Source organism: Carlito syrichta, unplaced genomic scaffold, assembly GCF_000164805.1.
Source record: "Carlito syrichta isolate Samal-C Ts95f unplaced genomic scaffold, Tarsius_syrichta-2.0.1 Scaffold312196, whole genome shotgun sequence".
Classification (NCBI taxonomy): domain Eukaryota; kingdom Metazoa; phylum Chordata; class Mammalia; order Primates; family Tarsiidae; genus Carlito; species Carlito syrichta.
This window is the reverse complement of record NW_007256292.1, coordinates 379996-430855: the sequence shown is the minus strand read 5'-3', so window position 1 is coordinate 430855 and position 50860 is coordinate 379996. Positions and strand designations below refer to the sequence as shown.

The window sequence follows — 50860 nt, the reverse complement described above, 5'->3', positions numbered from 1 at the left end:
ATCCTTCCACCTCAGTCTTCCAAGTAGCTGGAACTACAGGCGCACGCTACCACACCCAGCTAATTTTTGATTTATTGTAGAGATGAGGTCTCACCAAGTTGTACAGGTGGGTCTGAAACCCGCGGGCTCAGGCAATCCACTCACCTCAGCCTCCCAAAGGCGCGGGATTACAGGCTGAGCCACTGAGCCCGGCTGAAGCTGATTCTCTTATGACTACATGAGAAGTTGCCAAAGAACTTAACATCGATAATTCTATGGCCATCAGCATTTGAAACAAATTGGAAAGGAAAAAAGCTCGATAAGTGAGTGCCTCATGAACTGACCAGAAATTTAAAAAATAATTGTTTCGAAGTGTCATCTTCTCTTACTCTACACAACAATGAACCATTTCTCCATTGGATTGTGATGTGCGATGAAAAATGGATTTTATATGACAACTGGCAATGACCAGCTCAGTGTCTGGACCAAGAAGAAGCTCCAAAGCACTTCCCAAAGCCAAATTTGCACCCAAAAAAGGTCATGGTCACTGTTTGGTGGTCTGCCACCAGTCTGATCTACTACAGCTTTCTGAGTCCCAGCAAAACCATTACATGTGAGAAGCATGCTCAGCAAATCAATGAGATGCACAGAAAACTGCAACAACTGCAGCCGGCATTGGTCAACAGAAAGGGCCCAATTCTCCACAACAATGCCTGAGGCACGTCGCACAATCAATGCTTCAAAAGTTGAACGAATTGGGCTACAAAGTTTTGCCTCATTCCACCGTACTCACCTGACCTCTTGCCAACCGACTACCACTTCGTCAAGCATTCAACAACTTTTTGCAGGGACAATGCTACCACAACCAGCTGGATGCCGAAAATGCTTTCCAAGAGTTCGTTGGATCCCGGAGCATGGATTTTTATGCTATAGAAATAAACAAACTTATTTCTCATTGACAAAAATGTGTTGATTGTAATGGTTCCTATTTTGATAAAGATGTGTTTGATTAAAACGATTTAAAGTTAACGGTCCAAAACTGCAATTACTTTTGTACCAACCTAATAAAAAAATTAACTCAGCCGGGCTCGGTGGCTCAGCCTGTAATCCCGCGCCTTTGGGAGGCTGAGGTGAGTGGATTGCCTGAGCCCGCGGGTTCGAGACCCGCCAGGGCAGCAAGACCTCATCTCTACAATAAATCAAAAAATCAGCCGGGCAGGGTACCATGCGCCTGTAATTCCGGCTACTCGGAAGGCTGAGGTGGAAGGATCGCCGGAGCCCAGTAGGTCGAGGCTGCGGTGGCCGGGAGCGGCCACTGCACTCCAGTCTGGGTGACAGAGTGAGACTACAACTCAAAAAAAAAAAAAAAATTAACTCAAGATGTATCAAAGATGTAAGTATAGAAACTAAAACTATAAAATATCTAGAAAAAAACTGGAAAGTATTCACATGTATTCAAAAGGACTTCAATTTTGTTGGATTTTTGTTCAAACATTGATGCAACAAATTACTTTCTTTTTTTTTTTTTTTTTGAGTTGAAGTCTCACATGTCACCCAGGCTGGAGTGCAGTGGCATGCTCACGGCCACTACAGCCTCGACCTGCTGGGCTCAGGCAATCCTTCATCTCAGTCTTCCAAGTAGCTGGACTACAGGTGCGCGTTACCACGCCTGGCAATTTTTTCATTTATTGTAGAGATTAAGTCTCGCCAAGTTGACCAGACTGGTCTTGAACCTGTGGGCTCAGGAAATACTCTCACCTCGACCTCCCAAAGTGCTGAGATTAAAGGCGTGAGTCACCATGCCCGGCCTGATGTAACAAATTACTTTCTAGGTACATCTCAAAATGCAAATAAATAAGAATTCAGAATTATGCCAATACTGAAATAAAGATAACTGCAACAAAAATTTTACAGTATTTTGGCAAGGCACAGTGGCTTACGCCCTATAATCCCAGCACTTTGGGAGGCCAAAGTGAGAGGATTGCCAGAGCCCATGAGTTTGAGACCAGCCTGGGCAACTTGGTGAGACCTTATCTCTACAATAAGTCAAAAAATTAGCTGGGCATGGTGGCAGGTGTTTGTAGTTCCAGCTACTTGGAAGGCTGAGGTGGAAGAATCACCTGAGTCCAGTAGGTCTAGGCTGCAGTGGTCATGAGTGTGCCACTGCACTCCAGCCTGGGTGAGAGTGATACTCCAACTAAAAAAAAAAAAAGGCCAGGTTCGGTGGCTCAGCCTGTAATCCCGCGCTTTGGGAGGCCGAGGTGAGTGAATTGCCTGAGTCCACGGGTTTGGGACCTGCCTGGGCAACTTGGTGAGAACTCATCTCTACAATAAATAAAAAATTAGCTGGGCGTGATAGCGTGCGCCTGTAATTCCGGCTACTTGGAAGGTTGAGGCGGAAGGATCGCCGGAGCCCAGCAGGTCGAGGCTGCGGTGGCCGGGAGCGGCCACTGCACTCCAGTCTGGGCGACAGAGTGAGACTCCAACTCAAAATAAATAAATAAATAAAAATAAATAAATAAATAAAATGTAAGTTATTAAGAAGGATGTTAGCAACCTTTTCATAGTACAGTTTATGGAATGGGGATGGTTTTAAATTTCTCCCAGTAGGTCTGTACTTTTGTAAGCTAGGAGTATGCTTCTTGGTCAAGTAAGTCCAAGATTCAATAGTACATTGAGGTACCTCCTTTTCCATGTATCTATTAAGGATTCAGAGGACCTAGGCTTTTTGGCTGGTGGTTTCCAGAAAAGACAATGTTAGTGTCCACTCAGCAGATATGACAGGTCAACAGGTAGTGCAGACACATCGTCAGGAGCCACATAGCCAGAGTCTTCATGAGTCAGACCTGCTCCTCCCCAGACAATCCTTCCAAGAGAGCTGGGTGGTTGAGTCAGCCTCAGAAGGAGATTTGTAGCCATCTGGCCTAGATAGTGCCTGGGATCACACTCTCTATGTTACAGGCAAAGGGTGCCATCCATTCTTTCTCAAGTAGGAACTTGCCTCTTTTCATCAATGTAAACCTTGACAATGAAGATCACACTCCAAGTGGCTGGCAATTTGACATCAAATATGAACTTTGTGAAGCTGACAGAGAGCACAACTGGTGGTATTTCTAGTAAAAATCACTGTCATGTCTATATAGGATGCAATAGTAGAATTACCTCGTTTTTTGTCTGCTCAAAATGGATATAAGACAGAACTGCCTTGAGTGTATTTACCATCTTTTCATGGTGTTTCCCCCCCATGCTGTATTAATTTTTTTTTTTTTTTTTTTTTTGAGTTGGAATCTCACTCCGTTGCCCAGGCTGGAGTGCAGTGGCACACTCACGGCCACCCCAGCATCTACCTGCTGGGCTCTGGCAATCCTTCCACCTCAACCTTCCAAGTGGCCAGAACTACAGGTGCACATTACCACGCCTGGCTTATTTATTTATTTATTTATTGTAGAGACGAGGGCTCACCAAGTTGCTGGGGCTGGTCTTGAACCTGCGGGCTCAGGCAATCCTCTCACCTTGGCCTCCTAAAGTGCTGGGATTACAGGTTGAGCCACCAACCTGACCAAAAAATAAAACACTTTTTTTTCCTGATTTGGTTAACAAAAATTTGGGGGGGGGGTTGGGGGTCTCACTTTGTCAACCAGTCTGTAGTACAGTAGTATGATCATGGCTCACCATAGCCTCGACCTCCTGGGCTCAGGCGATCCCTCCACTTTGAGATGAGGTCTCACTGTCTCGAACTCCTGGACTCAAGCAATCCTCCCACCTAAACCTCCCAAGGTGCTGGGATTACAAGCATGAGCTGCTGTGCTAGGTCTACAAACATTTTAATTATTTTTTATAATAAAAATACACTTTTTTATTTTTATATAACAGAATGAATAATAAGCCCTTTAAGAATAACAATATAGGCTGGGCTCAGTGGCTCAGCCTATAATCCCAGTACTTTGGGAGGCCAAAGCGAGTAGTTTGCCTGAGCCTGTGGGTTCGAGACCAGCCCTGGCAACTTGGCGATACCTCATCTCCATAATAAATTAAAAAAAAAAAAAATTAGCCAGGCATGGTAGCACACTCTTATAGTTCCACCTACTTGGAAGGCTGAGGCAGAAATGGTCACCGGAGTCCAACAGCTCAAAACTGGGGTGGCCATGAGTATGCTACTGCACTCCAGCCTGGGCAACAAAGTGAGATTCCAACTAAAAAAAAAAGAAGAAGAAGAAGAATAACAACGTAGTAATTAGGATAAAAGTATGTAAGAGAAATAAAATAAAAATATGCGCTTAAGGAAAAAAGGAATGATGTGAGATTTCTGAATGTTCAGGTGGGCTAGCTGAAGTCTATAATCCCAGTACTTTGGGAGACCGAGGCGAGAGGATTGCCTGAGGTCAGGGGTTCGAGACCAGTCTGGGCAACTTGGTGAGACCTTGTCTCTACAATAAGTAAAAAAATAAATAAGGTGGGCGTGATAGCACACACCTGTAGTTCCAGCTACCTGAAAGGCTGAGGTGGAAGGATCGCCGGAGCCCAGTAGGTCGAAGCTGCGGTGGCCATGAGCGTGCCACTGCACTCCAGCCTGGGCGACAGAGTGGGACTCCAACTCAAAAAAAAAAAAAAAAAAAAAAAATTTATCCGAGTGTGATGGTATGTGTCTGTAGTTCCAGCTGTTTGGAAGGCTGAGGTGGAAGGATCGCCTGAGCACAGCAAGTTCAGTCTGCAGTGGCCATGAGCATGCCACTGCACTCCAGCCTGGGCGATAGGAGTGAGCCTCTAACTCAAAAAAAAAAAAAAAAAATTACAGTATTTTAATACCTAAAAACAGTATACTGAGTTGGAAAAGCAAAGGCAGATATTAGGATCCATAGACATGAGACAGTCTCAAAGGACTCCAATGTCTCTATCAGAATTTTTAAAATGTTTTTCAGTTTCATGATGATACAGGAGATACCTAGAGAAAGGCTAGTCAGGCAGACAGGGTGGGTCCTCCCATAACAATGTAGCAAGTAATAATGTAGAACTGGTAACAAGGTAGCAAACTTCCGCTTCTCAGGCTGATACACTCCTATTGCCAAACAAGCTCCCCGCGAGCTTCTCAAGCTAGAGCTTAAGTATTCACTGCTAGGATAGAAAAATCAGCCAATCAGATCTCCATTAGGCCTCCACTGCCTGCTAATTGGTCCTCAGTACTGACCAATCAGAATAGCTAGTGCCAACCAATCAGCTCACAGCTAGTGCTAGCCAAAAGACTCAGTCTTAGGGCTACATAAGCACCGGGTTTTAGCTCCAAATCGGCCACTCCCTTGAGTCTCCTCCCACTGTGGGAGCTTTTCTGTCCTCTCAATAAATCCTGCTTTCTCACTTTCCAGCTGTGTCCTCATTCCTCCTGGGCACGAGACAAGAACCCCGACCTGAAGAGTTGCAGAGGATCACGGGACCAAAGAGCTGTGCACCTCGGAGGCTGGCTTGCCCGCTGACTGAGCCAGCAGAACTGGGAGAGCAGCTGGAAGAAGGGGAGACTCTGAAGCTGAGACACTCCAGGGGCTAGGCTTATCAGCCCACAGAATCAGCAACACTCTCAGGGCTAGGTTTACCAGCCCCACAGAGCCAACACTTCTGGGGCTAGGCTTGCCATCCCCTCAAACTGATCCTCGCTGGGGCTTGGCTGCTGACCCACTTAAGCTGACGCTCTTGAAGCCCGGGCTGATCTGAAAAACCGATGTCAGTGATGATAGTTTAAGGAAAAATTAACATATTCTAAAACACCTGAATGTGGACATACTACCATGCCATCTTAGTGCTGGAGTTTTACTTTTTTGCTTATAATCATACTGGTGCTGCTTTCTCGACAAGATGGCCACACCGGCGGTACCGGCAAGTGCTCCTGCCGCCACTCCAGTCCCATCGCCAACACCGGCAGTGGCCCCGGCCTCAGCCCCGGCCCCGGCCCCAGCGCCAACGCCAGCTCCAGCGCCGGCCGCAGCTCCGGCTGTGGCTCTGGCCCCGGCTTCATCCTCAGATCCGGCGTCAGCAGCGGCCACGACTGCGGCTCCGGGCCAGACCCCGGCCTCCGCGCAAGCCCCGGCTCAGACCCCGGCACCTTCACTGCCTGGACCCGCCCTCCCAGGGCCCTTCCCTGGCAGCCGGGTGGTCAGGCTGCACCCAGTCATTTTGGCTTCCATCGTGGACAGCTACGAGCGACGCAACGAGGGAGCTGCCCGAGTTATCGGGACCCTGCTGGGAACTGTTGACAAGCACTCAGGGGAGGTCACCAATTGCTTTTCAGTGCCGCACAATGAGTCGGAAGATGAAGTCGCTGTTGATATGGAATTTGCTAAGAACATGTATGAATTGCACAAAAAAGTCTCTCCAAATGAGCTCATCCTGGGCTGGTATGCCACAGGCCATGACATCACAGAGCACTCTGTGCTGATCCATGAGTACTACAGCCGGGAGGCCCCCAACCCCATTCATCTCACCGTGGACACGAGTCTCCAGAACGGCCGCATGAGCATCAAGGCCTATGTCAGCACGTTAATGGGTGTCCCTGGAAGGACCATGGGAGCGATGTTCACACCTCTAACAGTGAAATACGCATATTATGACACTGAACGCATTGGAGTTGACCTGATCATGAAGACCTGTTTTAGCTCCAACCGGGTGATTGGACTTTCAAGTGACTTGCAGCAAGTAGGAGGAGCATCAGCTCGCATCCAGGATGCCCTGAGCACGGTGTTGCAGTACGCAGAGGATGTACTGTCTGGAAAGATGTCAGCTGACAATACCGTGGGCCGCTTCTTGATGAGCCTAGTTAACCAAGTACCCAAAATCGTACCTGAGGACTTTGAGACGATGCTCAACAGCAACATCAATGACTTGCTGATGGTGACCTACCTGGCCAATCTCACACAGTCACAAATTGCCCTCAATGAGAAGCTTGTAAATCTATGAATGGGCCCTCAGCAACACTCCTGCTAGTCTGGATCTTAACCCTAGGACTCAGATGAAGTGAAGGAGAAATGGTTTTTTTGAGGTCTTGAGTCACACTGAGTTAGTCAACTGCTTGTGACTCTAATAAACATAATAACTTACCTTTTGTAAAAAAAAAAAAATCATACTGGTGCTAATTTTTCCACCTAAAATCACTTTATTTCTTATTTGCAAGCGTTATGTCAAATGGCAAGTCTTTCTGTGTCTGCTCTTGTACTCGTGTTAATTTTTTTTGAATGAAGATAGTCTTGCAAAAAGAATTAAACCTAAAGGCGTTTAGTCCTCTAGATCTGACTGCTAAGTTATAGGAAACACACAGGACAGAGATTCATATTAAAGAACATCATGAGTTTGTAATCAGCAAAAGTCAGGCTGTAGGAAACCCTACCGGGAAAATACATGGTTTCTTCAGCAAACAAGTTGCAAGGGAAAAGGAGACAAAGAGGGAGGGCAGGTGGAGGACATATAAAAAGGACTGAGAAAAAAAAAAAGACATTTGATTTTCGTTAAGCACAGACCAGAAAAATAAAAGTCACTCTGCTGCCCACAAAATACCAAGCATTCCTTCTCTTGGCTGCAAAGAGGGACTGCTGCTGCTTCACCAATTAGACCCGAGAAAAGAAAAATAGTTAAAGGTGTCCAAGCTACATGTGAGGTATGCAAAATGTATCTGGCCCAGAAAAACATGAGTATGGGACTTCAGTCACTCTGTCACTCTATGCCCAGGAGCAATTGTTAGAGGACATTTTGTTCCTCATCCACTATCTTCAGGTTCCTGGAATATTTAATACAAAAATAACAATGTGGTCAGGCACAGTGGCTCATGTCTGCAATCCCAGGATTTTGGGAGGCTAAGACAGGAGGATTGCTAGAGCCTAGGAGTTCAACCCTGGGCAACATAGTGAGACCTTGTTGCTACAAAAAAAAATAATAATAATTTAGCCAGGCATGGTAGTACACACATGCTAATCAGGAGGCTGAGGCAGAAGGATTGCTGAGCCCAGGAGGTCAAAGCTGCAGTGAGCTGTGATTGTGCCACTGCACTCCAGCCTGGCTTTTGCTGATTACAGATTGGGAGACAGAGTGAGACCCTGACTCAAAAAACAAAAATAAAGAACCATATACAGCCAATCAATAGTTTATGTTAATGTAAATTCTTGGTAAACAATGCTTAGAACTCAAATGAACTCTACACCTTAATCATATTATCTAAATCCCTTTTTTTTTTTTTTGAGTCGGAGTCTCACCTTGTCACCCAAACTGAAGTGCAGTGGCATGCTTACAGACACCACAGCCTCAACCTGCTGGGCTCAGGCGATCCTTCCACCTCAGCCTTTCAAGTAGCTAGAATAACAACAGGTACATACCACCATGACCAGCTAAGTTTTTATTTTAGAGACAAGGTCTCATCAAGTTGCCTAGACTGGTCTCAAAACCCTGGACTCAGGTGATCCTCTTGCCTCTGCCTCCCAAAGTGCTGAAATCACAGGTGTGAGTCACCTCACCCAGCCTCAATCCCATTATTTAAGGATGACAGACTTTTATCTAGTTTCATCTCCTTATAGATAAGACTTAGTCATAGAACTGCCTGATATTTCAGCACCCTCCCCAAACCATCTAATCAAAGTCCAAATCCAAAAACAGAGTCTTTCCAATGCCTCTTTACTGAAACTCCTCATGGTTCCCCATGGTGTGTGTTCCTAGGTCTGTAATGTCAGATCTCCGAAGACCCCAAAAGGGAAGACACTGTCTGAGAGGCCAAAAAAATTACCTGGAGACAACAGACGAGACATGAATGTTATTCAAGAACTTACTGAGAAGATTCAGGAGTGGCCAACTGGAGAGGATGACTGTAAAAGGCACACAGGTTATGTAGCACTAACAAAAAGATGCCAAAGTCTGTAAAATATTTTAAGATCGATTATTATTGAGCCAAACTTAAAGACTTAAGCCTGGAACATTCATCCTCAGGAAGTCCATGCTGGCCCAGTGGTAGTTTGGTTATATAAACTTTAGGATGACAGAAGTTAGGAGAAACCATAAATCAATGCATGCGACATTTTCATTGGTTTGGTCCAGGAAGGAGGGACATTTCCAAACGGGCTTGCAGGTCAGAGGTGGATTTAAAGATTTCTTGACTGGTAATTTGCTGTTTCTATCTAAGGAATTTGGGGAATCAGTAGAGGAGATGATTTGTTAAAACAAGGGGGTGTGGCCGGGCATGGTGGCTCATGCCTATAATCCCAGCACTTTGGAAAGATTGAGAGGACTGCCTGAGCCCACGGTTCGAGACCAGCCTCGGCAACTTGGAGAGACTTCATCTCTACAATGAATCAAAAAACTAGCCAGGTGTGATGGTGCATGACTATAGTTCCAACTACTTGGAAGACTGAGGTGGAAGAATAGCCTGAGCCCAGCGGATCGAGGTTGTGGTGGCTGTGAGTGTGTCACTACACTCCAGCCTGGGTGACAGAGTGAGAAGACTCCCACTCAAAAAATAAAATAAAATAAAAATAAGCCAGGCTTGGTGGCTCAGCCTTCAATCCCACGCCTTTGGGAGGCTGAGGTAAGTGGATTGACTGAGCCCGTGGGTTCAAGACCTGCCTGGGCAGCGAGACCTCATCTCTACAATAAATAAAAAAGAAAAATCAGCCGGGTATGGTAGTGCATGCCTATAGTTCCGGCTACTTGGAAGGCTGAGGCGGAAGGATCACCAGAGCCCAGCAGGTCGAGGCTGCGGTGGCTGGGAGCAGCCACTGCACTCCAGTCTGGGTGACAGAGTGAGACTCCAACTCGAAAAAAAAAACCCAAAATAATAATAATAAATAATAATAATAATAATAAACTTAAGGTGAACTAAAGGTAACCAAAGATTATGGGCAAAGATCCAGGCAGGCCTGATCTAATCTGAACTGACCCAGGATGTGGGGCGGGCTTCATGGAAGGGTGCACAGGAACACTCACTATGCAGAGCTGGAAGATGTGGTCAGCTGACTCAGAGAACACTTTGTTCAGTAACAATGGGCTACTGCTCAGTGTGGCCTGCATATCTGGGCATGGAGCCTGAGGGGAAGGTGACAACCCAGGCTGGCCACCCCCAGGACCTCTCTCCAGGCTCTAACCCTCTGCTTGGGGCTGTATTCAGGGTGTGTTCATGTTGTCACTGAGTGTTGCTCTATATTGTTGTTAGGTCACACTCCCAGTGGGGCCTCCAGAATGTTAGGTCAGGCCTGCTGGAGGTGTGGGTATCTGGTGTGCAATCTGGTGCCGCAAGAAAGAGGCAAGGAATTGCACAGAAGTTAGATTAGAGAATAAATTTTAGGCCAGGTACAGTGGCTCACGCCTATAATCCCCCGCACTTTGGGAAGCCAAGGAGAGAGGATTGCCAGAGCCCACAGGTTCGAGACAAACCTGGGCAACTTGGTGAGACCTCGTCTCTACAATATATCAAAAAATTAGCCAGGCATGGTGGCGCGTGCTTGTAGTTCCAGCTACTTGCAAGGCAGAGGCAGAAGGATCACCTGAGCCCAGCAGGTCAAGGTTGTGGTGGCCATGAGCATGTCACTGCACTCTAGCCTGTGTGACAGAGTGAGACTCCAACTAAAAAAAAAAAAAAAAAAAAAAAAGAAAATATAGTTTATTTAGAAAGTAAATTTGAGAGAGAGAGAGAGAGAGAGAGAGAGAGAGGAGATTTACCTCCCAAGGGAGGAGAGGGGGCCAAAGCTAGAAAACATGGCCTGACCATAGTTTAGCGAGGAAATGGCTGCAATGGCCTGTAGCTGGTTGCTTATGGTTGAGTCCTTTTAATCCTTACCTTTGATGGGGGAAAGTCTACGCCGTCATCATGAAGGGGCAAGTAAGCAACAGGTACTGACGTCAGGTGAGGGATGGCAAGCCAATTAGGCACAGGATTGCTGCCATGGTGGTGGGCTAGAAGGTAGGAGACAAGGGGAGGGTTTTTTCCTGCCGGAGACCTGTCAGATGTTTTCAATTCACAAGCTCTTTAGCAAAAAGGTAGTCTTATCATTTCTATGGCTTCCGCCAGGTAAGGGACCTGAGCATTTCTTAAGAGATTATGATGCTAAACCATGAATTAAAAAATTGAGGTGTCTTTGTCTTGCATTTGATGGAGATTTGCCGCCTGCAGTAAAAAGTCTAAATCCATCAGCCGGGTGTGGTAGCGCATGCCTGTAATTCCAGCTACTCAGAAGGCTGAGGCGGAAGGATCTCCGGAGCCCAGCAGGTCGAGGCCGTAGTGGCTGGGAGTGGCCACTGCACTCCAGTCTGGGTGACCGAGTGAGACTCCAACTCAAAAAAAAAAAAAAGTCTAAATCCTTCCTAAAATCTGCCTATTGGAAATTTACCTATCTATGTCTAACCTGTGCCAGATTCAAAGCGTGTCAGTCTAAGCAAAAATGGCTATGCTAAGACTAAATGTGAACTAAGTTTATTCTAAGTTTCTCAGGGTCCCTCCTTCCAAGTTGTCTTAGTCCATTTTGTGCTGATACTACAGAATACCCAAGACTCGGCAATTCATAAAGAACAGGTATCTAGTTCTTGAGGTTGAGAAGTCCAAGATCAAGGGCTCTACATCTTGTGGGGGCCCGCATGCTCCATCATCCCATGGCAGAAGGTGGCTGAGGAAGAGAATTTGAGAGTAAGCGACAGCAAGCGATAGAAATAGAAGCCCATAGCTGGGTGAGGTGGCTCACGTCGGTAATCCCAGCACTTCGGGAGGCAGGGGCAAGAGAATTGCCTGAGTCTAGGGATTCAAGACCAGTCTGGTCTTGAACTTGGTGAGACCTTGTCTCTACAATAAATCAAAAAATTAGCTGGGCATAGTGGCATGCACCTGTGGCTTCAGCTACTTGGAAGGCTGAAGTAGAAGGATTGCCTGAGCCCAGTAGGTGGAGGCTGTCGTGGCTGCACTCCAGCCTGAGTGACAGACTCCTTCAAGAAAGAGAAAGTGAGAGAGAGGGAGAGAGAGAGAGAGAAACAGAGAGAGAGGGAGGAAGGGGGGGGAGGGGAGGGGAGGAAAGGAAAAAATAGAAGCCCTTTCATAATTGGCATTAATCTATTCTCGAGGTAGAGGCTTCATGACCTAAACACTGCCAATTAGGCCCTGTTGGGTCAGATGGTGGGGGCCTGTGATCCAGTCCTCGGGTAAGATGCAAAGAATTGTACAGAAATTAGATTGAAAATATAGTTCATTTAGAAAGTAGACTAGAGAGAAAAGAAGGATCCACCTCCCTGACTGGGTAGGGAGCCAGTGCTTAAAGAGAAGCCTGCCCCAGCCAGAGGTCAAAGAGCAGCATGGCTGGGCCAGGGCTTAACAAAAGCATGGTGACAGCTATTTGAGGTTGAATGCTTTTTATACCTTCCCTTTGGTGTGCAGGTTGTTAAGGTGATTGGGTGGTGGTCTGTTTTATGTCACCTCAAAGGGGCAGGTAAGCATAGACATGGACATCACAGGACAGATGGTAGGCAGATGGGTGGGTAAGTCACATGACTGTTGTCATGGTGATAAGGTCTGTCCATCACCTCCCTGATGAAGAGATGGATGGGTGGGTCAGCCACCTAGATGAGAGGGGCAGGTGAAAGACAAATTCCTTAGGAGATGTTAATCTCAGTGTTTTGTGACTCACCCAGGGTTCCAGGACAGGATTATTGTCTGGTTTAAGGAGGCCAGAGAAATTCCATTTGGGGCTCTTATCCTTTATGACCCTACCTCCTAACACTGTTACATTGGGTATTAAGTTTCCAACACATTGTTGCAGTCGCACCAGGGCTGCACTGCCAGCCTGGGACCCATGTGGGGTCCAAGGACAAGTCCAAGGGCACTGTGGTGACCTTGTTATCGCACTCTGGAATTCAGGGATGCCTGACACCCATGGAGCCCCAAGGGGTGTTACAGCTCTCAGCTCTTGCTTAGAGAATTCCCTTCCTGGTCAGGAAAGGTTACAACTCTGTTGTCTCCATGAATCCCAGATGAATCCCAGGTTCTTGTCTCCTGAGCAAGAAGAATAAGGGGCTGGGTGCGGTGGCTCACACCTACAATCCCAACTTTGGGAGGCTGAGGTGAGGGGATAGCCTGACCCCACGGGCAACTTGGGGGGACCTTGTCTCTACAATAGCCTGGGCAACTTGGGGGGACCTCATCTCTACAATAAATCAAAAAATTAGCTGGGCGTGGTAGTTCGTGTCTGTAGTTTCCAGCTACTTGGAAGGCTTGCTTGAGCCCATCAGGTTGAGGCTGTGGTGGCCGTGAGCGTGCCACTGTACTCTAGCCTGAATGACAGAGACTCTGACTCAAAAAAAAAAAAGAGATTAATGATCAAGGATACTGAAAGGACGAGCAATTTGAAGCTTATTTAGGAAGAAAGTACTAGCAGCTCTTCGGGGGGTGGGAGGTAGAAGGGGCACAAGTGGGTTGTCAGGCACCCAAGAGGGTTGCTGAGGCCAAAAGAGACCACTGAATTCAGACCGGAGGTTTACATAGTACTCAGGGCAAGCTAACTGGTTGGTAATAGGGACTGAAAATACACTAACCTAATTGGTCAGTAGTAAGGACTAAAAAGGTGACAGGTCAATTAGGAAAAGGTGCTTGAAAAAAAGAAAGTGAGCCAAAAGGGTATGGTTGTGGCTTTTGTCCAAAGCCTGCAGCTTGGAGCTGTTTCTCCAGGTAAAATGGAATCCTATTGGAGACCCGCCCTAATCTGTCTGCCTATCTGATTTCTTTCTTTCTCCTCTCTCAACATGATTTTGGGGGGACACATTCAAACCATAGCAACCCTCTTGTTGCAACTAATAATAGATGAAATTATTCAATTACTGGTCTGTTCCTGGACTAACAGGTTTTGATGGGAACTAAAGGACATATCAACCAATGATAATGTATAAATTGGTTTTTGTTTCTTGTTTTTTTTTTTTTAGAGACAGGGTCTTGCTTCATTGCCCAGGCTGCAGTGCAGTGATGTGATTGAGTCACTGTGACCTCCAACTCCTGGGCTTAAGTGATCCTCTCACCTTAGCCTCCCAAGTAGGTAGAACTACAGGCATGCCACCACGCCTGGCTAACTTAATTTTTATTAAAGTTTTTTGTAGAGACAGGGTCTCTCTATGTTGCCTAGGCTGGTCTTGAACTCCTGGCCTCAAGCAGTCTTCCGCTAAGGCCTTCCAAAGTGGTGGCATCACAGGTGTAAGCCACTCTGCCCTGCCTGGATTTTATTTTGTCCTTGATGTGAATAAATGAATAGTAGAAAACAGTCATTCGGCCAACAGGATAAACACTGACTATATATCTGCTATTGTACCACAGTTACCCCAAATCTGAAAGGGTTTGCAAGTACTGTTTACCTATTCCAAAGAAGTCACCTGGAAGTCCAGCAGGAAAGACATTAGTTTATTCAAATTTACAGGGAGCACTGATGGTGGCAGGTCGGTGAAGAACCTGCACTTTGGGGCAGTATAGCAAGAAGTGCTGGAATTACAGATACGAGCCACCGCGCCGGGTCAGGTTTTACAAAATTTATCTCCAATATTCCTTTAAGAGAGAGCACTATTTGAAGCTCAAAGAAAAGGCCATGACACAGCACCCACCAAAGTGTGACGTTACAGTTCTCAGGGTCAAGGATTTCCCTATCTCCCACACCTGAATCAGGGCTTTGACAGGTGTTCCCAGGTGCCTCGAGCAGACAGACGAAGACATGAATAAAATCGGGTGTGGAACCCAAATGTACCGGGGACAATACTTTACAGGTTCCTCTGACACCCCACGGGCGCTCCTTGGCGCCCTCTCCTGCCCCCTCCCGCCCTCCCAGGACCTGTGCACACAGCCAACATGGCGGTGAAGACGGTGAAGCGGTTGGGCGCTCCTTCTCAGAGTGTGCGCAGGCGCCGGGCCGCGCAGGCGCATTCCGGCTCCCCTGCCCCCGACCTTGGCGGATCGCGCCTGCGCAGTGAGGAGAAGCTCGCGGCTCCCGCTGGGGCCGGCGGCAGTCTCAGTCTGAGGGCGGCCGGCGCGGCTGCCTCCGTTAAGATGAGGCTTCTGCTGCTTCTCCTGGTGGCGGCGTCGGCGGTGGTCCGGAGCGAGGCCTCGGGCAACCTGGGCGGCATGCCCAGCAAAAGATTAAAGATGCAGTACGCCACGGGGCCGCTGCTCAAGTTCCAGATTTGGTGAGTTTGTGCTCCGGGCCCCGGCCGCCCTGCCGCGCCTCTTCTCGGCGCCGCTCGCTACGCAAAGCCCCGGCTTCGCGGCCTAGCCGGCGAGCTCCTCCTCCCTGGTCCGGGAGAACGGCGCCGACGCCCCCCTGCCCGGCCAGCCTTCTCGGGCCCTTCCGCGGGACGGTCAGGCTGCCCTCCTTTCTTCCAAGTAAACCACTCATTAAAAAAAAAATTTTTTTTTTAATTGCCACCGAGAACGGTGGGAACGGGTAGGGAGGGCGCGAGAAGGTGAAACGCGCCAGGGGCGAAGACGAGGGGACGCTTGTCCGGGCGGAGGGCCAGCCGGCGGCGTCGCGCCACCGCCAGCCGGTGCCTGCGGGGATGGGGATGAGTCGGCGCCCGTCGCCCGGCTCGCTCTTCCTGTCCGCCTCTCCCGGGCGGTGCCGGGCGGCCTCGCTGTCTGGCTGCGTGCAGGTTAATTCGGGCCGTGGGAGAGGCCCCGGGAGTGATGGGCGCCCCTCTTCTCCTGGACCTGCCGGGCTGGCTGTTGACAGCGGGAGGAGGGCCGGGGATGGTGGTTCTCAGGTGGCCGTCTCCGAAGTCGGAAGGGATGCCCTTCTCAACCTGGTGGGTTCCCTCCCCGCGAGACTGGCTCTTCTCTCCCGTGACCCCCACACCTGCATCCCAGGAGTTGCCTGCTCGGGCATCTCCTTCGACCCTTCACGTGTCTGGTGCGGCTTTGGACTGTGCTCTGTTAACGATGTTGTCGTTACCCCATGGCTAAGCTTGAGAAGCAGGGCACTGATTTTACCAGGTAAGTGGGTTGGGGGAGTTTTGAAAGGCCCAGCAGGTTTTTTGTTTTGTTTTTAAACCACCGGGATTGTGAAATTGCAGAAAGGAGAATCCTACGCCCCCAAAGATGGTGTTGCTCAGGATAAGGTGGTCAGATGAGTGAGTCATCAGAGTTCTGATACTTTGAAATGTTGGTGTTGGGCATAATTTACTTAAAATCATCTTTTCAAAACTTTTATCAATACGCGTGAATGCTGCTTCTCCAGCTAGCTTTTTGCTTAATCGTTGAAGACTAAATACATCTCTAAAATACAAATTTTAAAAATCGGTTTAAGATGACATTTAAGCCAGAGAGTTAGCAAATAAGATAGTGAGACTTTATTTTTGGAGTGAAAATCTAAAACATTGTAATTTCTTTCATTTAAAAAAAGCCAAAACAACTCCGTGTACAGTTTACTATGTGCCTGGGACATATAATCTTTCATATAATACTGCAAATGGGACCATGGTTTGACCATTCTTTTTTCTTTAAACTTTTATTAGAAAGTGGTAATCATTTTACCAACCTAAAGATTGTTAAGACTTGTGATACTTTTGAATTCAAGTAATTAAAATACTACAGTTTTACAATTAATATACTATTTTCTGTTTTCTACTTTTCTGTATCTTGGTTGCACTGTTGCATTTCCAAAATGCTCACCTTTTACGTTTGCTTGGATTGGAATACTTGTCATAATTTACCAGATATATCTTCCACTGAGGATATTCATAGCAAGGTTTTCAAAACGTGTATACAAATGTAGGAAAGGGCATGCAGTCCTTCAAATTAAACCTTTTTTTTTTTTTTTTTTTTGAGTCAGAGTCTCACTCTGTTGCCCTGGCTGAAGTACAGTGATGGGATCACAGCTCACTTCAACCTCCAACTCCTAGACTACAGTGATCCTTCCACCTCAACTTCCTGAGAGGCTGGGACTAGACACCTAATTTTTTTTTTCCATTTGTATATGTTCTTTTGAGAGATACCTGTTTATGTTGTTAATAAAGTTATTTGCTTTTTTCTAGCTGATTTGTTTGAAAATTTTTTTATTTTTTATTTTTGTGGAGACAAGGTCTTACCCAGGCTGGTCTTGAACTCCTGGGCTAAAATAATTCTCCTTGCCTCACTCTCCCGAAGTGCCGGGATTACAGGCCTGGCCCAAATTAATTTTTTTTAAAAAGTAGTAAGCACTTAAGTTGAATTTTTGATACTTAGTTTTTCTTTGTTTTTGTTTTAACTAAAGACTTGTCCAGAAAGTCTAATAATTTTATTTTGCAGTTACCCTGAGCATGTGCAAAAGTGCTTCAATTTTTTTTCTCTCTCTAGATGGGAATAACTTTGTTAATGTACCTACCAAATACAGGGAAACTTAGCGTGTTGTCCCCCCCCAAATTAATCTGTTTATAGTAAAGTAAATATTGAATTTTTGGTTTTGGTAGAATATTTTGGACATTCATTTGTAGGTTTGTTTGGGAAAGCAGAGGAAGCTAATACAACTAGAGAATAAACACATGGAAATTTTTAAAAATTCCATTTGAATTCTGTTATAAAATGCAGTTTTCATTAATTGGCACTGTTAACAATTAAGAGAGAACTATTTTACCTTTATTTCAGTTGCTCTTGTCCCTTATATTTATTATGAGTACTTTAAAAAAAATAATTGTAGCACAGTGTATCACCTGGCTGGTAATTGTATCACTTTTGTAATTGTTACTACAACAAAACAGCAACACAATGCCAGAGTTCAAACCTGCAGAATAGCTTGCCCCAGTTTCCTATTCTGCTTTGGTAAGTTTTTTCAACAAATTTTCGTCTACTACCTGCTCTGTGCCAGAAATTAAACCTATGCCAAACAAAACAGATATGACCACCACAAAAGGCCTACAAAATTGGCACGATATTACTCTGTGTGTCTGATTCTTTGATTTTTTTGTATCAATTACTTGAGCAATAATGTTAGATAGTTTTTTATGACATTGGCTTCATATTTGGGAAAAATTTTATTTGGACCTTTAAACATTGAACATAAAAAAGGAAGTTCTCTAATCACAGTATAAAATTCCCTTGCTACATTTTCCCTTTTTAAATTTTTATGTGTAAAATATATTCTGATAGTTACTCTTCGGCATGCTGTATGGCATGCTTACTTGCTTCATTTTTCTCCATATATATGATTTAACATGTAATCAAGTCTACACCATTTAAATAGCTGCAGTTTAAATAAATTACTGAGCTCAGCGTGGTGGCTCGCACCTGTAACCCCAGAACTTTGGGAGGCAGAGGCAAGAGGATTGCCTGAGTCCAGGGGTTTGAGACCAGCTGGGCAACTCAGCAAGACCTTGTCTCTACAATAAATAACAAATTAGCTGGGCATGGTGGCGCACGCCTATGGTTTCAGCTATTTGGAAGGCTGAGGCAGAAGGATCGCCTGAGCCCAGCAGGTCGAGGCTACAGTGGCTGTGAGCATGTCACTGCACTCCACCCCGGGCATCAGAGTGAGACCATTCTCAAAAAAATAAATAAATAAACAGATTACTAACTACAGCCCTTTATAGTTAATGTTTACTTGAACATTTAACAATTACTAAGAACAGTAGATTAAATGAAGTTTACATTTCAGAGCATAAGAATATTGCAGAATGTTCACATTTTTGTTAATTTGAGAATCCACTGCTATAATTTTGGGACAGCTAATTTCTTTTCTTTTTTGAGACTGAGTCTCACTCTGTTGCCCAGGCTGAAGTGCAGTAGCATGCTCACGGCCACCACAGCCTTGACTTGTTGGGTTCAGGCGATCCTTCTTCTCCAGCTTTCCAAGTAGTTGGAACTACAGGCTGGCTAATTTTTTGGCGGGGAGGGGGGGCCCAGACAATATCTCACCATGTTGCTCAGGTTGGTCTCAAACTCCTGAGCTCAGGCAATCCTCTCATCTCTCCACCTCCCAAAGTGCTGGGATTACAGGTATGAGCCACCGCACCTGGCTAGGACAGCTGATTTCTTTCTTTTTTTTTTTTTTTTTTTTTTTGAGTAGGAGTCTCACTCTGTCACCCAGTCTGGAGTACAGTGGCATGTTCGCTCACCGCCTGCCGATTTCTAAATAGTTTTAAGAGGTAAATGAAGCAACCGTTACAAAAACAGATTTTTAATTTAAATTTATAACAATTCAGCCTTTGCTTTCATAGTATGGTGGCTAGAAAGTAAAGACCTAAGGCTGATCTGGATGTTGATACTGATCGAGTAATATTAGTAAAATGCTAAATTGCAGAAATTGTGAGTTATAGAGATCATGTTGGTTACTGTAGACTTGATATATGCATATTCAGCACATATGTGAGCACCCTCTGTGTGCAAGCACTTTGCTTGGTGCAGAGAATTTGATTCAGTACTCTTAAGCACTTTATAGGCAAGAGCAGACACAGTCATTAATCCGTGAACCACACACACTCATACAATTGTGTTAAGTGCTGTGAAGAAAGGTTATGTGGTACCATGAGAGAGACGTAGTCAGGGTATCAGAGAACTTTCCATGAATAAATGAACTTTGAACTAAGATTTGAAGGATAAGATTTATTTAGCAAGAGCTTTCCGAGCAATAGGAATAACATGTGCAGGGCCTTACAGTAATAGAGAACATAGTTTACTTGAGAACCCTAAGGCTATTGACCTCAAAGACCAAAAAGAGCGTGATACACAACCTTGAGGGTGTGGCAGGCCGTGCTTAAGGATGACCATTTGGTTTCCTTGTGGAGACTTGGGAGTCGATGGGAACCCCTTTAGAGGGGCTTTTAGAGTTGTCCAGGCAAGAGATGAAGGAACTTAAAATAGAAAGGTGGTGTAGCAGTAGAAAGTGGAGAGACAAGTTTGAGAGATTTAGGAGGTGAATTGAGCACCTAATGGTGATGAATTATATAATTATGGGGAAGGAGAGGTGACATGAAGTGAGAGATGTCAAAGATGACTCCTGAGTTCTGGAGTGATGCTACACCATTCACTGGAATAATAAGCAATGAAAAGAAACACGTTTTATGAATTTCTCTTTTTTTTTTTGTTTTTTTTGTGGGAAGGAAGGAATCCTGAATTTGAAGACTAGAGACACATTAGCCAGGGGAAACTCCCACGTAGAAATTGTCATCTCTTCAAAATAGCCATAGTAACTGAAACTAGAAAACTTAAATGAACAGTTACTGTATTTCACCAAGCCTAAAATATAATGGGTTACACGATGTACTATTATTTTGTATACCACTTCGAAGGAAAAATATACTGCCATTTGAACAATGGCACACTAGAGATTGTAAGTTCTGATTTTTTTTTTAACAGATGCTAAATATAGCCAGTGTAGTGGCTTGTTTATAGCTTTATTTGGGAAGATTGCTTGAGGCCAGAAGTTTGATACCAGTCAGGCAAACCCCATTTCTAACTTGAAAAAATCAGAAATGCTGGATGTGGAAAAATAAACTTGCTATCAGTGAAATAAAGGAGTAGTAGGAAGTTGATCAGATAGCGGATTAGTAGTAGTAGGGTGGTACTAGAGAAGAAATAAAATGATGACTGCTACACCTACCAGTAGGTTAGATCTTAAAAATTATATAGAAATGTTAGTCACCATTTTGGTGTTTTTTTGTTTGTTTTTGGGGTTTTTTTTGCCTTCTTTTCTTTTTTTTTTTTTTGAGTTGGGGGTCATACTCTTGCCCAGACTAGAGTGCAGTGGCACCATCATGGCTTACCACAGCCTTATCCTCCTGTGCTCAGGTGATCCTTCCACCTCTGCCTCTGTAGTAGCTGGGACTACAGGCGGGAGCCAATCCTCCTGCTTTTTTTTTTTTTGGTTTTTAACTATTAAAAAAAAAAAATGGCCACCGCATCTAATTGAACACTGCCCATAATAGTTGTTTCCACTTAATAATGAATAAAGTACCTAGTTCAAAGCTTTTAGATGAGGGTAAAAAATGGCTGAATGATTTTAAAGGTTTTACATCCTCTTACAGAAAATGGAAATATGATTTCCTTACAGTTTGCCATTAAGGTAAGTGGTGGAAAATCAAGTTGAATGTATCATTTAGAAATACCAGCATAACCTCATACATTTGAACTGGTATAATTACTGGAAAATTGCTTATTTACTGGACTAACCATTTAGAGGCTCAGATTTTTATTCCATGTACCTCTTACCATCTGAATGACAGTAGATATATTACAGTACTTAATCTCTCTCTTTTTTTTTTTTTTTTTGGTTTGGTGTCTCACTCTGTCTCCCAGGCTGGAGTGCAGTGGCACGCTCACGGCCACTTCTGGACTCAGGTGATCCTTCTGCTTCAGCCTTCTGGGCTTAGGTGATCCTTCCAAGTAGCTGGAACCACAGGTGTGCACCACCACACCCGGCTCATTTTTTTGATTTATTGTAGAGACGAGGTCTCACCAAGTTGCTCAAACCCCTGGGCTCAGCAGTCCTCTTGCCTCGGCCTCCCAAAGTGCTGGGATTAGTTTATCTGTAAAATGAGGATGGTGCATTCCATTTACCTCTGGTATTCTGTTCTGTTTTGTACTGTTAGGCTTAAAGGAAAACCACTAAACATGTATTTGTGTTTATCTTCTTTTCTGTCTTTTTCATTTAAAAGGGTAGTTGGAGCCCTCTGGTTTCTCTGATGGTCATCTTCCCTGCTTTCCAGAAAGGACAATCATGTTTTCACATATCTTGCTGTGATTAGAATAGTTTGGGACTGCTGAGGAAGAAATTTTGTGTTTAGGTTTTAGCATGAACTGCTGATAATCGATTAAGTCTTGTAGTGGTGGTGACATATTCTGAAATGAAAACTTGGAACGTTTGGGAAACCCCCAGGAGATATAGAGAAGGGGCATTACTCTCACTAAGGGAAGAACTTGCATGTGTCCCTCATTTGGCGTGCCGAGGTGGGGGAAGGACATGAGGAGTGCTGGAGCCTGATTCTGACTCTTGAGATGGTGAGCCTGCTTGTGATAGAATGGCAGTTGAATTTTCCTCACCTGTCATCAGCTGTGATGATATACTCCCTTTTCCTTCTTTATTTGGGCAAAATTGTAGGCTGATTTCTTTTTGCCCACAGTCTTCTCAATAATGGTTGATGATATGATTACTCTTCCATCTCTGTCCAAAGACTTGTTCTTTAAAGCTTGTTATTTTGGCGTATTTGTAGGAGGGCTTGATGCTCACGTGCATCAGCATAGCATTTATTTTACATAATTTTTTTTTTAATGGGTAGAAGTTTATTTCTGAATTTGAATCCAGGGAGCAGAGCTGGACTCCACGTCTTTCTAAAATGGTTCTGCCAACTTTTTTTTTTTTTTTTGAGTTCAGGGTCTCACTCTGTTGTTCAAGCTGGAGTGCAGTGGCATGATCACAGCCCAATGCCCTCAACCTCCTAGGCTCAAACATTCCTCCTGCCTCAGCATCCTGAGTAGCTGGGACTGTAAATGCGTACCACCACACCTGGCTAATTTTTAAATTTTTTTCGATGAGATCTCACTATGCTGCCTAGGCTGGTCTTGAACCTCTGGGTTTAAGCAGTTCTTCTGCCAGCCTCCCAAAATGCTGGGATTATAGGTGTACACCATCATGCTTAGTCTGTTTTATATTAACTTTATAAATTCCCTTGACTTGGCTTATAATAGTTTTATGATTTTTTTGCTACTTAGGTAGACCATTTAACTATCATTCATGATATAATAATGTGAAGTAATTGCTAAACTCTGAATGGAAATAGTGTTCAAGAAACTCAGGCATTGCTTGGAGTTGAATTTTGTTGCTTTAATTCGATGTATTTGTTTATGGACAGCAAAACACAAGGGTGGACTGTTGAGTAAAAATAAGTATTAAAATATTGTTTCAATGGAAAAATATTCCATGCTTATGGATTGGAAGAGTCAACATTGTTAGGATGTCCATCCTACCCAAGGCAATCTACAGATTTAATGCATTACCCATTAAATTACCATCAGCATCTTTCTCAGACCTAGAAATGACAATACAGGAATTCATATGGAAAAATAAATGACCACAAATAGCTAAAACAATCCTCAACAACAACAAAAAGAAACAAAGGGGGGCATCACGCTCTCAGACTTAAAGCTTTATTATAAAGCTACAATAATCAAAACAGCCTGGTATTGGTACAAGAACAGGTATATAGACCAATGGAACAGGATAGAGATTCCAGAAGCAAAACCTCAATTTCTCAAACAACTCATCTTCGATGAAGCCTCCGCTGTCAACCACTGGGGAGAGGAGAACCTAGTCAGTAAATGGTGCTGGGAAAACTGGTTGACCACATGCAGAAGATTAAAACAAGACCCCTACCTATCACCATACACACAAATCAACTCTAAATGGATCAAAGACCTAAACATAAAACCTCAAGCTTTAAGAATCTTAGAAAATTCAGGAGACACCCTTAGGCAAATTGGAACTGGTAAGCAATTCCTGATCAAAACCCCAAGTGCCCATACCATAAGAGAGAAGATAGACAAGTGGGACCTCATCAAACTGACAAGCTTCTGCAAAGCCAAAGAAGCCACTGAGAGCAAGGAGACCGCCCACAGACTGGAAAAACTATTTGCCACTAGTATATCTGACAAAGGCCTAACATCTAGGATCTACAGGGAACTCAAACGTGCCAAAAAGAAGAAAGCAAACAGCCCCGTTACAAAGTGGCCAAAAGATATGAATAGACACTTCTCAAAAGATGACACATGAGCAGCCAACAGATACATGAAAAAATGCTCAGCCTTACTAGTCATCAAAGAAATGCAAATTAAAACCTAACTCCAGTCAGGATGGCTGTCATCAATAACTCAAAAAACATGCTGGAGAGGAGGGGGGTGGAGGACGGAGACACTTCTACACTGTTGGTGGGAATGTAAACTACTACAGCCTCTGTGGAAAACAGTTTGACGATACCTAAAAGATAAAAATCGGGCTCTCACATGACCCCGCAATCCCCCTACTGGGAATATACCTGGAGGAACTCAGATCACTCTATGAAAAAGATACCTGCACATTCATGTTTATTGCAGCATTATTATAATAGTAAAAACATAGAGCCAACTGTGCTGCCTATCACAGAAATAAATAAATTGTGCAACAAGTCTCTAGAACTTTTTCATCTTGCAACTCTATACCCACTAACCTACCAGTTTCCCACTCCCTAACCCTAACCTGGGGGGGGGGTACACCTCATCAACAAGGGTACCTGCATAACGAGCATTTGTATACCTAACTCTGAATTGTACCCCACATATTTAAAATAAAAAAATTATTTAAAAATGAAAAATTATGTCGCTTAGGCTAGAGTGCATTGGCACACTCATGACCACCACAGCCTCTACCTACTGGGCTCAGGTGATCCTTCCACTTCAGCCTTCCAAGTAACTGGAACCACAGGTATGCACTACCACGCCTGGCTAATTTTTTGTAGAGATGAGGTCTTGCCAGGTTGCCCAGGCTGGTCTCAAACCTGTGGACTCAAGCAATTCTCTCACCTTGGTCTCCTAAAGTGCTGGGATTATAGGTGTGAGCCACTGCACCCAGCAAAAATATTGTTACATTGTATTGCTACTATTTTGGAATTTTCCCATTTATAAGCTCCAAAAACAAGTGTTTTTAATTGAAAAAAATTGGCAATAAATCATGTATGTTATATGATACAGTTTTACATAAATTAGTTCATAGTTGTATGCTTTTTAAAAAGTTTGTTCTCTCACCCACACTTAATCTTGTCCCATCAGTAAATAGAGATTTGCATCAGCAGGCATAATATTCCATAATATAGGTATGCCTTTATTTAACCAGTACCTTATTGGTGAACATTTATGTTGGCCCAAATTTTTTACAAAATTACTTTGCTAAGATGAATATCCTTAAATACCTTTGTGTAATTGTCCAATTACTTTCATAAAAGTAAAGTGTTAAGATTAAGTCAAAGATGATCACATTTAAAAATTAGACTCCTACTGAAATGTCATAGAATGAGTTTTGAGGTTTTAAAAGTTTTTAGTTTTGTTTCACTGTAATCAGATAATGATGTTTGCTGTTTCTACTTTTTTGGTTTTCTTTGTAGCCTAACATAGGTGGTCAGTTTTTGTAAATGTTTTGTAGGCTTTCAGAAAAGAGGGTGTTTTCTATAGAGAAAAAAATCTGATCTATCTGTTGAGACTCATGTTTTGGTGATACCATTTGGATCTGCAATTTCTGTTTTTTCATCTTCTATCTCTGGTTCAGTTTTATACCATGTTACTTTTTTGCTTTAAGGCCTCAAGATATATAAATTGTGGCAAAAAAGTGTAATATTAAATTTACTATCTTAACCTTTCTTAGGTACACAGTTTATTAGTGTTAAGTATATTCATATTATTGTGCAACAGGTCTCTAGAATTTTTTCATCTTGCAACTGTATACCCACTAAACACTAATTCCTCCCTCTCTCCTTCCCCCAGCCCTTGGCAGCCACCTTCCTACTTGCATTTTCTGTGACTCTGACCATTTCTTTTTATTTTTTATTTTTTTTTTTTTTTGAGTCAGAGTCTCACTCTGTTACCCAGGCTGGAGTGTAGTGGCACACTCACGACCACTGCAGCCTCAACCTGCTGGACTCAGGCGGTCCTTCTGCTTCAGCCTTCCAAGTAGCTGGGACTGCAGGCATGCACCACCATGCCCGGCTAATTTTTTTGATTTATTGTAGAGAAGTGGTCTCAACATGTTTCCCAGACTGGTCTTGAACCTGTGGGCTCAGGCAGTTCTCTCGCTTCAGCCTCCCAAAGTGCTGGGATTACAGTCGTGAGCCACCGTACCCTACCTGACCATTTCTTACAACTTCATGAATGGGATTGTACAGTATTTGCTTTTGCTTTTGGCTTATTTTGCTTAATACAGTGCCCTTGAGTTTCACTCATGTTGTGGTAAATGGTAAGATTTCCTTGTTTTAAGGCAGCATACTATTCTATTCTGCGTATCATTATCCATTCATTGATTAATGGAGTTTGATCTGTTTCCATCTCTCGGCTGTTGTGAATAATACTGTCATCAATAATACGGTCATCGTGAGTGAGGAAATACCTCTTCAAGATCCTGCTTTGAATTCTTTTGTATATGTACCCAGAAGTGGGATTGCTGGACTATATGGTAGTTCTATTTTTAATTTTTTAGGAGCCTCCGTACTGTTTTCTGTAGTGGCTGCACCATTTTACATTCTCACCAACAATGCATAAGGGTTCCGGTCTTTCTGAATCCTCACCAACACTTGTTATTTTCTGTTCTCTTAATAGTGGCCTCAAAATGTGTTTTAATTTTACTTTTGGATTTTCTTATAGTTTTTCCACATCTCTTTTATCATCCTTTTCTTCCTGTTGCAGAATTTTTTTGGTTGTAGACGCTTATTTTGAATCTTTTTGTTACTGCTTCTGCTCTTTTTTTCTTCCATAGAAATGGGGTCTCACTTTGTCTCTCAGACTGGAGTGCAATGGTGGGATGACTCACTGCATCCTCTAATTCCTGGGCTCAAGCAGTCCTCCTGCCTCAGCCTCCTGAATAGCTGGGATTACAGGTGAACACCACCATACCAGGCTAATTAAAAAAAATTTTTTTTTTGTAGAGATGGGGTCTTATTATATAGTCGAGGCTGGTCTTGAACTTCTGGTCTCAAGTTATCCTTCTACCTCCGCCTCTTACAGTACTGGGATTACAGATAGGAGCCGCTGTACCCAGGCCTATTTCTGCTCTTTTGTTTGTGACATTTTTCCATAGTTCCTCAGGTTGTTTTTTTCTCCTTTCTCAAGCATAACTAACACACTGTCTTCTGCGTTAGAATGTTGCCAGCACCAAAATGTAGATTTTTGTCTGTTTTGTCTGATGTTGTATCTCTAAAGCCTAGAATGGTGTCTGTCATCAGTTAATAATTGTTGAGAAAATGAGTACATCCTGTCATACTCCACTGTGGTTGGTTTTGTGGTAATCTGTCCTTCTCATCCCCTCCCCCCTTATTAAATTTCTAACTGGAATAAAGATGAATGGTTCTCAATACAGTTACTTTGGTGGGTTTTTAATCTCGTTGGCCTCTGCTTCAGCTTGGTAGCTGTTATGGATAGGACCTGTAAAGCTTCAATTTTGAATACACTCTGCTATCAGTGATATTTTTGGCCTGGCTTCCATGCCTCTGTCGGTGGGACTAAACTTCCAGAATTCTGTATGCTACTGCCAGTTCTCTTCCTCCTGTCCTTATACCTTGACACACCCTTACTACTTATTCTGCTGGTGCTTTCTTTAAAACATCTATGTAGAAAGGATGTAGAAAGTTGGGAATGGGAGCAGGGATGGTACCTTTGCTGAAGGTGAAGAACAGCTGTCCATTTCTCCCTTTGGGATGAGCCTTAGATCTGTGAACTTTCAGATAGAAATTTTCCTGAAGGAGAGTTAGGTGATTTTTCTTAATCTTGCCCTGTCTACCTTATAATTGATATCATTTTCTCCTAGGTTTTGTCATTAAACTGTTATTTTGTGTCGGTGTTCAGTGTGATTTATTTTTGTGAGTTTTTGTGATTTCACAGTTTGAATAAGAATTTGATAGAGGCTGTACACCAAAAGATACATTATAGATTTTTCAATAGTTTTAATGTTTTAGAAGGTAATTTTGACTGGTGGAAAAAAGTGAGGAGCAGAGGGTAAATGATATAAAAGATTCCTGTAGTAGCTGTTATATAAATGAAAATGGAGCCCAACTGTTTTAATTAATGATTGGTTTCTATTCTGAGATTACAGTGCTTGCTTCTGAAAGTAGCTCAACTAATTGTATTATGATTTGGCATTATGAAGCCTAGCATTTGTACCACAAACAAGATGATCTTTTTATTAGATATAAGTTACTTTTCACTTTGACTAGGAGTTCATAGTAGTTAGGGAAGTAGTTATTTTGTTGATTAGAACTACTTATGATGGATTTGACTTGGTTATTTCAGCACTACAAATTGTGTTGCTATAATAGAATAACACACTGGGTAATTGAAAAATAAATTTCTATCTTATGGTTCTGGAGGCTGGGAAGTCTAATATGAAGATGTAGGCATCTGGTGAGGGCCTTCTTGCTGAGTCATCTCATGGTGTCACCTGTGTTGATTTATCTTCAGGTTTAATCTTGGTTACTAAATACAGTCTTAATGTTTCAATCAATCTAGTAACCTGCGTCCATGTTTTATTATTTTAAATTTTACTAGTGTAGAGAGGAGGAAAAATAGAATACAGATAGTTTATGACCTAAGAGAAGTATAATAGAAAGATATACCAGTAAAATTACAGTTCATTGTCTCCTTGTTCTTTTACTTTAAGGTGTGTTTGTAATTTGTATGCTGCTCTGTGGGCTTGCTTCTATGCTACCTTATAATCATTCCCCAGGGTTTGCTGTATATTTATCTCTCTGAAATTAGATTGTGAACTCCTTTAGGAAAGGAAACTAAGAAATACTTTATTCATTTGAAGTATTTAAGTGCTATTAACATTTTTCTAACAATGGTGATTACCTGCATACATGTGCCACTTCTACATGCCTTATTTCTCAAGTACTGTGGGAGTTGGATATTGCAGTGCAGATATTGCCCTACTCAATGTATAGGAGTGGATATTGTGACAAAGAAAGGTAAATGGACTTGACCATTGTCTTGTTGGTCAGGGAGAGAGCTGATTTCCTGACTTTGTATTTAGTGTTCTTGCCACAGTACTATTGCCTCATGAGGTCATTCTTTCTAGTATTATGACTCTTTGCTTTATTCTGCTTTGAGGAGAATTGGATTTTGGAGTCTCATGTAATTTGGGTGGTCTCACATAATGTAGATTCTAATTCTGGATCTGCCACCTACTAGTTATATGATCATAGACAAATTAACCTCCCTGAGTCTGCTTATTTATAAAGTGGGGATGACGAAACTTCAAAGGATTGTCTTGATTTGAATAGGAACACAGCTAGCTCCCTAGCTAGCTAGCTAGATTGTTCAAGGACATAGGTATTTGATGAAGTTTCATGGTTCCCCCCCATTGGATAATTCTGAACGGAAGAATTGAAACTGCTAAGCCCATTTTGTCCATCCCTTCGTTGTGCTTTTTGTTGAAAAGTCACTTTTGTTACATTTTGCATTCAACTCCAAGGTTTGTTTTTTAATAGCTTTTATTTGAAAAGATTATGTGCATCTCTTGTGTTTATCCTTTAGAAATATGTCTAAACCCTCTGAGCACCATGACTCACATCTGTAATTCCAGCACTTTGGGAGGCTAAGGTGGGAGGATTGCTTGAGCCCAGAAGTTTGAGACCAGTCTAGGCAACATAGTGAGACCTTGCCTGTTATAATAAATAAATGAACAAAATTGTCTAAACCCAAATAATTAAGTAAATAATACTGTCTAAACCCAAAAAGTCTTAGGTTTTGAAGTAGATTTTTTTAAAAAATGCTTTACTTTTTCTTCTCATTAAGATTATGACTCTAAGCTGGGCTTAGTGGCTCAGCCTGTAATCCTAGCACTTTGGGAGGCCGAGGTCAGTGGATTGCCTGAGCCCACGGGTTCGAGACCAGCCTGGGCAACTTGGCGAGATTTCATCTCTACAATAAATCAAAAAAATTAGCCTGTAGTTCTGGCTACTTGGAAGACTGAGGCAGAAGGATTGCCAGAACCCAGCAGTTGACCCTGGGGTGACCGTGAGCATGCCACTGCACTCCAGCCTGGGCAACATAGTGAGACTGCCAACTCAAAAAAGAAAAAAAAAAAGACTGTGACTCTAGAAAGAGACCCTTATTCACAAACTCCAGTTTAGCTATTTTTCAAAATCTTGGTATCACTCAGTTCTTATTTTTACTGTACCTTTTTGGAGATGAAAGAGTCAAAATGAGTGAAGATTTAAAGGTTTTTGAGCAGAATTAGACATAACATACTGTCTTTGCCTTGCTATAACAGAATACCACACACTGGGTAATTGATAAAGAAAAGAAATTTTTTTCTCACAGTTCTGGGAAGTCCAATATGCAGGTGCAGGCATCTGGCAAGGGCCTTCTTGCTGAGTCATCCCATTATGGAAGGACAAAGAAAGGGCAAGAGAAAGCAGCCTCACCTCCCATTAGGCCCTACTTACCAACACTGTTGCATTGGGGATTGTTTTCATAACATGCTTTTTGGGGGCCACATTCAAACCATAGCACATAATAGTTAAAATGTTAAGTCACTGCTACAGCAGGTTTCTGTGTTTACATATGGAAAGCATTTATATAGCGATAACTTATGAACCTAAGGTAGTTTTCTGAAGAAAAATATAAGGAGGATATAGTACAAACATTTTTGTAAATTTTTTTGCTTTGTTTTGTGGAATGTTATATGATGCAAGTGGCAGTTGCACAAAAGCTAATGAAAGAAGATAATTGTAAAATTTGATGCTACAAAGATTAAATGCTCTAGGGACATTCTTTTCACTAAACTACATAGAACATGGGAAGTTTTTTAGAGAAAAAGAATCAGATGATTGAGAGGTTCAGAGTAATTAACATGATAGTGCATTCATCTCATTGGGTTCCCTAAGATCCTCAGTACAAGGTTTGTTGGTCTGTTGATTGATTCACAGGCTTTCTGGAGGGAGACACTTTGCAAGATGGCTCTTCTGCTCTTGAGGATTCTAGCAGTAGTTACTGATTCAGACAAATATTTTGCTGGTTTTGTGCAAGATGCAAAAGAGGAATGGTAATGAGGCTACCCTGGTCAGAGGAGAAAGAACATGCAATTATTTCTCAAGAGATAGGATATTTTAGGTTTAATTTTTTTAAAAAATCCAAAGACCTTGAAGATTTGGGATTAAGGGAAGGTATAGAGCTATTGAACAGTTTTGAGTAGCAGCTAAATAGTATCAGAAGAAGATAACTTGGGCTTATAGGAGTTATTATAATGTGCAGTGTAAAATGAATGTGCTAATAAGTACAAAGAAAATACATGAGACTTTTAGAGTTACCTGGCTATTCTGTTGGAGATTCTTATAAGCTGTCAATGGAGTGGGGGTAGGTGGAGAAAGAGGAGTGACAGGAAGCTCAAGGATAATTCTTAAGAGATACCAGTTAGTTTGTAAGCTTCAAATTTTTTTTTTTTTTTTTTTTTTTGAGTCGGAGCCTTACTCTGGAGTACAGTGGCACTCTCACGGCCACCACAGCCTTGATCTGCTGGATTTAGGCAATCCTTTCACCTTAGCCTTCCAAGTAACTGGAACCATGGGCACGCACCACCATGCCTAGCTGATTTTTTGATTTATTGTAGAGATGAGGTCTCACCATGTTGCTCACACTGATCTTAAACCCCTGAGCTCAGGCAGTTCTCTGGTCTCTGCCTCCCAAAGTGCTGTAATTACAGGCGTGAGCCAGCACCCAGCTATTATTTTATTTTATTTTTAATGGGGGATTTTAGGGAGAATGGAAGAGTGTAGAATGTAACGCTAAAAAGGAATTTTATTAGTACGTGAAGACATAAGAAACAGACTTGGAAGGTTCACCTAAGATTTTATAGATGTTTATTTTGTGGCAGAGCTGAAGCTGGAATCCAGATTGTCTCTTTTGTGGTTAGTTCAACTGAGGGGACTATTAAGAGAAGCTGGTAATTTAGATGAACCTTGCTTGATAGATAGATGAAAGAGGTGAGAGGTTAACAACCATCCAGATGGTTCTGTTCATTCAAGAGATAAAAGAATTAAAAAGTCATTTTTATAAGAAATAGATACTATTAATTTAGAATTTATGAGATGATTCACAATAGACTGGGAGTGGGGAAATAATTGGAATTATGTAGACCACATAAATTTTTCTATAAAATATCAGCTTAAAACAGATTCTGTCATACATTGTCATTTGAATGAATAAGTACACCTATGTCAACATTGATCAAATGTTATTATATGTCTGCTTTGTACTAGGCACTGTGGGAGCTCTAAAGACAAAAGATAATCTCAATCTTTAAAGACTATAGTATATTTGAGAAGACTACATATACACACAAATATAACAGTAACTCATATTAGGCATCATGTAGTAAGCACCATACAGATGGCACTGACAGTATATGCTAGGGTAATTTAAAAGGAGAAAATTCTGGTAGGATCTTGAAGAATTAGTAAGAGTTAGGTAACAGGAAATTGAACAGTATTTTAGGGATAGTGGTTGGGCATTTCAGATATGGAATCAGAAATATATAAGGCATAATGGGGTATTAGGAGTCGAATAATTCATTTACACTGGTAAGACAGCAATAATTAGGCTGATACTCACTAGTACAGAATTTTGAAAGTCAGGCTAGAAATTCAAGTTAGTGCTCTAAGGAATATAGAAGTGAGAAAAGTTTTCACATAAGTAAATGCTGATGGAATCTATACTCGGGCACCTGAATTGCCTGGGGAAAGGATAGAGGGAAAGCAGGCATACCAATTATTAGTTAAGAGGCAGCTATGGGCATGTGGCAACAACTAGTCTTAAATCCTTTCTCATTTAGTAATTATAGAAATACTAAGAAAAATTTAAAAACAAATTGGATTTTTAACACTCTTGACTCTTAATTGGTATTCTAAATTTTCTCCTTAATTCTTAGGTTCTTATTTTACCTTGATGAGATTTTCCTCCTGAAGTGATTCACTGATAATGTATTACTCTGATGCTATCAAATATTTGATAAACCTAAAATTCAATTAACCTGGTTTTCTATATTCTCTTCATTGTGTCTTATTCTTGTGGTCACTAGCTTCTGGTTTTCTTGTATCTTTGGCATAATGTACAGGGAAATCTTTTGTCATAGACTCTTCCATCAAGAATCTATAAATTGCTTAAGTTCCTCAGTTCTTCCTGGGGAAATAATTTTATCCCTTTACTCTGGAAAGTATTTTTTTAATTACAGATTTATATGGTATGTAGCCACATAAAAAGCTGCCTTGATAAAAAGGTGTTTAATAATAAGTGGTTACTCACTTATCTGCACCTTGAAGGAATTGTCTCTTGTCAGAATTCTTCATATACTACTTAATGTTTTTACTCTTTTCAGTATAAATTGAGGTATAATTCACATGCCAAACGATTCACCCTCAGTGCATTTTTATAAATTGTTAGTCTGATTACAAAAGTAAAATATATTATGTTCTATGCTAATTCATTGGCCAAGCTAGAAAGTTCTCTTGGGTGCTTTGTTTATTGCTTTCCTGTTTATCTTGTCCTTTTTTTTTTTTTTTTTTTTTTTACCTTTGTGGACTGATTTCAGGTGATATTTGCATAAACTCGGTAAAGATCACCCTAAATTTTTTAGATGCCACTTTAGGCTCATTTTGTGTGTGTATTTACAGTGGTAGACACTGTCTCTCTAAGAGTGAGGCAGCTGGAAGGGAAATCCTGATTTTATATAATGTAGTTCCTTAACCTGATAAACTGCCACTCTTTAGTGCTGTTTTTGCAAGTTTAAAAAATTCAGCAAATCTGGTCCACGTTTTTATCTTCATCCAAAGTGTGTGAGCATTCCTGTTGCATTAATCAGACTAGTTTATTATTTGCTTCCTAAATAACCTGTTTCTTGTATGGCTTATAGAGCATTTTGTTCAGATTTCATTCTGTAAAGCACTTAGAGCAGGTGATGCACCAGACAAATATCTATTACTTCTTCATTTACTAAATAGAACAAGGAGAAAGATTGCATCTAAATATGTAATGGTCAGTCTTTAATGATCAGTGAGCTTTCAGAACTGATCAACGCTGTCAGCAATTAGAAACCACTATTTACAAAATATCTTCTGATTTTTTTTGGCAGGGGGTGAGTTGGAATTCTTGGGTTACAAGCAGCGGAAACCTTTAACTGGCTTTAACAGTGCATTTGGAAATGCATATAAAAATTTCTAAAAGGATACTGGAATTCAAAGGCAGAGATACAGTAAATATTTGAATGAAGGAAATAATGCATTGCATGTATAACCTTGGAAAAGTTACTTAGTCTCTCTGGGCTTCATTTTTTCCCCTTCATCTATAAAAAAGGAGTTTTGACTAAATTAACCAAGTCTCTAGTTCTCAAATTATTGCATTAAAAGTTAGATACTGTTATTTTAGATAATCAACCGTTTTGTAAACACCAGTGCAAACTTGAAAAAAAAAAAAATTAGGTAGCACTTCTGGGTTTTAAGGTAGTTTGTGTGTGTATTTACAGTAGTAGACACTGTCTCTCTAGGAGTGAGGCAGCTGGAAGGGAAATCCTGATCAGTTAGGCTTATAGATTATCTAGATTATTTTTGTAAAATGAAGGCAATATTAAATGTTTATTTTTATTTGCTTTTTTGGTGTAAAGAAAATATTTAAAATTTTCTTACCGAAAAAGCAAGTATGGCAGAATAATATTGGATGATTCTAGGTAAAGGCTTTATATAAGATCTTTATACTATTCTTACAACTTTTCTGTAAACTTGAAATTATATCACATTAGTAATATGAATTCAGAAAAACCCAACATGCTTGTTGGAAAGAATAAAAAATATAACAGTGATAAAAGATAGGTGGATGTAACGGTAAGGTATCTGGAGATACTCATAAGTTCATTTAAGTATAGAAATTTGTCTCTCTTTACAGAATATACTTTTAAGGGATTTCATCATTTATAAATATTTCATTCTAAATGGAAATAAAACATTCACTGTAAAGAAAAGCTGATGAATTTCTCACTGGTTTTTTTTTTTAATTTTCTTAACTTGAGATCTGCCAATATATGAACTATTTCATGCTCTCAGATATAAATCCATGCTGCTCCTTTGGGTTGATAGTGGTGGTTGATAGACATTTTGGTTTTTTGGTTTTTTTTTCCCTCGACTGACAAATCTGGCACCTCAGGTTTTACTCTACTAACTTAATTATTGAGCCTGCTTCGTCTGTATAAAGCATTACATTCATTGCTTTATGTATTTATGTGTTCCTAATCTAGAACGTGCCTAACAGCATTCCCTGAATTTGTCAGCAATACTGTTGATATGGTGGTACTATCTCCTTTATTTCTGTGTATATGCACTCTGATGGCATTTTCCCTTTTTTTGCTGAGGCAACATATATTTGAGAATGAGTTGTTCACAGATTTTAATGGAGAAGATTGGATGCTTAATTTAAAGAGTAATAATAGGCTGGGTGCTGTGGCTCAAGTCTATAATCCCAGGACTTTGGAAGGCCGAGGCGAGAGGATTGCCTGAGCCCACAGGTTCAAGAACAGCCTGGGTAATACGGTGGGACCTTGTCTCTACAATAAATCAAAAAATTAGCTGGGCATGGTAGCGCGTGCCTGTAGTTCCAGCTATTTGGAAGTCTGAGGCAGAAGGATAATGCTGGGGTGGCCGTGAGTGTGCCACTGCACTCCAGTCTAGGCAACAGAGTAAGACTCCAACTCAAAAAAGAAAGAAAGAGTAATAATAAGTATATTTTCTGTCCATATTGTTGAAAATTAGCTTCCCCATCTTTGCTTTTGTTTGCAAAGAAGATTCAGTTTACAGTCAGGGATCTAAGAGTTTAGACTGCATTGCTCTTACTGTGATTGAGCAAACAAGTTTGCCTGGCTAAGGGCTATGTGGGAATAAGAACCAGAGTTCCCTTCACTCATGGCTTGGAATTCTTTTTAAACTTCCTCTGCCCCAAATTGAAAGTCCCTAGTTCAGATAAGAACTGTTTTCATTTCACTGTTTATACAAGTAATGATACCAAAGAGAGGGTCAAATCAGTGTCAGAGCTCAAGATATGCTGAATGTAAAAAGGTATTTGTTGTTCATCAATAATCCAAATCTATAAAGGTTAATATCCTTTGGAAAAAAAGTTTATGAGGCTGCATTATTGGCGAATATATAGTTTAATAGCCTAAGGATTTGTTAGAGGGAGAGATAACTGAAATATGTGAAATTTGTAAAAAAACAAAAAAAAAACCCAAAAACCTCCATGTACCCACCATCCAGGTACCACCATAGTCATTAATAATTTGTGACTGAGCTTGAGAAAAATCTGCTATTTTGGTAATAATTTTTAGATTTTGTCTAACTGAAAAATAAATCTAGGTGTATTCTAAACCACTTAATGGAACTTATTTTTCTTCAGTGTTTCCTGAGGTTATAGGCGGGTGTTTGAGGAGTACATGCGGGTTATTAGCCAGCGGTACCCAGACATCCGCATTGAAGGAGAGAATTACCTCCCCCAACCAATATATAGGTAAGTAAATTTCAGTAACTTAAAAGGAAAATTATTTATTTGACTTCATAACTTTTGTTAGTTGGCTTAATTAATTTTCTTGGTCACTGTAATTTCTTAGTTGATTATAAGCATATGCAGAGAGCACTGCTGTATAAAAAGCAACTTTATTTGACCCAAATATAGAAGACTCTTTCTATAAGAAGGAATAGGGTCATTTCAGAGAGGGCAACAACCCTTCTGTAGATGTGTTTTCTAGTATTTTTTTTATTTGTGGAAATAGACCAAGAATCCTAAATTTGTATAGAAAGTCAATGGTGTTAAGATAATAGTATCATATCCTTAAAGGCCAATTCTGTATAATTTTGTAAGTTAATTTTTTTGATTTAAAAGGTAGTAAACATTTTTGTTTTAAAACTGCACAATAAACTGTAATTGCTATCTTATTCTATAATTTGTAATTTTTTGGATTAGATTTGATGTCTAGAAAATATACATACATTTGAATTATCAAATTTTAAAGTAAATAAGCTTCTGATGGATTTATTTCTTTTCTTTTGATAGACACATAGCATCTTTTCTGTCAGTCTTCAAACTAGTATTAATAGGCTTAATAATTGTTGGCAAGGATCCTTTTGCTTTCTTTGGCATGCAAGCTCCTAGCATCTGGCAGTGGGGCCAAGAAAATAAGGTATGTTGCTTAACAGCTTTGATAACTTTAGGTTTGTAGGATGTCAGTGGAAAGATTTTTAATGATTTTTGGGGAGGGGGGTGTGTACTTGTTACTGATTCACTTGTTAACATGTATTACTTCAATTTCAGTTTACCTACTTTTCTCTCTGGGCAAGTCACTTTGACCTTCCTGGCCTGTTTCATATTGAAATGTCAAATATGATTAGGTCTTACCTTTTATTTTGGGGAGGATAGCAAGGTGTTACTTTAGTAGAACATGGGCCGAAATAATTTATTACCTGATTTTGATTATATTACTTACATCAAATACTACCCAGCAAAACATATGTAATGTGGGTCTTTTATACCAACTAATATTGTATTTGTGGATTGATCTACATTTATTGAGGATTTTCATTAATTTGTTCTTATCAAAACTTTCTCTTTTAATTTTTTTTTTTTTTTTTTTGTCTCATGTTTGTGGGGATCTGTTTTGCAAATTGCCTGAAAGAATCTGTATAAATGTTGTGCTATTTATCTTTTCTTTGAAGGGTCATGCTGCAACATACATTCTTTCTAGACTGCTCTTATTTTCCTTAAAGTAATTTTTTCTGGAGGGCCTATCATTCTGTCATAAGTGGTTCTAATTTTGATTTCTCCCTTGGATGGGATTTCTTAGGCTTCCTTCTATGAAGAATTCTTTTTTTAGAGCCTTTTATCTGGTCTTGTTCTTTAGTTCTAGACTAAATATCTTTAGTAGACTTCTACATAGCTGTACTTCTTTTTCTTAGGGAACCACTTATTTCCAATAATGGGCAAAACTTCTTAACATAAATGTCCTTAGGTGCTACATCTAACTGAAGTATATTTCTACCCTGTTAGTAACAAAATGTTGATTTGTAAGGGGTTAAGAATTGGAAGCTGAATACTTATTGATAATGTTTTGTGATTATATTTATTAATTGATTTCATATTGTCTTTAGTGCATTTTACTTTAGTAGACTTATGTGCACCATCGTTGATCTACTGTGGAAGAGGAATGTACTTGAAAGCTGTAGATTTTATGATATTTTCTTGTGTATTGTTCCCATGGCAATAGACTTATGTTCCCAAATGGTAGGGCAGTTCTTAGGAAATCAAGCCCCACCTAGCTCCTGTGTGGCAGGAAAGGAAGCTTTTTCTCATCTGCTGTGGACATTTGATTGATTTATTTTTCTAAAACAGCTTGCTATGAGTTGGCATCCTTACTACACTTGACTTTCTGTTCAGTGATTTTGTTAAATTAAAACTTATCTATCCAACAAGGAATATCTATCCTATTCTGGGAGCATATAGATTTGCTTTCAAAACGTAAATGGAAGTACATCCGTATGCCAGTACTCTCTCTAACCTCCTTCTTCCTTAGTTTGACTTTAAATGATTTGAAACATAAACAGGTCGGATTGAATACATGGAATTGCTAATTATTGCATCACTATTCTCTTGTGAATTCACATATTATGAAAATGATAAAGTGAACCATTCTCATGCTCCTATTCTTTTATTTACCCTGTTGGGATTATTATGATATCTCCTAGAAATTCTGTGTACATTATGAATATCATATATAAGTGCTTCAGCTTGTATAGAGCTGTGAATTAATATTGCATTTTTCTTGCTCTATGTTTGTATAATAATAGTTTGTATGGGAACTTTTAAAGTAGATTAAAAAGGGGATTTATCAAAGTAAGAATGAGACTATACATTTGTTAAAAATTAATGTGTCTTAAGATATCAAATTTTTTTGGCTTCAGAGTGACTTTGCCTATTGTGCTTAATTATATTTTCTTTTAGGTCTATGCATGTATGATGGTTTTCTTCTTGAGCAACATGATTGAGAATCAATGTATGTCAACAGGTGCATTTGAGATAACGTTAAATGGTAGGTTCTGAATAGTTTGCATTTTGTGACAAAGTGTATGTGATTTATAATGAGCATCAAGCTTTACTGATTTTCATAACAATAGATGTTTATGTGAAAGAAATGGAAAATTCAGGAAATAGAATTAAGAAAATGTCAACTTATTATCTGTCCTTAACTCTACTTGAACTTTACACATTTTTGAATTTCTTGAAGAGTTGGTCCTCTTCTTATGTCAGATTGTTTCTGTGGTCCTCATCTACTCCCAAAGCTTTAAAACAACATCTGTATGATGACCCCTGAATGTGTATCTCTTGACCTCTCTTCTAAAGTGCTGTTCGCAGGAATCTTAAACATAAACTCTCCAAGATAAACTCTTAAAAACTGCTTTGCATGATTCTTGTACACTCATAATTTGCTCCTGGCATTTCTTGTTTAGTAATGGCACCATCATTTGTCTACACAGTTGCCCATGTCTGAAACCTAGGATAGCATCACTTCTCCCTTACTCCCTATATTTAATGGATTGCCAAGAGTTCCACTGCCTAGAGTTTCAGAAATCTTCTGCTCACCTACACTGCTGTCATCCTAGTCCAGGCCATAATTACCTTGTTTACCCTCTTATCTATTCTCCAAACCAGGGGTTGCCAAATATGGCTCATGAGCTAACAATGGTCTTTACATTTTTAAATGGCTAAAAAAAAAAAATCGAAGGAATATTTCGTGATGTGTGGAAATTACATGACATTCAAACTTCAGTGTTTATAACTGAAGTTTTGAGTTTCATCAGTGAGAAATTTGTGGAAATGTATCTCTTTTGTTATATATAAGTACCTATATAATATCCTTGATTTGTCTCTTGGTCTGTAAAGCCTCAAATATTTACCATCGGCTTCTTATAGAAAAATTTACCAATATCTACACTAAACAACAATTTTTTTTTTTTTTTCTTTTGAGTTGGAGTCTCACTGTGTCGCCCAGACTGGAGCACAGTGGCCGCTCCCGGCCACTGCAGCCTCGACCTGCGGGGCTCCGGCGATCCTTCCGCCTCAGCCTTCCGAGTAGCTGGAACTACAGGCGCGCACTACCACGCCCAGCTAGTTTTTTGATTTATTGTAGAGATGAGGTCTCGCTGCCCAGGCAGGTCTCGAACCCGCGGGCTCAGGCAATCCACTCACCTCAGCTTCCCAAAGGCGCGGGATTACAGGCTGAGCCACCGAGCCCGACTCTGGATATCTTTGCTAGCTGAAAATGTTGCTTTCTTGGCCCTTTACAATTTGGTGACCCCACTCTAATCCTTTCCACCCCCGCAGCCTCCCTTGTACCATTCCTCTTCTGTATTTCCCTCAGCTTTTCTGACTTTCACTTTTACTATGTTAAGCTCCTTTCCAGCCTTTACAAAGGTTTTCTACTCCTGTGAACCCCCATCTATCTGTCTTGGTAATTTTTGTTTTTCTTTTTGATCTCAGTTTAAATGACATTATTACTTCTCTTACTAGTCAATGAAAGGGGCTTACTTACCTGTCTCATAGTATGGTAGCACCTTCTAGTTTTAATTTAATTTTAAAAAATTTTTTTTCTTTTTAAATCAGGAGTCTCACTCTGTCACCCAGGCTAGAATGCAGTGGCACGCTCATGGCCACTGCAGACTCAACCTACTGGGCTCAGGTGATTCTTCTGCCTCAGCCTTCCAAGTAACTGGAACCACAGGCGTGTGCCACCACACCTGGCTAATTTTTTTATTTATTGTATAGATGAGGTCTCGCCATGTTGCTCAGGCTGGTCTTGAACCCCTGAGCTCAGGCAATCCTCTTGCCTCCACCTCCCAAAGTGCTGGAATTACAGGCTTGAGCCACTGCAGCCTGCTAATTTTTAGTAGACAATTGTAATTTTGCAGCTATTTGTGTACTTTTGCAATTTCCTCTATGAGAATGTAAGCTTCCTATGAGCAAGAAGCTCTGCTCTTTTGCTCACTTTTGTATCCCCAGTTGTTTGCATAGACACTCAATAAATATTTGTGGAATGAATGTAAATTATAAAATCATCTTTAATTTTGTGAGGGATGGTGTCATTTATTTTTATAGATGTACCTGTGTGGTCCAAGCTGGAATCTGGTCACCTTCCATCCATGCAACAACTTGTTCAAATTCTTGACAATGAAATGAAGCTCAATGTGCATATGGATTCAATCCCACATCATCGATCATAGCCCCACCTATCAGCACTGAAAGCTCTTTTGTAAGTTGTTTGAAAATTCAATAGCTATGTTTAGGTTTCTGCTAATTCTTCACAAATCAGCAAGTTAATAGAAATTCCATATATTAACCTTGAGTTTTCGATTTAAGATTAAACAGAAGTGTTCTTCATTAAAGTTGGTCAGTGTATTAGTAGAACTTGAACCTGCCAAAATAAGGTTGTGTTAATAATTTTATCTTCAAGATTTAATAATTGGGCCTGTAGCTTTTTTCTTACTCCAAACTTCTAATGGCCAGAGTAGATAGGTTATGCTAGAGTGGATATATACATTTCCTATCTTTACCTTCAAATAGAGTATGCAAATTCTTTGAACATGCTCAAGATAGAAAATAAGCAAATATGTGAACACAGATATTAGTTAACTTTTGCTTAGCAGAGTTCTTTTCTGATCAGTGAGTTGACTTTCTAAAAGAGTTTTTAATGAGTGAATTTTGAAATAAAATATTCTTTTTTCTGTGTTTCTTTCAGACATTAAGGGATTTTTGCAAGAGCAGCGTGACTGACATTATGAAGGCCTGTACTGAAGACAGCAAGCTGTTAGTACAGACCAGATACTTTCTTGGCAGGCTCGTTGTACCTCTTGGAAAACCTCAATGCAAGATAGCTTGTCAGTGCTGGCACATTTTGGAATTCTGCACATTCGTGGAGTGCAATAATACTGTATAGCTTTTTTCCCCTCAAATTCACCCAGTTAATGTTTTTTGTTTTGTTTTGTTTTTTAAAGAAAGGTAGACATTAGTTCTTGTAATTTTTTTTAGTCATATTTGAAAAAAGTAGAAACTTGAGTTATAATTTGATTTTTTTTCAAAGATGTCTGTTAAATCTGTTGTGCTTTTATATGAATTTCTTTTTTTATAGTTTAAAATTGATCTTTTTGGGAATACAGCTGAAGTTCCCAAATACTTTATAAGATTTTATCAGACATCTCTAATTTGGCCATGTTCAATATTGAAGATTGTGAACAGTGCATTATATAAGATTATGGGGGAAATCCTATATCCAGAGTACTCTACAAATTTGTGTGTATGTGTGTATGTGCGTGTGTGATTATCAGAGAACTACTAAAAAACCCAACTGCTTTTTAAATCCTGTTGTGTAGTTCAAGTGTCTTGCCTTGACCAATCTAATGAGTTGATTAACTGGGCCTTTATACTTAATTAAATAAAAAACTAAACAGATGTGAGTTAAATAAAAAAGTTTCAATTTATTGCTCAATGTACCTGTTAACATTATATATAGCAATTTTTTGCCTAAATTTTTGTGTTTGATTTATAGATAATTTAATAAGGGACACACTTTAGATTCACATATAAATAATAGGTTCATTTGCCATTTTTAGGATCATTGAAATTTACTTTATTAAAGAAAGTTAACTTAAACCTCTTTATAACATTGATACTAGGTGAATAGAGGATACCTGTCAAATAATTTAATTTGTTACATCATATATTAGAATTTTATTGTATTGAAGAAACAAAACTTTTAAATTTTTTAAATTTAATTTTAAAATAGTATTTCAGAGTTCTAAAAAAGCAGTTTTTTAAAAACTTAAATTGAAGAAGTCTGTAAGAATAATTTGGCAGAATTAGAACCAGAATGTAGATAGTCATATAGTAGCAATCATCACATATTAGAAGTGCTAGAGCCAAAAGCAGGCCTAGATTTCTTAGTGGAAATAGAGGAATTTAAGGAAAAGTTGCAAAGAACAGGTTGAGTATCTCTTACCCAGGATTCTTGGGGACACAAATGTTTCAGATTTCAAATTTTTTCAAATTTTGAGTATTTGCATTATACTTACCAGTCGGGCATCCCAAATTCAAAATATTCCAGTGAGCATTTCCTCTCAGCGTCATGTTGATGCTCAAAAAGTTTCAGCATTGGGTCTTAGGTGTTATAAGACTCAGCTTTATATAAGACCTAACCTATACTTTGTCACTGAGTATTTGTTCAGTGCATATCAGGTAATGATGATCCTGATTGTGATAACCTCAAGATGGAACATACTATAATCTCCAAATCACAGGAAGTTAGTCTAGTAATTTACTATAGAAAATTATTAAATGGTTGTCCTTTTTATTAAGAGTACAGAAGTGTTATCCTAGGTTCTTCATAGATTGACAAGAGTCAACACAATGTAAGCTGAAAGTTCCTTAGGGTTTTTTATTCAAGTGTAATATCATTTTATCTTTGACTACAGTTTAAAACCTTGTTAATCTGACTGTATACCACTGTAAATCCTCCATCTTCTGCAAGTTGAACATTCTGCTGAATGTGTCTTAGATAGCTGTCTTCAGCTTATGGACATTCCACTAGCAACACAGTTTTAACTTCATGGCGTATACGCATTCAAAACTTGGACCTTGGATGTTCCCATGGATCTGGCAGGTCAAACTATAAAGAACCTGAGATTCAAATCTAACTTTCTCCATGTTGCCTTGGGTTGAATAACTAGTTTTTTGGAAAATAGCTTTAAGTGGCTTAGACACTAAAACTCAACCATTTTGTTGACACCATCTCTATTTTGTTTTATGCTTAGCCATATTTAATTCTTGAACTTAATAGAGTCATGAAAAAATGAGTGGGAAGAATGAATATAAAAATAATAAGAGAAAAGGGAAAGCAAACTATTTAGAATGTAGTTTTTTGCTTGTTCGATTGTGCAGTGGCCAGCCTTCCAAGTAGCTGTAACTATAGGCATGCGCCACCACGCCTAACTTTTTTATTTATTGTAGAGATGAGGTTTTGCCAAGTTGCCTAGGCTGGTCTCAAACCCATGGGCTCAGGCAGTCCTCTCACCTTGTCCTCACAAAGTGCTGGGATTATAGGTGTGAGCCACTGTGCCTGGCCTAGGATGTAGTTTCATTATATTCCTAACATTCCAAAATTTATTAGTTGCTTATAAACTGTTGTGGCTGTGTAGTTTATAAATACCTATGTACTATGCTAGAAGACCACAGAACATGCCAGCAGGATGGCTAATGTTGTGGGGGGTTTTACCACAGTTAACATTGTAGAAGAAATTATTTGGTACATTAATAAAAATATTGGTAAAACATGGCTTTATACCTCAGTGCAATAAGATGTACAAGACAAATATGCTTTCAGAATATAAATGATATTATTTGCTTATGGCACTAACGTGATTAATGATAGGAGTTGATCAGCCTTTACAGCTGTCAAAATACCATGGGATCCCCAGTGATGGTTCTTTCTTACTTTGAATGTTAATTAGTTTGGGACCTTGATTGGCTAGCAAACATTTTATCATTGTCATAATTTAAAGTAATTTAGATTCTTAAGATAACCTACAGAATTTTAAAACATGGTTTGATATTCTAAATCTTTTTTTTTTAATCTCTTGAGAGAAGTAAGTGAGGAATTGTAAAGTTTGGAGCACTGTGAAAATAAACTTTTATTAAGCTGATTGAAAGGCACCCCTACTTTGTGGAATTAAATCTACACTAGAGCACTTTAAGTGGTAACTAGACTTAGGAAATTTTACATTATAAAAGTTGTCATCAAATGGTGGTTTACTTTCTAGTGGCTTCTTTTTTTTTTTTTTAAGCCAGTCAAATTTAGCAGTGGGGGGTTGTACACCAACTTTAGTGACACTAATGTTAATAAGTTCTCATAACCCATTACCATTGGACCAGCCTCTAGTGGCTTCTTAACTTAACCTTTCCTGACCTAACCTTCTTAACTTTTTTTTTAGATTAGAAAATATAGTTTATTTAGAAAGTAAATTAGAGCGAGAGAGAGGATTCACCTCCCCAAAGTAGGGCAGGGAGTCAAAGCTTAGGAAAACAGCTCAAAGAGCACATGGCCAGACCATCACTTAGCAAGGCAATGGCCCTAACCTTCTTAACTTGTGTTCACCATCCACCCTCAGCCTGGCCCTCGAGTCTTGCTACATGTTTATTTAAACTGCTTCTGAAGCCTTATATCACTCAAGCACTTGTGCTTCAGTGCTGCTGAACTGTCAGCAGCTCTATGCTGGAGCATTCCCAAATCTAGAGAGAAACAAAATGAGTCCTTTCCCTCTATTGACTGGTATAGACAATTTAACAATCTCAGAAGCGAGCGAAGAGCAGATCTTTTTGTAAAATTTAGCTGAGTCTTTCCCTTCACGGTCCCTGACTCCTTTTTCACTAGGCTTCAGAAAAGCAAATAAATAGATGCAGCTTCAAGCTGTATTTTGAAGAAAAATATAAACTGGTTTCAGATACAGTGGGAAGCCAGGTCATCCATTCTGTATTAAGACTAAGAGAATGTTATCTGTTACCTGTGTTATGCATGAGCAGTTAAAAAACAGCCAGGGAACTATACAAATACAGCAGCAGTGGTTTTAAAACTTCAGTGTGCTTAAGAATCACTGGGGCAAATTTCTGGATCCCACTCCTAGAGATTCTGACTTGGTTGGCCTGAAATGGTGTTCAGTAATCTGCATTTCAGTCAAGCATCCGTATAATGCTATTACTATCGGTCTGTGGTGCTGAGCAGCTCTATACTACAGCAGAGTGAAAAAGACTCATGACTCAACCTGGTAGCTTCCCTTTTATAGGATGACTTAATAATAACACAAATTCAGTACAATGGGAGCTCAGATAAATAGAATGGAGATTATCTTTCTAAGAAACATTGACTTAATTGTCCCAGTCTTTTACCAGTGCAACATACCCTTTCTTGTTGGATTAGTACTTGAGGTCTTTTTGCATGAATGTTTTAAAGAGAAATATTAAATCTTTAAGTACAATTTAAAGTAACAGGTTTGAATTGCCAGATTTTCTCAGCAAACTAGGCAGTGGCATGCCTAAACTATGCTCATTTTACGGTGACAACTGATCTTGATTTTCACATTAAACAGAATTCTTATAATTCTGAAGAGAAAAAAATACATACTTTTAGCTTTATTAGAGTAATTAATCTCAGTGGAACTCGTACATTGCTAGGGGAACCCTATCTGAACTATTTATCCTCCTCCAAAAGAAAAGGATTTATTAGTTCATGTAACTTGAAAAGTCCAATGTAAAATTGACTTCAGGGATTTCTATAGGATTATCAGAACTCTCCTCTAAACTGGCCACTGTGATACTCAGTATAATTGAGGAAAAGTGTGTGTGGTGTGAAGAGGAAGGAGGATGTGGATAAAAATCCCAAGAAAGTACTTGTCGCATTTCCTATCTTCAAATTCTTTCTCTTTCTCACTTGATGCCCACTCTGATCATTTTGTCATCTGTTAATCCTCTTTTGCCCCAATTGCCCTCCACTCAACCTCCTTGCCATTCAGGATCATAATTTAAGACAAGTCTATGGGTTTGTGGTTATAACCTGCTCAGATCAAGTAAGTACTCAGCTACTTACCTAACCTGATTGTGACTTGTCTAGAATGGATGGAGCCAGCACTTGACTGTATGGTTAAGAAAAAAGTATTAGAGCCTGATGGGCAGGTTGCTGCCAACACTCCCTTGGGCCACTGGCTGTACTCATTTGTTCTGTGTACTAGCAACTCTTAGAGGGAAAAAAATAATTGCAGCACCTTTGTTTATTACTCTTGAGTTGCTAAGAGCCAGTCTGTCTGCAGGAAAGTGTGCTGATGACATTTCTCCTAAACGTTTAAAAAATGAGTTAGAATTTTATCTTTTAATACCCCTTAAACTCTAGGAATACGAAATTATTTTTAAAGATATTAAAATATATATAAGCAGTTATATATATTATAAGCAATAGGTTGTTTGTAGACATGATTCTGGCAAAATTCTGTTTTATAGAGATGTACAGAAATTTGGTGTTGAAATCTTTTCTTTTTCTTTTTTCTTTTTTTTTGGAGTCTCACTGTGTCTCTCAGGCTGGAGTGCAGTAGCACACTCACGATCACCACAGCCTCAACCTGCTGGGCTCAGGCCATCCTTCCATCTCAACCTTCCAAGTAGCTGGAATTACAGGCAAACATCACCATGCCTGGCTAATTTTTTTGTTTAATGTTGAGATGAGGGCTTGCCAAGTTGTCCAGGCTGGTCTCAAACTTGTGAACTCAGGCAATCCTCTCACCTCAGCCTCTCAAAGTGCTGGGATTATAGGCGTGAGCCACTGCGCCTGACCTGAAATCTTGAGTTTTCAAATAAAGACCAAGAGAAGTTATTACGGATCTTGCCCTGTTTATGTAACTTAGGGCAAAAAGGAATTGGGAAAGACAACAGAAGCAAAGAAGACTTTATCAGAAATTACTCCCAGGTAGGAAAAGAGACAGTAACAAAGAAATTTTATAAATTTAATCTTAATTTCACTTCACATTTACTCCTACTTAAGCTAAGATGGGCTGGAATTTTTCAAATCAACTAAGAAAAAAAGGTGTGTGCAGGAAACTTAAGAAGGCGGCAAGTTTACATGACCATTTTCATGTATCCCCTTCACTATAATGAGAATTGTGGTCATACACGGAGATTACCAGTGATTTCATGTCCGTGGCAAGATGGTTGCCTTACCTGTAAGGTGGACTTAAAGACACAAATCCTGCCTCTGAGCTGAGGTTTAGATTATATGTTCTCTCAAGGGTCTTGCAGGTTTAATTTGGTGGAAAAGCTCTGTTGAACTAGATTGTCTCAACTTTTCTGCTGAAGCACTAATATGCCTGGGATCAGGGCTTGATGTAACCTGTTGCAAAACAGGTTTGTTGATGTCTTATTTTAAAATCATGCAAAAAATATATCTTATTTCCAATTGTTCATTGTTGGTTTTAACATAAAAATTTTGTTATTGGAGTCTCACTCTGTCGCCCAGGCTGGAGTGCAGTGGCATGGTTGACCTGCTGGGCTTAGGTGATGCTTCCACCTCAGCCTTCCAAGTACCTGGAACTACAGGTGTGCACTACTGTGCCCGGCTTACTTTTTGATTTATTGTAGAGATGAGGGCTCACCAAGTTGCCCAGGCTGGTCTTGAACCCCCGGGCTCAGGCAGTCCTCTTGCCTCAGCCTCCCAAAGTGCTGGAATTACAGGCTGAGCCACTGCACCTGGCCAAAATTTTGTTGTTCTCAACTGTCTACATGTGCAAGCAAAATTGCAAAATTGATACTCAGGAAATGTTCTTCTCTCATGACTGTGTGTAACTCCTCCACTGCATCTTATTCGTGTGTATATGTGTGTGTGTGTGTGTTTCTTCCAAGACGGTGATCTACATTATGGAGTCATTTTCTTTAAATTTTTGTAAACTTTCTATAGGATCTGCTGTAGCTTCTATAAAGATTATTGCTGTAATAGAAAAGGATGTGTTTCAGGAACTTTGTGTCCAGAAGATGCATGTGGGAAGATAACATGGAAAACAAGCTATGAGTTGCAAAACATTACATAAAGTTACAGTACAAAAAAAGTAATTAAACACTGTACAAAGTAAAGTGATGAGAAACATGCTGAAACCAGAGTCTTGAGGAAGGCTAAAATGGTGGTTCTGTAAATGTTGCCTGTAATGAATATATTAAAGCAGTGGTTCTCAGCTGGGTGGGGTTTACTCTCCAGGGAGCATCCACAGTGGCTGAACTACTTTTTGATCACTGAGACTGGGAGGGAGGAGTGCAATGCTCCTGGCTTCTAATGGGTAGAGCAGAGATTCTGCTGAACGTCCTACAACACCAAGAGAGCCTCCCACCAAGAATTCTCCAGTCCAAAACGTGAAGAAGGTTGAAAATCCGTGGGTTAAGGTTAGACGAGTTGGAGGAGGGGACTTGGAAAGGAGAAGACTAAGCCAGAGACACCACGATCATGTGGGATGGCCTCTCTGGGTATTGCAGTGGGTCCTGTTCTGAGCCCCACCTCCAGTTGGGGCCTGGGGTGGTTGGGCCTTGGATGGGTCAGCCCCAGCTGCCGTGGGAGAAGGCAGCGCTTCTTTCCTAGCTAACCTGAAAGGAATTTGCTATTAAGGAGGCCTAGTGTGGCTTCATGGTATCTCCATTCCCTCCATGAGTCATTTTATGCTTAAAACTACTTTTAACAGAAGAAGGCTTTCATTCCAATCATGAAATAAAAAGCTAAATTGAAGGTGACAAAGATTATAGTGGGAAAGATTGTTGAAGATAAAAAGCCAACAAAGAGACATGGCTCTTACTAGATCCTTTCTCTGATTAGAGAAAAAAGGGACTTCTGGGCTTGAACTGGGTAGGGGCCCACCAGAGGGGCAGAAAGGGGTACAGAAAGAAAAGGGTCCAGTGTTTCCAGGAAATTACTGTTTCCTTTGAATTTGTGTGAGAGAATGTGAAGCTGTGATCAAGAAGCAACTTTGAAATATGACTTAAAAAATAAAAAACTGGCTTTGCTGTAGTGTTTTTTTTTTTTTATTCTTCCAAGGCATTTGTATTAATAAGTTGGAAGGTAAGAGGTGATTAAAATTCCAGACCAGTAGAGTTCAGAAATGTTCTCCAACAACAAAAATAATTTGTGTTAATCTTCGGGGCTTCCATCTTTTCCTAGGCTGAGAGGAGGGGAAATAGCTTTGAAATCTGCACTGAGGGCCAAGCAAATCCACAATTCAAAAGTCAGTCCTATGGGAATGTTCCAATTTCTCCAGAATAATGTTTCTGTTTAGCTTCTTAGAAGCATTTTTGGAGGGGTTTATATATGCTAGGTTCCGTGGGCGATAGCTGTGAAGATGTGTAACAGTTCCTGCATTCAGGGAGCTTTAGTATATATAGTTGAGACAACCACGTGCAAATGTTACAGCAAATTATGATAAGTCTAAAAGAAAACAACAGGAGCAGGAAGAGGGCTCATTGGATCTAGACCCTTGAAATATAATTTTCAATAATGGGGGGCGATAGGAGGAACAGCGTTTTAGAGATGAGAAAGTGCAGAGGCATAGGGCTTTGTGATAATTCCTATAGGGGAAGGGGGCTGGACCCTATGGGATGGGATGAAGAGAGGGTGATGTGCCAGGAAATAGGCTGAAAAGGTAGATTGGGGCAAGAGGTTTGTGGGCATCTGGGTGAGGAATGGGCTGTGTTCTATGGATAACAGCCAAGGAGGGTTTCCGAGGAGATCAGATCTGGCGTCTAGAGATGGGTTGTGGCTGTAGTGAGGATATGGGAAGCAGAGAGGGGGATGCAGAGGTAGACAGAGGGTCTAACAAGCATTATTCTGGCATTCTCACAGATAGCATCACACTCTTCAGACAGATTTGACCTTGGATATATAATTTACGAGAAATTCAATTAAAAACATTAGTGCCAGCTTTTGTGGTCATGCACATTCCCTTTTGCATTCTCTCTGAGTTTCCTTTTAGGGGTCAGTGTCATGCTGAGACCTTTACTCTTAGAATTATCCTTCTAAAGTTCATGCTTATAATTTAGCTTTTAACCTTTGAGTATCATTTAAATTCCTTTGGCATCTATTTTCTATTCATTGGCTAAAGAACCTCTTTTCTTGCTCTGAGAATATGAAATCCACCGCAATTAAAGTGCCTAGTGGCTTTAACATGATTATTCTTCCTTTTCTGAGAAGTCATCCTTGCCCTTTGTGGTCCAGTTAATCCTAACTTGAATTTCTAGGAACAATACCCTATATATCCTGTGAGTACTGATTTCAGGAAGGACACAGTTCACTCGGGATTAATTTTCCTTATTAATTCTAAAGAAAAGTATATGATGGAAATTAAACCGACTACCCCCTTGGACTAAATGAGAACCTCCATACTCTCATTCAATACAAGCATGAGTGGGACCTAGAAATCTGGCTCAAGTCTGAAATCTTTGTAAGGCATATGCAGTACTGCCTGATATGCAGTATCTAGAACCTCTCTCCCACCCCAGCCAAGATGGCATGATGCACTTGTCCTTCTCAGACTGGAGATTCTTTTTTTTTTTTTTTTTTGAGTTAAGTCTCACTCT

General features: G+C 40.5%; 2 protein-coding genes across 5 annotated transcripts; both read left to right on the top strand.

Moving 5' to 3' along the window:
* Positions 1-5817: 5817 nt before the first annotated feature.
* Positions 5818-7082, top strand: LOC103272265 (eukaryotic translation initiation factor 3 subunit F-like). Its single transcript, XM_008069754.2, has one exon. It carries the CDS (start codon positions 5824-5826, stop codon positions 6919-6921), a length of 1098 nt encoding a protein of 365 aa, XP_008067945.1. The 5' UTR covers positions 5818-5823; the 3' UTR covers positions 6922-7082.
* A 7820-nt stretch (positions 7083-14902) lies between these two features.
* On the top strand, positions 14903-42187 carry SELENOT (selenoprotein T). Of its 4 annotated transcripts, none has more exons than XM_021718450.1 (6): positions 14903-15135; positions 36074-36184; positions 36728-36854; positions 38669-38756; positions 40820-40973; positions 41468-42187. In XM_021718450.1, the coding sequence occupies exons 1-5, from the start codon at positions 14999-15001 to the stop codon at positions 40942-40944; spliced, it is 588 nt and encodes a 195-aa protein (XP_021574125.1). In that variant the 5' UTR covers positions 14903-14998; the 3' UTR covers positions 40945-40973; positions 41468-42187. The 4 variants fall into 4 exon arrangements, with proteins under 4 accessions (XP_021574125.1, XP_008067944.2, XP_021574124.1 ...); XM_008069753.2 differs by having other exon boundaries at positions 41460-42187; XM_021718449.1 differs by having other exon boundaries at positions 40820-40977.
* Positions 42188-50860: the final 8673 nt, after the last annotated feature.

Coding starts and splice junctions, on each gene's coding strand:
- LOC103272265 (XM_008069754.2), top strand. CDS start 5,824: ATGGCCACACCGGCGGTACCGGCAAGTGCTCCTGCCGCCACTCCAGTC.